The sequence below is a fragment of the Pocillopora verrucosa genome, chromosome 8, assembly GCF_036669915.1.
Source record: "Pocillopora verrucosa isolate sample1 chromosome 8, ASM3666991v2, whole genome shotgun sequence".
In the NCBI taxonomy this organism is placed as follows: Eukaryota; Metazoa; Cnidaria; class Anthozoa; order Scleractinia; family Pocilloporidae; genus Pocillopora; species Pocillopora verrucosa.
Genome location: NC_089319.1, coordinates 4738773 through 4810861, shown reverse-complemented (window position 1 = coordinate 4810861; position 72089 = coordinate 4738773). Strand labels below are relative to the sequence as shown.

The following is a 72089-nucleotide window of genomic DNA, read 5'->3' as shown; positions in this document are numbered from 1 at the left end:
AATGGAGGTGACTCAAATAAAAACCTTTATAGAAGGTTGCTCATTAGAATCTCAAACAAAGGTAAGAACTTTAATTTTAATATACTGTTGAGATAAGCGTTTGATTATCCTGCCCTGGCTGATAATATCCTTTAAGACATGCTCTAAATCTAATTCCCTGTAACAAAAATTAAGAGTGAAAAAAAAATATTGAGCCAGAATATATTATTTATTACAGCAAGGACTTTAAATGCATTAAACACGTTCCCAACATTTGAATAATGAAGCAAAAATTAAGTCATACAACCAAGCGCTTTGAGATTATTTTAAACAACTGAGTGTCAAGATTGTAAAGGAGGGCTACAGCTAAAGTTGAACAAACGACCATGAGATACTCTAAGTTGGTACAGTTACTCTGTTTAATAAAAAAAAAAAAAACATTGCGGATTGTTTAAATCAATATTTCGCATCGGAAAATTTGACTAATCTTCCTAACTTCCTGAAAGTTGATAGGACAAAGAATTTCGCGCAGGTATCAAACGCATTGAAGTTAAAAATCTCCTGTTGGAATTGAATGCCTATAGAAGCTGTAGCCCCGACGACATTCATCCAAGAATCTTGAAATGTTGCGGCAACTCACTAGCCTCGCTCCTGCGCTCTTTGTTTAATAATTTATTCAAAGTTGGTAAAATTCCGAAGGCCGGGAATATAGCTGCTTATTTGTTTATTATTTACACAGCTCAGAGTTATTCCGCTTTATATGAAAGGTGCCAAAATTAAAGTGGAGAGCTACAGACCTGTTTCCCTATTTTCTGTTGTCAGTAAATTTGCGAGAAGATTGAAAGGAAGTCCAAGGCCAAGTCCAAGCAGTTGGTTCTATGGAAGAGCGTTCCTGCCTACCCGCGAAACTTTACTTGACAGTTTCCCACAGGGGGCCCTGAACCGGGCACTCTTTGACCAGGCAGGGAGTTACTTACATTTATTCTAGACCAAACACAAACAGAGAAAGAACCCTTGTGCCCAAATAAAACGGATACGTGTGTTCTAGCCCGGTTTCCCTTCATTAAGGCTCTATTGCTAGCTAGATTCAGTAAAAGCTAGGATCGAAAAATTTTAACAATATTTATTCAATTCAACTGCAGTCCTTGCACATATTCAATGTCCTTGGTTAAAAAAGTTCGCAGTTTAGTGTGGTCCTTTAAAAAATATATAATATATATGTAAAATATGATTTCTACAGAGAGTTGAGAATTTTGGAACAATAACTTACACACTATCTATTAGATTACATTCTGAACTATTACAGTAAACTGAAAAAGAGATTATACATTATAAGGACTAGCATTAATGTGTAATTTTAGAGTAATACATAACTCTGCTCTTCATAAAATCATTAGCTCAGATGAAAAAAAATTCCGAGTTAGAGTACAGCTTTGCGTAAATGACTTATGTAAAGTCCAAATAAACTCATTTGAACGAGTGTACAATTGGTTGTACAACGCCTACATTTGGCTTCGAAAACGAACAAGGCAGAACAAAATATTCCTTTTTGTCCAAGTATATTTCGTTTAAGCTTAAACATTACACTCTTGGAATCCACCAACTAAAAATTGAAAGCCACTAAAAATTGGAAAATATGTTGTTACTTTATTTATAAGTCACTAGTTCATACAGACCTTTTAAAAGTTTTCTCTTAGAAGACAACGATATTCATTACATAAGTTATAAAAAAATAATTCAATATTGAGAAAGATGTTTTTTTTCGTCTTGTTACGAGACAAGAAAAAGTTCCCATGAGGAATGGAACCTCAGACCTTTGGATTCCGCGGTCTGATACTCTACCTCTGAGCCACAGAGACTCCGAGGTAAGTGAGGTCTATTATGAAGTTCATATGACATGGGGACTCAGAATTTTTCCTGTGTCCCTCGTTCGTGACAAGACGAAGAAAATATCTTTCTCTATTTCTTTACCGAGCTCAAAACTTATCATCTCTCTTATTTCAATATTTTTGGCATCTCATTACAGCTAAATCACCAGTATAACCAATTGTCTGTAGTTTAAAACTTTTTGTTACAAAAGTAACAACATTATTGCCAACAGACCCGTTATACGAAATTGCAGTTACATTTATAGCCTATTTTTTTAACACAGAGAAATTCGTCTATCGAATAATGAACGTTAAATAATCATTTGTGTCATGATACTGAGTCATTTCTCAATTCTTGATCGCGATGTTTCGACTGCCTCACTGCTGGTCATTTTTAATACTCCGTTCAACAAGTGATAGTGACTACAAGGTCAGTTATCTAATTAATCACCTTGAACAATAATCTTTAAATTGTCATTCATAAAAATGGAATTTATTTCATGACAAGCGAAACGTAACAGGAGGAACCTGTCAGAGCTTTGTGCCACTGACATGTTCCTTGGTCTACTTTTTAGTTGAACGGAAAAGTCGTAGAGCTCCTTTAACTTCCCAGTCAGTACCAGTTAACATTTGAAACAAATATTTTTTTCCATCTGTCCCATACCGATTTCCCTGAAGGTTTAAGCTCTGTAGTTTGCATTTGGTATCAGTCAAGGCCTTACACAGGTGCTTGATTCCTTCCTTTCCAAATTCATTGTAACTTATGTCTAAACTTGTTAAGGTACAGAACTCGTTGGTTAAAACTTCAGACAATTCTTTTATTCCTCCATCTCCTAATCCATTAAAACGGACTTTTAACTTGGTTAAAGTACAATTACTGCTGGTCAGTGCATCACACAAGTATTTCAATCCATTCTCTCTCAACTCAATGTAACTGACGAGTAAGCCTGTTAATCTGCAGTTAACGCTTGTTAGCGCGTTACACAAGTGCATGATTCCTTCGTCTCCTAACCAATTGTTACTGACGTTTAAGCTGGTTAATGTACAGTTAACGCTTGTTAGCGCGTTACACAAGTGCATGATTTCTTCGTCTCTTAACTCATTTTTACTGACGTTTAAGCTGGTTAATGTACAGTTAACGCTGGTTAGCGCGTTACACAAGTGCATTATTCCTACGTCTCCTAACCAATTTTCACTGACGTTTAAGCTGGTTAACGTGCAGTTAACGCTGGTTAGCGCGGTACACAGGTGTTCTAATCCTTGACTTTGTAAACCAATGTGATACAGTGTCAAGCTGTAAAGTTCACTCTGAGTAAGCGCTGCACTCAGGTTCTTCAAACCTGCATCAGATATCTGACTCCAACAGAGGATTAATCTGGCTACTTTCCAGTCCCTGTTGGTGATCGCGTTACACAGTGTTACCAAAGCAGGGTCGTACTCTGTTGGCCACCCATTCAATATGCCTGACTTCGAACTGTATATCACTTCAATAAACACCTCCTCGTCCTCGTCCTCGTCCTCGTAGCATTCCCATGGTAGTTCTACGCGGGGGAGCTCATCCGTAAACAGCAGCACCACTTGCCATGCAACTTCTCTGATGTGAATAGCAAGGAATGTTTTCAATTCGTCTTGATCCATTGCTTCTCGTAATTCCTCCAAGGCACGAGGTGATTGGGGTACTAAAGGATTAAAACAAAAGAAATATTAATTTTTTACTTGAAAACTACCTTTACATTGTTTTTGTCTAAAAACTGACAAACCACAGAAAATACTTAGGCAAATTGGACACAAAAATAATTTCGAGTCTCCGCGTTTCGACTTATTGTTGAATCATCCCAAGTCAAAGGAAACCAGTTGGGAAAACATGGAGACGGACAGTACCTTTTTTCTTTTTCTTTTCCAAGAAGTCTTAAAATGTCAGCAAATCATTTGCGAAGTTGTAAATCATTGTCATAAAGTTTTATTCCAATATTATCTTTTCCCCCACTAGTAATCTAAAACTCTTAGAGTCGAAAATGCCTGAGAGAGAAGTTGTTGTTGTTTTTTTCCAAATCTGGTGTTAAAGTTTCAGAACATTTTCAAGAACACAAGAGAAAAAAAATTGTTTTCACTTTGCAAACATAACAACGAAGTACTAGTGTTGATAAATTGAAAGAGACGTCTTTTTCTTGGTAATACGATCATAAAGTACTAAAGTTACACCACATAAGCGACCAGCTTTAACATCAGAATTCTATGCACTTATGGACTGAGTAGAAGGGTCATGTCGGTCCGGCCTAATCTTACTCAGTCAATCAGATTTTTATTCCATGAACGCCACTCTTCTCATTCTACTTTCTTCTCACGTGGACGCACGCTTGGCCCTGCAGCTTTTAATGCCCCCGCCAGCGCAACCGCGCATGGCCTTCATTAAGGGGTTTATTTATAAATCTTTTTTTTTTCTTATTTTTTTTTTCTTATTTTCTACTTTAAGATTTTAGTGTTGTAATGCGCACTCGATCATATCTTTATCGCATGCTAGACTGCGCAATATAAGAAATAAACATTATTATTATTATTATTATTATTATTATTATTATTATTATTAAGAACGGGCATAAGACCGCGCAGGTCATTTGATGATTATATAAAGGTACCAGGTCTACTGAGAATGAAAAAACCCCAACACAATATCACAAATCTGGGTTAAAAGAAAATTCCTCGACCATTACACAAACCTAGCATTTCTCAATAGTCTTACCACCGAATATAGATAGCTGGACGTATGTTTCAAAGCCAATACAGCTTATTTTAACAATGTTAAGTACCTTGCTTGCGTAAAACAAGTTTGGCCGACTCATTTAATAAGTAGCTGACATAGCTCTGGAGTTCCTCGGGTAAACTGACATCAAACTTCGCCAGTCCTGATCTTATGGTCGGATACATGGCGTTCTCTAATGCTATCATGAAGGACACAAAAAGACACAAACTGTTTTAGTACTAAAGGTCACATTCTCAGTTCAGAGAAATTATTAAAATGAGGAACAACTTAAAAGACAACGCAAGAGTCAATGTTGTCATTAACTGTGAAAGATCACGGACAAGCTTGGGATCAAATTTAAATTTATCATTTAAAGATACCACCAACACGTTTTGTCGATCGTTTCCGACATGGAACATTCATGCAAAAGTTCTTTAATACACGAGCTACACGAGGGTCTCAATGGGGTGATGGCTTTTGCGGCTAACGGTTAAAATTTTGGCCATATTAGGGCTAACTTTTTCCTGTTAGGGAGTTTAAAAGAAATATTTCTTTGGTTAACTCTTTGTAATCTAACGTTATTTTTGAGGGAAAAGAGAGTTTATCGAAAATTATCGCCCCGTGTCGTTACTTCCAGTGATCTCTAAAGTTCAGGAGCGGTGTGTGGCCTCGCGCCTTGTCTCTCACGTTAAGAAGATCTTGTATACTTTTCAACATGGTTTTCAAAAGGTCAAGTCTTGCGTTACTCGGCTTATTGAAGTATTCTATGACATTGGTCATGCACTGGACCGCGGGCTAGAATCAGACATAATTTACATGGACTTTGCCAAGGCTTTCGATTCTGTGCGCCCGGCAAAGCTCGTGTTGAAGCTAAAAACGTTTGGAATCGATGATTCCCTACTCGCCTGGTTTTACTCATACCTAACTGGAAGGCGTCAAAGAGTGGTTACAAATGGAACTTTCAGTAATTGGACTGGCATTGGGTCAGGTGTACCCCAGGAGTCACTTCTAGGACCGATTCTCTTTTTATTATTTGTAAATGACATGCCAAATGTAATTAATAGTGCGACGCTGGCTATGTTTGCTGACGATTCTAGATGTTATAGGATCATAAATAATGATGCTGATTTTTCGAAATTGCAGCAGGATTTAGTTTCGCTTACAACTTGGTCCTTGTCAAATGAATTGTATTTTCAGCCTACAAAGTGCAGTAATTTGCGTATATCTAGGAAGCGTATTAGTTCATATCGTAGCTATAGTATAAATGGTATAGATGTGGAGGCTGTCTCTACTGAAAAAGATTTGGGGGTAGTGCTCGTAAATGACACCTCTCGGAAGGATCATATACTCGTGATAGTTGCTAAAGCAAATAGGTTACTGGGCTTTATTAGAAGGAGCTGCGCAGGAATTGTTGGCAGTGTTCCGCCGTTGCGTCTTTACTGTTCATTAGTGTGTTCGCACTTTTGCTATAGCTCTCAGTTATGGGCACCTCAGTCTGTTATCAGCAATTTATTCTTAGTTAAAAATGTGCAAAAAAGAGCCACACGCTTTATACTAAAAAGAAATAGTAGTAACTTATCTCATGAGGATCGCTTAATCAAACTGAAGTTATTGCCGCTTAATTACTGGCTTGAATATCTCGACTTAGTTTTCTTTTTTAAATGTCTTCATGGTCATATTGATCTAACTTGTTCATTTAATTACTATTTTTCCTTTGTTACGAGTCAGATGCGTCAAGCGTGCTCAGAGCTGAACTTTAAGATTAATAAAAATCATACATCAACATTTCGGGACTTCTATTTTAATAGGATAGAAAATTTGTGGAACAATATACCTAATAATGTTAGGCAGGCTGAGTCTATTGACTCTTTTAAGCGTAAACTTAAGTCGTTTTATTTCAAGAGACTTTTCAACGTGTTTGATGGCGACTACTTTCTTACCTTAAAAATAATTTGTCCTAAATGTCGCCGGGTAAATACCCTTGTTGCGCGCACTTGTTAAGCAGCCTATTTAGTCTATTTATATTATTAAGTTATTTTAGAAGGGGGTTGGGTTGGAGTTAAACCTAGTAGGGAACTTATGTCCTATTGTTTTTGCTTCGGTCCTGCTTTGTACAAATCCTTAAATCAATAAATAAGTTAAGGATCTTGGAATTCACATCAAATCAAATCTATCATGGAGCCTGAAAACAAAGCAAACAGCGTGCTCCGATTTATAAGTCGAACAAAGGGCCCCAGGAATCCTAAATTGTTCTCGAAATTTTACATGAGTTCAGTACGTCCAATACTTCAGTACCTCTCTCCAGTGTGGTCTCCACACCTCAAAAAGGATTCGGCTATTTTAGAGAAAGTACGACGCAGAACACCTAGATATGCAATCAGAAACATTGCCCGAGATATGTCATATGAAGAGCGCTTAAAGGTCCGTAAATGGCTAACTCTACATCAGAGAAGATTATTTTCTGCGCTTACTGAGTGCTATAAGACGGCTAACAGTCTTAACGAGCTACACCTATTTGAGTATTTTACATTTGCACATGATTTTCGACCATTAAGAACCAACCATCGCCATAAACTTAAACCATTGGCCGCAAAGCTAAACAGTTTTAAGTACTCTTTCTGTGCAAGTATAGTCAATAAATGGGATAATTTACCTAAAATAGTTGCAGAGGCAGAAACTCTGAACATTTTCAAGAGCAGAGTCAGACGCCATTTTACTTATTTTCTAGGAAATTTTTAACTATTTTCCTGTAATTTTTAATTATTTTAGGAGACAAACTTGAAAGGGGTAACCTCTTTTGTTTTCTTTTTACCTTTCATTAAAATTTGAATTGTGAATAAACAGTTATGTTATGTTAAGACTTACGGTTGAAATTCGTCAATTTTTACGACTAACGGCAAAATGTTTTCGCTATATTAGGGTTAACGGTTAGCCCCATTGAGGCCCTCCTACATGTACTACAGTTCACTGACATACATTAGTAATACATGCACTATTGAAGCAGCAATATGGAAATGCTAATAACCTCTGGTAACGCGATGTGGTCATCGTGACTCTGAGGTGGCTTACACAAAGGCTCCTCAACGTTCGACACACAAACTCAATTTAAAAACTGCATGTGTACACCTTGTTCTGAATTAGAGCACAATTTGACGCTGGCGGGGTCTTAACACATCAAGGTTGTAAATGGATACGATTAAAAATGCCTAAGCATTCTGATAAAATGCTAGAGTTGTATCCAAGATTCACGACAGTACCGCGCACTTGATGTGCGTGCAAATCCCGTGCACTGCAAGCACGCACCACGAAACTACGCATAACATGAAGCAGTACCTGTAATTTTGCATATGTACCAAAATTTGAAAGTTTCTAAGATCAGCATGAGCTTATCTTAAGAAGCCAGTTATTTTTTAACACGTGCTAAGAAGAAATTCACTTTTCCCTGAGCTTTTGTTTCCTTTCTTTTACTATTTTCTTTTTCTAGTGCAATGTGAGGTTGTCTCCTTAGTACATGACGGCTGATGGCTGGGTCGCCAGGATTTACCATTCGTGAAAATAGTCTCCATCTAAGTGCTGGGTGCCAAAGTAATAATGTAACTTATATCTGTAATGAGCATTGCAGTTGTTAATAATTACTGCAGAAAAAGACTGCACGTGCAGGAGTTCCGTGGAAAAAGATACTTCGATAAATAAGCGGGAGTGTTTAATAGCATTCTACTAAAATCGTTTTTTCTCTAAATGAACATTATTTATTCACCTTCCATCTTGACTTTCTCAAGTTCCTTGCGTAGTGTATGTACTGTATAAAAGGTGGAAGAAAGGGAACGCGAACTACCTGAGAGAAGTAAACAGCAAAATGGTTTAAAGAATTTTTAAACACCATTCTTGATTGATAACATTATATAAGAAGAGGGGTTATCTTAAATATGGAGTAAATACACATTATCCAATGCTTCAACACGTAATGAGCAGCGCAGATGTTTTTGCAAGTTGCATGCAGGGCTTAGGTATTGGAGAGAAAATAATAGGAGTCCTTTATAACAAACTAAAAGGAAGTGTGTCACCTTTCAGCTTGTTACTTAAAAAATCAAGCCTGAAATACTAGTATAACCATTTCCTTGCATCACTTTCCATATTTCTTTTGCCCTGCTCAACAGAGTTAATACACATGTTTCACTCACCTTTCTGTCTTTTTCTTTCTGGAAGTATCCAAGTAAGTCGTCGAAGTTGTTCTAGTTCATCTTCAAGATCAGCAGTAAAGAGTTCAGGAGGTGGCAAAGTACCTGAAAGGAAAGGTAAACAGAGAGATACACTGTATTTAGCATTCAGTGCCTTACCTCGCATAAATGGTTAAAAACAGGCATTTAACAAACACTTCACATTGTACTAGGCTCATGTGAAGAACTGAAAGTATTAGATAACTATCTCACTTAATAATTATAAAGGAAGAGGGATCATCTTTACTAAGGAATAGTTTCCCTTGAAATGTATAATTTGAATAAGGAGTGGAAGCATTCATCAATAGTAATAAAATCAGATAACAGATTATTTTAAATAAGGAATAATTTTCCTTCAAAAGTGATAATTGGATACGGGGGTGGAAGCCTTTAACGGCATTCTTGGATTTATTTCTCTCGGATAATGAATAAATAAACATTTTATATTCACCTTCCATTCTGAGCCTGTGAAGCTCCATGCCTAGTTCAGCTAGTTTTTTCTCAAGATCAATGGTTGAAAATTTAAGGACAGAAAAATTACCTGAGAGCAAAGGTACACAGAAATATATTTAGCACTAAGTACCTCACCTGATAAAAAAGTTAAAGCATGATAACATGTATCGAGGTCAAGTGAAAGAACAATAATGCAAGTTTTCCATTATATCATTGTGAAATAACCTATCTATAAGTAATATTTCATTATCAAATGCAACAGCCAATTTGATACTTCCTTTAACTGAGGTTGTGGATTAAGAGACAAAACTGAATTGAAAATATTTTCTTTAACAAAACTAAGTTACTGAATAACAGCTGAAAGCATTTCGCAGTATTCTTGGATGAAAGTAAAGACAGAAAAACGTTAATATCTCAGATAGGGAATAATTTCTCTTAAAGAGTTTACTGGAAAAATATGAATTCATTTCATAGCATTGAGCTATTTACATGGCTAAAATATTAAAAAATATATAAAAAGCAAACATTTTCAACACTAGGTCATCATCACCCTGATGATGACCTGGTTTTGAAAATGTTTGGTTTTTACCTATTCAATATTTTAGCTTATTTTTTAAACCTAAGCAAACTTTATGGACAGTTATTAGCATTCTTGTATCAGTTTCTCCCTAAAAATGACAAGATATGAATTTTTCTATTCACCTTCCATTCTCAGCATCCGAATTTCCTCAAATACTTGATCTAGCTTTACCTCAAGATCATCGACGGGGAGAGATAAAGAACCTGAGAGCAAAGGTATACAGAGCTTTTCAAAATTCAGTGTCTGACTTTACACAGAAAAGATAACAACAGATATACTTGTGCAAACAGCAAATTATAGTCATGTTGAAGTAAAACAGTGTTAGATCTTCATTGTAACTCCATGATCATCGTTGAAAACAACCATTATGTATTTTTACCACATGCCGACTCAGTACCATCTTTAGCTAAAGTAGAGAATGAAACAATGCCAAATTGGATTAATCTACAGTTGACTCTCGCCCTGTGCACCCCTCACTATTACAGACACCTCGCCACCGCAAACAAGAGCCACCCCCTAGGGAAAAGCATGAAGAAACGAAATAAATTCCCTTTAAAACGGACTCTTCCTTTTATCGAAATGTAGACACTTTCAAGCCCCACAGCACGACATTTCTCTTGTTCTTTCTCTCGCTATAACAGACACTTAATACTTCATCCAAAATCCTGACAAACATACTATAAAGCGACATTATGAAAAAAGAAAATAAAGAAACCATTCTTCAATTGGGTGTGAACATGAGAATTTCCTGCTTGCGGCCTGATCTTTTTCCCGTTTGTGAGGCCACGTTGGAAACTTTATTTTATCTCTCATACCCCGTTATTACAGACTCTTCGCTATTACAGAAACTAAATCTCCCCGCTAGGGTGTCCGTAGTAATGGAGTCAACCCTCAGGGGTAAGGTACAAAGTGCAACTCATGGTGTTACTTTTAATAGTGACACGATAACAGGTCAAACCAACATGCGATTAACTGATTGTATACGATGTACAAAATCTATCTAAATTACCTAATTGTCGGTTTTTTAAGGCGTAATTTAGGATCAACACCGAAAAAACTTAGTTTATCATTATATACTGTTTCACCATCCTCAGCCTCTACCATCTCAATATTCCCTTCTAGCAAAACACAGAGTGAGGGAAAACTAAATCGGGTGAAATTTCCTTTCAAAAAAATATTTTGAATGAGAACTAAATGTATTTAAAAGCATTCTTGGTTTAGATTTGCCATGAAATTTAATTTAACAGCATATTTTACTTCACCTTTTATCGTTAGAAGTTTCATATAAAGCTTTTCTAGTTTTTCTTCAAGATCAAAGGTGAGAGATCCAGGAAGAGGCAACATGCCTAAAAACAAAGGTATGTAGAGAGATATTACCATTTCTACTAATTAATAGTTGGGAAAAGGCCTACCAACTTGCATTTAAAGATACTAGTAGGTACATGTACACTGTAGATTATCTACATTTAAGAACAGAAGCTTTAAAACCGAAAAAAAAAACTATTGAGAGCAACTGAAAAAGTAATCACTCTACATGTATGTAACATTTCCTTAATTTATTGCAAGGAAACTCAGCACTACCTTTAACTAGAGAAGAGAATGAGGCAGAAACACATTTCAAATAATTTGCATTGACAAGTATCATTTATCATAATTGCTGACAGAAGCATTCTTGCCTATTAATAACAGTAATTTCTATTGTAAAAGATGACTAAAACTACATTCACGTTCTTTTTTCATTTCTCTTTTTTTTTTTCCCTGAAGTTTCATAACTTCACTCCTAAAGCTTTTTAGGCCAATTTACGCACGGATGAATTCTTCCACTTCTTCAATGTCAATGCATCAAAACAACAAGTCAGTGATTTGTTATGTTGTTTTCTTTTTTTTCTTGGAGCATGTTAGGGGGAACTGAACCCAAACTGGAACCCATGCTAGACTTCAACACGTCAGCGAAAACAACTGAAAGCAGTAAGCCACACATCTTTTTATTCATTTCAAGGTGGTTTGATATCAGTTCTAAGGGTAGATCAACTAAATCCACTTAAAAGCGGGTACTTTTCCCAATAACAAAGGGAAAAACTCAACAAACATGAAGAACATTAAATAGTTGATAACTTACAATACAATACAACTTTTTACTTGGCTTACTGGTAGTAGCTGAACATAATGAGCAACATGTTTCAATTACATTAACTTCAAAAATAATTCAAACTGAGCATCCTGTTCACCTTTCCTTCCCCAAGGTTCTTCTAGTTCTTTTCCATGACCAGTGGTCGGTATCACAATGAGGGGTGAAGTACCTAAGGGTAAAAATGCAGAGAGAGATTAGCATTCACAGCTTCTCTTCAGATGTTTTGTTCTCATAATTGGAACTGTGTACAATTATATTAATTAATTGATGCCACATCATTGCACTGAGATAATTCTTCAAGTACTTATAACATAACCGTTATTATTGTTCACAACAGCTTTCCATATAACTTAATATAAGTTTTTTTAAATTTCCTTTTCACCTTCCAATTTCGCTGTCTCCATAATCTTTGTTTGCTGTTCACTTTTTTCCCATTGTTCTTTTGTTAGTGGACTTTCACTGGTTGAACTTGTGGAGTGGAATTCAGAGGACAAAGCACCTAAAATCAGATTTACAAGATGACAAACATTTTGAACCATAAACATACCTCAAACTATTTTTAAAAACACCCAACATGTAAAAACTAGAAATTTTTTCTTTCATAGCCCCTCCAATGAAAATCTTGCGAAAATCTGTTCAGAAGATTAAAGAAAAATTTTTTCAGTTGACCATTTTGACGACTGACAGTTGAAATTTGTCAATTTTTATGCCTAACGGCTATTTTTTTTGCCATTTTACGGTTAACTACATTGAGACCCTCCTACATGTACTAAGGTTTACTGACTAAGCAATTATATACATATATATACATGTGTGTGTGTGTGCGTGCGTGTGCGTGTGCGTGTGTGTGTGTGTGTGTGTGTGTGTCTGTGTGTGTATTTTGTTAACCAAGCATGAGGTCAAGATGGCTGAATATTGGACCAAGACGAGCTCGAGGTCCATAAAACTCAAAAAGATTTCACTTTATTAAGAATCAAGAATGACTTGTTTATTTCAGGAGCACGGAAAGAAAGCCAACTGTGTTTGTAGCACAATAAACCCACGCGAGTCATTCATGATGTCTTTGTTTTGACAGTCTCCTGTCCCTTTTCTTCCACCTCCATCACCGAGATTTGTAAGTCACCTTGACGCAGTGTTTTTCTTGTGTGGAATCTAAGCGGGCAATCCCAAGGGGGCAGCTTAGATAGTCAATCCCAACACAGGATTCTCTTCATATTACCCACAGGTATGGCCAGCGATAGTATATGGTAAAGTTAATAACGTCAGGTAGCTCATGTGATTATTGTAACTCTAAGGTAGCTTCCACAAAGGCTCTTCAACGTTCAAGTAACAAAATCCAAGTTACAAACTGCATGTGTACACTGTGTTACAGCTTTGACCCGGACAATAAAGTTTGCAGTGCCTTAACAAACTGAAGGGTGTAAATGGATACAATCAAAAACGCCTTGGCAATCTCATAAAAAGCCCTAGTAGTATCCACTACAATACCGCGCACTTGACACTTATGCAGATCTAAACCACTGCACGCGCGCACCACGCCAACTGTGCATAACATGAAACAGTACCTGTAATTTTGCATATGTAGCAAAATTTGAAAGTTTCCAGGACCAGAATGAGCTTATCCTAAGAAGTCAGATATTCTTTTAACATGCACTACGACGAAATTCACTTTTCCCTGGTATTTTGTTCCTTTTCTTCTACAATTTTTATTTTCCAGTGCAATGGGAGGTTTTCTTCTTGCTACATGACGGCTGATGCCTGGGTTGCCAGGATTTACCATTCGTGAAAACAGTCTCCACCTAAGTGCTGGGTGCCAATGGAGGAACATAGCTGATGTATAAGGCCTCCAATGAGCATAGCAATGGTCAATAATTACTGCAGTAGAAGGCTGCATATGCAGGAGTTCCCTGGAAAAAATTTTACAGTACTGCTTGCGTATATGTTAACTGCGCAGACGAATTACGTACGCTCAGACTCAGGGTAGTCAGACGCGCATATACGATTGTATTGCGCGCACGGTCGCACAGAAATGTAAACAGTTTCATTTCGCATCGCACGTGATGATTTGTTTGGTTGCGGAGCGCACTATATTACTACAATGAAAGGTCAAGTTATAGTAAATCGCAATGTCAAAGACGAAGATTCGAAGATAATAACATAAAATACTGGCCTACTCCTACTGAAAGCCCGGACATGAATCCTTTAAAGCTCCCCTGACACGAACTGAAAACATTCGCTTGCGTCGCGTTGTCAAGCCAACTAACAAGGACGAACTTGTCGCGGGCATCCATCGGTTCAGGGACTCTGGGACTGCTGCTGAGTGCTATAAATACATTAGCCACCTCCGAAAAGTTACTTCTACTGCAGTCCAACGCGAAGGAAGAGCCTAGTAACAGCTTCCTTTAATGAAAAAACGGCTCCTTTAGGAGCCACCAATTTTCCAAAAGTCCTGGATTACCGTGTTGACGGACATAAGTATCGCCGTATTGATGTTTTGTCCAATTGCACGCGTCTGCGAGTCTTATACAAACTTGAACTAAATGTATCCTGCATTTAATTTTTCCCTTCCCTTTTATGAGCAATTTGGTGAACATCGCTCGATGATTTTACAAATTTTAAAACAAGAAGTAAATCCGGTTTCCAATAAAGATATGCATATGGATAAGAACAAGGCGTAGTCGTGACAGGTAACCATACTGTAACACAACACCATTAAAATGAGCTAGTAGAACTTATATTGTATAAAAGGCGCGATGAATAAACCAGTTTTCGAGAATAGCATGGTCACCGATGATAAAGCTATGAACTAAACGTTCACGCGTGGGTTTGCATTAAGAATGCGACAACTAGTTACAAACGGACGCTTTAGCTGATTCTACCGAATTACAATACACCGAGAACGAATTCTAAAGGCCGTTGTGACGGATGTTTTTTTTATACGAAGTGACAAATTTTGATTAAAGAATTCCGTTGGAAAATGATAAATCATTCGTATATTCCTATTACGAAGTCGCAGTAGTTTGTAACAGTATATCGGGAAGGTCGGTTAGAACGGTGATTGAAACGAACGAGTTTTCTTGTCGTTGGTAGCAGTGTAGTATTTTAGTCCTGTTACATTGTAGCCAAAAAAAGCATGCAATTGCGAATTTAAAAAAATGTGCACGTCAAAAAATCGCACGTGCGCGCATAAGCTTGATACGTCTACCTCTTTAGAATATATGAGGTAATCATTTTGTTTTTCTATTCTATTATTTCTATTTTCTATTTTCTTCTTTTCGTTTTTCTATTTAGCCTATTCTTTAAAACGGTAAACCGCCAACAATAGAAAAACAAAAGGATTACCTCATATATACTAACGGGCAGACGTATCGAGCTTATGCACGCATGTGCAAATTTTTTGACGCGCACATTTTTTTAAATTGCATTTGCATGCGATTTTTGGCGCGTTTTATTCGCGTTTTTTGGTTAATGTATACACGAGCGGTACTGTAATTCTACAAGGAACTGGAAATATTTTAATAGCATTCTACTACAATTATTTTCTCTCTAAATGTGCATTATTTATTCACCTTCGATCCGCCATTTCTGAAATTTCTTGAGTAGTTCGTCTACTTCTACTTCAATGGTGGAAATAGTGGGAGGTAAACTACCTGAGAGAAGGTAGCAAAATGGTTTAAAGCATTTAACAGCATTCTTGGTTGATAGCATTATATAAGAGGAGGGGTTAGTTCATTCCATGTTTTAACATGTAATGAGTGGAGGAGATGTTTTGCAAGTTGCATGCAGGACTTAAATATTTGAGGGAAGATAATATAATTAGGAGTCCTTTATGGCAAACTAAAACCTTTCAGCTTGTTACTTAGAAAAACAAGCCTAAAATACTAGTGCAACCATTTCCTTGCATCACTTTCCATATTTCTTTTGCCCTGTTCAACGGAGCCAATACACATGTTTTACTCACCTTTATCTCTTTGTCGCTCAAGTTCTGTGAGTAGTTCTTTTAGTTTTTCTTCAAGTTCAGAGGTTAAGAGTGCAGGGTAGAAAAAAGTATCTGAAAGGAAAGGTAAACAGAAGGATACACTGTATTTAGCATTCTGTGCCTTATTTCACATAAATGATTAAAAAACAGGCATTTAACTAGCACTGTACATTGTGTTGGGGTCATGTGATAGCACAGTTATAGTGTCAGTTTTCTGATTAATCTCCTATGGTCATAGTTGAAATCAACCATTTAGAAAAATTGTCTCATCATAATAAGCCACAGCCAACTTAATACTCCCTTTCACCACAGCACAGAATTAGCAAAAACTAAATTAAGAAAAATTTCATATAAAAGCTAACACTTTACGTAATAGCCAAAAGTATAAAGGAAGAGGGATCATCTTTACCTGGGAATAGTTTCCCTTGAAAATAAATGAATTGAATAAAGAGTGGAAGTATTCATCAATAGTAATAAAATCAGACTACAGGTTCTTTTAAATAAGGAATAATTTCCCTTGAAAAATGATATTTTGATACAGGGGTGAAAGCCTTTAATAGCAAGCTTGGATTTATTTCTCTCTGATAATGAATCAATAAACATTTTATATTCACCTTCCATTCTGAGCCTCTGAAGCTGATCGCTTAGTTCAGCTGGTAATACCTCAAGATAATATGTCGAAAATTTAAGGACAGGAAAACTTCCTGAGAGCAAAGGTACACAGAAATATATTTAGCACTTAGTGCCTCACCTGATATAAAAATTTAAAGCATAATAACATGTGTAGAGGTCAAGGGAGAGAACAATGAAATAGCTATCTTTAAGTAATTCTTCAATATCACATGCCACAGTTAATCTAATGCTACCTTTTACTGAAATTATGGATTTAGAGGCAAACCTGAATTGAAAATATGTTCCTAACCAAAACTAAGTTGCTGAATAATAGCTGAGAACATTTAACAGTATTTATGGATGAAAGTAAAGACAGAAAAAGGTTAATATCTCATGTAATAGTATAGTTTGATTGTCCAGGTGAGTGCAGTCCTGAGAAGGACTGTTGTTGGTAATGGTGAACTGACGTTTCGACAACCTGAGCGGAAGTCATCATCAGAGTCAAGTGAAAGGTTGTTGTCAGTCGAATGTACTTAGTCCGGTTTGTGTAAACTGATTGGTCAGTTTTGCCATGATGTTATTGGCTGTACAACTCAAGTGGCGTAGGTCAGTCGTGATTGGTTGGTTTGGATCTGTTAGTGAAGGTGGACATTACGCAAAGTAGAGCACATCTGATTAAGTGATCGGACGAAAGAGTTTACTTATGTTTGTTTGTTTCCACCCAGTCGTTGAAAGTAGTTGGTGCTGTAGTTTAGGCATTGCACAGAGTCCCAGTCAATAGTGTGGTTCATAAGTCAGTGATGTTCAGCGATGTGATTGTTGACATCGCCTTTCCTCAAACAAAAACTGGACTAAGTACATTCGACTGACAACAACCTTTCACTTGACTCTGATGATGACTTCTGCTCAAGTTGTCAAAACGTCAGTCACCATTACTGACAACATTCCTTCTCAGGACTACACTCACCTGGACAATCAAACTACACTATTACATGTTACCCCTGGGTTCAAACCATTTACTGTGTTAATATCTCAGATAAGGAATCATTTCTCTTAAAAGTATTTACTGGAAAAAAATATCAAAACATTTAGGTAATGCCATCGAGCTATTTACATGGCTAAAAACATTTAATCATCACGGTGATGATTACCTAGTGTTGAAAAATGTTTGAATTTACTTTTTCAAAAGTAAAAGTAGATTGCTTGTATTTGAACAAAGATGCTTTACAACCGAAAAAAGAAAACTGTTGAAAAAGTATTCAGTCTACATGTGTATTATGTTTTATTCATTTCGATTTCAAAAGATGACTAAAAACCGCATTCAGGTTCTTGTATTCATTTCTCCTTTTTTTTCCTGAAGTTTCTTAGCTTCACTCCTACAACTTTTTTTGGACAATTTACGCATCTATGAATTGTTCCACTTCTTCAATATCATTTGCATCAAAACAACAAGTCAGTGATTTGCTATGTTGTTTTCCTATTTTGGGACCATGATGGGGGAACTGGACCCAAAATGGAACCCATGCTAGACTTCAATGAGTCAGCAAAAAACAACTGAAAGTAGTAAACTCCACATCTCTTTATTCATTTCAAGGTGGTTTGATATCAGTTTAAAGAGTATATCAACTAAATCAACCTAAAAGTGGGTTTTTTCCCCCAATAACAAAGGGAAAAACTCAACCAACATAAAGAACCCTAAACAGTCAAAAACTTTCAATAAAATACAACTTTGCACTTGGATTAATAGCTGAGCACCATGTTTCAATTACATTAACTTTAAAAATAAGTTCACCTTTCCTTCCCCAAGGTTCTTCTAGTTCTTTTCCATGACCAGTGGTGGATACTACAGTGAGAGGTGAAGTACCTGAGGGTAAAAATGCAGCCTCTCTTCAAATGTTTTATTCTCATTAGTGGAACTGTGTACAATTAGATTAATTTATTTATGCCACATCATTGCATTGAGCTAATTCTTCGAACATGTGTCACATAATTTTTATCACTGTTCACAACAGCTTTCCATATTAACTTAATTAAATTAATACAAGTTTTTTTAATTTCCTTTTCACCTTCCAATTTCACTGTCTCCATAATCTTTGTCTTCTGTTCACTTTTTTCTCCTTTCCTTCCCCAAGGTTCTTCTAGTTCTTTTCCATGACCAGTGGTAGATACTACAGTGAGAGGTGAAGTACCTACGGGTAAAAATGCGGAGAGAGATTAGCATTCACAGCCTCTCTTCAGATGTTTTGTCGAAATAAGTAGAAATGTGTACAATTATATTAATTTATTGATGCCCCATTATTATCACATAATTGTTATTACTGTTCACAAAAGCTTTCCATAATAAATTAATACAAGTTTTTAATTTACTTTTCACCTTCCAATTTCACTGCCTCCATAATCTTTGTCTTCTGTTCACTTTTTTCCCATTGTTCTTTTTTTTGTGGACTTTCACTGCTTGAACTTGTGGAGTGGAATTCAGAGGATAAAGCATCTAAAATCAGATTTACAAGAGGAAAAACATTTTAAACCATAAACATACCTCAAACTATTTTTAAAAACACCCAACATACAAAAACTATTAGAAATTTTCTTTCATAGCCTCTCCAACAAGAGCCTTGCCAATTAATCTTTGATAAATGTTTGTAATTAATTTTAATTAACTAAGGAAAGACAAATACAGCCCTATGGAAAGGAAAATATTGAGCCAGATGTCTTAATAGAAAAGATAACAGGTTACTGGGGAGAGATGTTTAAGAAGAACAAAACATCAAGTGAAATGTCTCGAAAACAAATTACTTCTTATATCGGCATAGTTTACATACTGTGGTCAGCAAGAGTTCATTCATGAGACAAGTTTAATCAATCTTGGGAAAAAACTGGACCATCCCTTAATGACATGTACCTTACCATACTTCATGTTGATTAAGGCTGATGGATTTCATCCAAAACCCTTTACAAATATTTTATAAGATGTTTGGTCTCATCACACAACACCCTCTATTCCCTGTTTGAGAGAGCGCATTGCATGACGAGACTAAATAACAGTTGTGAAAGAGACCACACTTACTGCCGTTCCTCTAACAGAGAGAAAATTAAAATTATTCATCTACAGTTAGTGGCTCCAAAAATAGAATTCCACCCAATTTACTGCAGAAAGCAAACTGAAACTCTGTTGTATCTCCAATAGAACCTAACCAAAGATATATTGCAATCTTGAATAAGTGAAGAGACACTGAACAAGAGAAAAGGATAATATTTCAAAGAGGGCTCCTTGATTGGTTGTTGCCCATCTGGACTTTGCCCTCTGTGTGGAAATATGTGTTAAAATGCAGGTTGTTTACAAGGAATTAACATGTGACATAGGAGAATTGCATGAAAAGTTCACTATCAGTTGCAGTTAGTTCCATGTGAATTTTTTTCAATGAAGTTGGAAAATGCAGTTGGAATATATGATAAAATGCAGGTTGTTTACAAGGAAATGACAAGTGATATAGTTAAAAATTACACTTCAAATCCACTTGAACCAATAATATCACATAAAACTTCAAATATATTGGATGAAGGCTGCTTGTAGGTCCTCATTATTAGAGGGCTTCTACACTAGTGCTCCTTCAAAGCAAATAGCACAGTCAGCAATCATCTAATTTAATAGTAAAAATGCAGTACACAAATTGTTATTACTGTAAACAACAATGGCCATTACCACCAACTTATAGCCTTGGATTACCAGTTTTCCTAAATGTAAACTTGTAACATTTCATATGACTACTGCCCTATAGTATTTAGAAACAACTGCTAACCTGTAAATTTAATATTTAACACAGAACATGTAAGCTTTGTCATTATTTCAAATTTGATCAAAACTTCTGCATCCTTGATGCAAGATAAGAAAACTTACCAAATGCAAGACTGTACATCTTTTCAACAAGGGAATTACAGGGCTTCTCCCAGCTGAACTGCTGCAAATAGTTTTCACGAAGAATCCTAGCCTCTGCGAGTCGTACATTGCTTTCTTTGTAACGCACAGCCTTAATTGCTCTGGCCCAGTCTGCAGGATCCTCTGAATCCACTATACACTGTGACCCATTAGGCACCTTCCTTAAGGCTTCTGCAATTCCTGAGTTACCACTGACAAGTACTGGAAGACCAGCAGATATGGCCTCTAGAGCGCTCAACCCAAATCCCTCAGTTTTTGAGGGCAATATAGCAATATCCACAGCAGATAATAAGTTGGCTAATGTTTCCCTGTTTTCATCAAAGCTGCAGATCATTAGCTGATTACAACCAATACCACACTGAAGTAACTTGTTTGCTAATTCATCTTCTTTTCCTCTCTGTTTGGAAGCAAACTTGAGTTGGTAAGATTTATCCTTTAGCTCAGCAATAGCTTTCACTGCAATGTTGTACCCATTGACATAAAAATCTTCACTATCACCACTCTCAGTAACTAAGACACAAAATCTTCTTCTTTCCTCGCTTGCGTGCTGCACACCTGAAAATTCAGTGAAAATGCTTGGCGTCAGGTTAAAAACGTCTTGTTTTCTGAGTTGGCGCTTATATGCATCAGTTAGCTTGGGTCCAATTGTTACAACTTGATCAGCCATTTCACATAGTTCTATTTCTGTTTGCTGCATTTGTTGACCTTCAGAAATGCTTTTGTGCATGCCAATTTCTTCAGGGGCAGTATGGACAACTTGAATCCATTTGCAATGACTGTAATTTGGATTTTTCTTTATGAGTGGAATTAGCCGACCAAGAGCTACTCCATGCCCTAGAACACAATCCATAGCATGGCCATCAGGTACAGAGGCTAGCCAAAGAACTGGTTTTAAGCCAGGCAGTTTAACTGCTTCAATGAGTTTAACATTGTAGCTATCAGCATCTTTCTTGTCCTCTTCACTACACTGAGGTACGAAGACACTGACTTCCACATTGGGATGTTTAGCCATCTGTATTGCTAGCTCTCTGTTGATGGTTGTCAAGTCTCCATTGCTTGAAGCTTTCCATTCAGTACTCAAAAGGGTTACTCTCAGTTTTCTTTCCCCAGTGTCATCCTGTAAACACAAGATTCTTGTGATTTAGGAAATTCAATTAGAGTTATAGAAATAATAAAACTCACTTATGAATGTTTTTTTTTGAAAGGCACTTAATTCTTAATTTTCAATTCATTTAGTAACTTCACAAACTCAATAAACTTATAAACAAAAGTTGCACAAAATTTCCATGAGACAGTAAAGAACAATTGTTGTGGATATCAGAGTTAGTGTGATACAACTGTGTAATCTCATACTTTAAGGAGTGACCTGCATCTGTAACTTTTTTATATCACACAAAAAATGTTATGCACAAGTTTTTCCTCTTCAGATATTCAGACTTTGGTTTTGCATGACAAGGCAAACTTTAAATAATCCAACTCTAACCAACTTATATGATCATTTATTACCTAAAAAAATGCGAAACATGAGACCTAGAACATATTTTTTCTCAGCTTTGATCATCCAAGAAGAAAAAATTGCTATAATCATCTTTGTGGACTTTTAATCTTAAACTGATGTGAACTTATTTTACTCTCCTGTGATTTTTTTTCCACATTGATCTCCTGCTCGCTAAATACCAGTAATACCGCTATATAATCATAAGTTTCATATCTGCAAGAATGTAATTTGCTCCTGAAGTGAGAGAGTTGGCAGGGATGCACTGATAAAAGTGAAGTTTCTCTAAATGAAATTACACCAGAGTGAACGAAACAACTTGGCTGCAGCGGCAGTTGTTTGATATCCTACCTTTAATTGTCCCGACATCACAAGAACATTTAATGTTGAACAGGAAGTTACTAAAATAAAAATAAAAAAATGAATTACTTTCATTACTAACTCACAAAAAAATATTTTAAATTACTAACTGTAGATTACCGTTATTAAATGACAACTGGAAATTACTGCTGCTGGCATATCGTGGTACAGAGTAATCAAATCGCCTTTTAGATCAAGTGAAATTTAGTTGACAAAATATATCCATGAAAATTTTTCCTCCTTCTGATAAGCAAAGAAAAATAAAGTTTTCAGGTAACAACACAGAGAAGAGGTACTTCAGTGCTCAAGAGAGGTTATTTTAAAAGTGCTAAAAATTTGACAAATTGTTTAGTGCTTACATGCAGGATTTGAATAAATTATTCTACATGCGATTCCTGTTATTAATTTGAAAAAAGAACATATCATAGTTTTCTCGTGAATACTAGTTATCGATATGTAATCAAAAGAATTTTGTCGTGAAATCTGGAATAATGAGGCACTCCTAAGTTTTGTTAGGCTACCACAAAATTTTTTGCGAGGGACATCCGGGAAGACCTTAGCCTTAAAGAGCAAGACAGTGTCACACGATTTGTGATTATGATTCAGTTCATTGCTCGTCTTAGAAAAGACGTTTGAAAATAGACGTGATGAGTTGCTTTCAGGTATTTACCAAAATTTTTTCATTTCAGTTAGGATTCTAAGCATCATGTATCAAAACTTAACATGAGTTGGCTTACCAAGTCTTTGTTGATATGTTACTGAAGTGAAGGTCCTGTATCTACTCCCTTCAGTGTCAGTCTGGAGCTACAGTTCGCTGATGATCTGAAATCACTTCATAGGAGCTGAAGCTATAACTTATAGAAAAATAAACTGGTGAAACACCTCGCTAAACATTTTAGTATTAGCAGTATTTCACGTCGATTATCACTTCGGTTTAATGAATTATTTTAATTGGTTCATTTACTATCACGTGACAGCATTGCGAGCAAGAAAGACCCTCTCTCTGTTCCGGTTATAAGATGTGACTATTACACGACCCTGTTTGTTTTGTAGCCTGTAACGTAAGGTACGAAGTCTTTTGACGTGGATAACAGTGATGGTAAAGCAAGCTTAAAACGGCAGAAATCGCCAGAAATTACGACGGATACACAGGGCATGAGTAAGTTTTATTGATTTTACGTGTAAAATATTCATATTTCGAAATATTTATCGTTGTAAATCGACCATATTTCGTTCCCCATACTATTCTTTATAACGTGTTCAAAATTTCAACAGTTCCTCCCGTAACTTAACACCGAGTCACACAACGCGTGACGCTTTCATGAATTCATCGTTGACTTTTTCTCGAGACGTGAGCTTGGGCCGCCTGTGGTTGCATACGAGCAAATGGAGTGTTTACGGGTAGACTTAACCGGGAAATTATATAATTTTCCCTGGATTATTTTACCAAAACAATTCCATTCGGATCTTTCCTTTGTTCTACGCACAGACGAAAATATTAGATTTTACTATGGGGAAAATACATGGTAGAGGGAAGTGTTTTCTTAAAATTGGACACCCGACATTCTAGAATTCTTACATAATTTCCACTTTTCGTGCGAAGGATAATGCGATATCCTGGATTCAAGTTAATTTTTTTTAATATAATGATAACTTTAACTCTTATTTTATGTCATAAGATTCATATGTATGTTTAGGGGGATAGAACAAGTAAAGAAGATGTTAGAAAGATATTTACCAGTCATCAGATTGATGTGGTTTTTCATAGTGCATCATATGAAATGTCTGGAAGAGAGCAAGTTAGTATGTTCTACTTATTGAGTGATTGGTAGGGCCTGATAAAAAACATTTGACTCCAGTTTGTGGATTCAAAAATGTACAGCATTCTGATTCTGTGCTTGTTCCAAATTTCATGACTGAGAGTGTTAAACTGAATGAATGTTTCCCATTCTGGGCCACCCTTACTCAGTTAAAACTGATTTGTTTTAGACTGAAATCCTGTCCAATCAATGTACCAATGCTGCTTTCCCTGGTGAAAAACTTCACAGGATCTTTGAGGATCTTCAAGGATTGACAAAGACCTGCCAAAGATCCTTAAGGACAAGGATCTTTAAAAGATCTTTAAAGGATCTGTAAAAGATCCTCAAAGATCTTTGTAAGCAAAAACGTTTGTTAAGATCCTCAAGGATTTGATAAAGATCCTCAAAGGATATTACAAAGATCCTCATAAGGATCCTCGCAAAGTTCTTTTCAAGGATCCTTCAAGATCCTCAAGGATTTAGCAAGGATCTTTCAAAGACCCTCAAAAGATCCTTTCAAGGATCCTTTCAAGATCTTTGTAAGGATCCTTAAGGATTTAATCAGGATCTTGCAAGGATCCTAGTCAAGATCTTTGCAGGATCTTTTTGAGGATCTTTCAAGATCCTCAAGGATTTAATGAGGATCTTTTAAAGACCTTCCAAAGATCCTTTCAAGGATCCTATTAAGATCTTTGCAAGGATCCTTAAGGATTTGATCAGGATCTTACAAGGATCCTACTCAAGATCTTTGCAAGATCTTTTCAAGGATCCTTCAAGATCCTCAAGGATTTAATGAGGATCTTTTAAAGACTTACAAAAGATCCTTTCAAGGATCCTTTCAAGATCTTTGCCAGGATCCTTAGGAATTTGATCAGGATCTTACAAGGATCCTTAAGTCAAGATCTTTGCAGGATCTTTTCAAGGATCCTTCAGGATCCTCAAGGATTTAATGAGGATCTTTTAAAGACCTTCAAAAGAACCTTTTAGGGATCCTGCTAACATCTTTGCTAAGATCCTTAAGAATTTGATTAGGAGTTACAAGGATCCTAGTCAAGATCTTTGCATGATCTGTTCTATAATCCTTTAAGATCCTCAAGGAATTGAAAAGGATCTTCCAAATATCTTTAAAAGATTCATTTCATGATTTTGTACAGCTCTTTGTAAGGATCCTTTTTGAATTTGATGTGGATCTCAAAGGCAACTTTGTCAAGATCTCTACCACATCTCTGCATTATGAATTAGGTTCCTTTGAAATCCTCAAGTAATTTCAAACATAACAAAATTGTAAATTGAGGGCTCACTGTTTTATAATTTAAACACAACAAGGAATTTTCGCAGAAAATTATTGTGCAATGAGTGTAATGAAGGTTACCGCATAGCAACGCCATGCTCGAGGCTTTCGGGAAACTTTGTGACTACTTACATGACAACAAGTAGGGTTTTGCATTATGGGATAGGAATTTATACGCGCCGAGATTTTTAACGGTCGCATAAAAACATAAGAAACTCGTCGTTACGGCAAATATCATCGACAGTGGTCGGAACTAAAGGGAAAATGTACACAGAAATAAAGGTAAAGGAAGGGCGTTTTCTGGAGTTCAGAAACAAGCGAAAAGAGAGACAGAAACAACCGAAATCGTCAATCAAACTCCAAGCAGGTCTCGCGATTGCTCTGACTGTGAGGCTGAATAAAAAGAATTCATTGGTACTTCTGGAAAGAAAATGAAGATGCCATCCTCGCCTAATGATTCTTACTCTGAGCTCTTGGAGAGTGAGGATGCAAATGATGTGTACAGGGACAAGGATACAGGCTTATCGATCTAGAGAGATTCTCCTCGACGCTCACTGAAGGACATGTTTCTGAAGAAGGTGTGAATTTACTTGGTTCTGTGTAACCAACTTAAAAAGCTCTTTTAAAGGTTGTCATATGAATTCCCGAAAACACTTATTTTGTACCTCAGGATGTATTAGTTCAATTAATCTGAAGTTTTCAGGGCTGTATCCTCTTACTGAGTTGAGTTGGATAAGCTGACAGTTTCTCTATAAGCTGAATTTTAAGTAAGATGTTGTGGAATAACTCACCTAATAATCTCGGTGAACTTTGAACGGGCATTGTGCCCATAATATAAACGACTCCAAAAGTTCCTCAGCTCATCCAAAAGAACGACCCTAGTACTTTGTTTTGACACTAAAAACACTTGAATTCATGCAATCTTTGTGCAGTTATCTTTTCTCAAGTTTACCTAGGTTTTTCACACCATGTGGTGGACAAATTGATCTGATGTCAAATAACAAATTAGTTTAGGGCAACATATTAGTTATATTCAGTATGTGTGATTCCTAAGCTTTCCTTTGGTATATAGGTTAATATGGTTCAGAAATATAGTCATTGAAGTACTCTTGTTTGCCTTTTTTTCATGTTTACCCCCTCTGTAAGAGTAGTCTGAGTCTGATCATAGTCTAGTCCTAGACAAGTTGAACACATATATTTTGGTCTTCTTATCTTTGAGCTGGACTGTTGCCAGATTTTTTGGAAAATGAAAATCTTAGTACTAACCTAAAGTCTGAACAGAAATAGTGTAGAAGTAGTCCTACTAGAAGAGGATGTGTAATTCTCGTTTAGCAATAAAAAAAGGGTTTAATCTTCATTTTTTTATGTTTGGTTCAATTTTTCTTTTTAACTTAGTATGAGGATTTAAGTATGCTTATTTTCTTGTCAAAATTTCGAAGGTTCTATAACATTCTTGCTAAGATCTTCAACGATCTTCCATTTCCTTGCCAGGATCTTCAAGGTTCACTGACATTCTTGTCAAGATCTTTAAGGATCTTCAAATCTCTTGCAAAGATCTTTAATTTGGCTGTCAAAATCTTCAAGGATCTTTCTTTTTTATGCCAAGATCTTCAAAGATCTTTCAATTTATTGCCAAGATCTTTAAGGGTCTTTTATTTTCTTTCCAAGATCTTTAAGGATCTTCAAAATTTTCAAAAAGATCCTTGAAGATCTTGTCAAGAAAATGAGAGATCCTCAAAGATCTTAACAGGAATTTGGAAGATCCTCAAAGAATTTTCAAAGATCTTTAAAGGATCTTCAAAGTTCATGTAAAGATCTTCAAGGATCTTGACAGGAAAATGAAAGATCCTTAAAGATCTTGTCAAGAAAGTCAAAGATCCTCAAAGATCTTGGCAAGAAAATCAAAGATCCTCAAAGATCTTGGCAAGAAAATCAAAGATCCTTGAAGATCTTGGCAAGAAAATGAAAGATCCTTGAAGATCTTGGCAAGAAAATGAAAGATCCTTGAAGATCTTGGCAAGAAAATCAAAGATCCTTGAAGATCTTGGCAAGAAAATGAAGGATCCTTGAAGATCTTAACAAGAATTTTGAAGATCCTCATGAAGATCCTCAAGAGGATCCTCAAAGGTCCTCATGAAGATCTTGTAAGATCCTTAAAGATCCTTGAAAGATTTTCACCAGGGTTATGCTCTCTGCTCCAGAAACTGGAATAAGTGGCTACATGATGGTTCATGTAGCCTAACACATTTCAATTGCAAAATTACTTTAGTATATAATCCCTTAGGTATCTGTGCATGTGTTATTTGTAATCAAGCAAGCAACAAAAGTTATTTGTAGCTTCTAAGAAAGTTGTATTTTCCATTCCACCCAGACCATTGACAATTTTGTTTGTTTCTTTATTTCATCCGTGTTTGTAATATTTTGTTTGTAATATGTTACAGTCTGGTGTGTTATTTACATAGGATATATACATTAAATATACTGTCTGGTCCCAAAACAAGCCTCTGTCTGTTGTGGTGTTTAATTGTTTAGTAAAAGCTGTTTTTGTTTGTTGACCTCTTGTTCAATCTCCAGTAGAGGACTGTTGTCTGTGGAAGTAAATGAATCAGATACTTTTTTTTCACAACCCAAGTGGAAGTTATACTCTGATCATTTGCCTCTGACAATGAATTCCACTTGCATTGTCTAGACACCATCCGGTCAGTTTGCTGAAGACTATCCTCTGCAGAGGTAGACATTGAGTATTTTGTCATTAAAATTCTGTAACAGTTTATTATTCACAATTTTTTTGTCATAATATTGTAGTTTTTGACATTGATGCTTTTCGAACCTTCTGTGTTAGCAAAGCTGTGTGTCTAACAAATGTTTTAATGTGGGATTGGTTTTTTTAAATTAACTGAAGGCAACATCTTTTACCTAGAATTATAATTTTACCTCAAGTATTAGATACTAGCAGTGTTTATATCCTTAATTGATGAATATGCAATTTTACTCATTAGAAACACAGTAGAATTTGAAATAACACTAATTAATTAAGCTTAAACCAATCAGCAGGGATTTTTTTATTTTACTCAGTTTGGATGTGGATAATTTTTTACCCATTTTGGTGAATGAATTAAAAAAACAGGTAACTTTGATGGCTGCAGCCAGCCAGTGTTTGTTAATGTAAGCAAGAAATTGATAGAGTTAATTAACTGTGATATTTCTGTGAAACTCAGAAAATTGCATGTAAACACCACAAATATTCATATAACATCCTATTTGACCTCTCAAAAGCTTTTGATAGCATTCAACATCAAAAGCTGCTACTTAAACTCTCCAAAGTAAGAGTATCACCTTCAACTGTTAATTGGTTCAAGAGCTATCTATCAGGGCGCTCTCAATTTTTTCAAATTGATTCCACTCTTTTGGACCCCCTGCCAATAACACATGGAGTCCCACTAGGCACAATCATTTCACCATTGCTTTTCTGCATCTACCTCAATGATCTGCCCTCAGCTTCTAGTACATACATACACACATACATATACTTTATTTAAGCTCGAAATTCAGTGTAGCTGTAGAGCTAATATCTTCAAGAAAAAAAAAAGCTAAAATGAAATAAAAATATGCTATCTTACAATTTCAATATTATTTATAAACTATATACAACTAAAAGCTAAGAGAGAAAACTAAGAGGTAAACATAACTTGTAGATCTACTGTGGAAAAGCTTCATATCTGAGGATCTCCTGTTTGAATTCTAGAAAATTTAATGTTCTGTAAGTGTCTGGGGGAGAGTTCCAAAATATTTTGCTAGCTAAGTATGAAAAAGAGTGCAGACCGTATGTCGTTGTTTTTGGGTTGGGAAGGGACATGATATGATTTCCGCGCAAATTGTAAGATGAAGACTGTACCGTGAACATATCTTTTAAATAACCTGGATAATTCGTTAAGAATAGACTCTTATATACTCATGTACTTGCAGCCTGGAGTCATATGTGGACAACTTCCAAGTATTACTGTCATTCCCACCGGCAGAAGTTGATTCGGCTATTGAGAAGCTTGAACAAGACCTGCTCAATGTGGTCTGATGGTGCCATGCAAACAACTTACCGATAAATCCAAACAAGACCAAGCTCCTCTATATCAGAACTAGGCAGTGGATGAGTAGGATACCAGGAGTTCCCTAAGTGTCCTTCATTGGTTGGATACTACAACCAGCTACTTCAGCCAAGGACCTGTAGTCATTCTGGGCCCCCACTTAACTTATGATCACCACATCACACGTGTGGTCTCGTCCTGCTTTTCTAAACTATATCAGATAAATTGGGTAAAGAAGAACTTTAACAAAGAAACTTTAAAATTACCTAATAGCATCAGTCTTTAGTAAAATGTTATGTTGTTCCACTGTGTGGTCAAACACATCAGCTGGAAATATCAGTAACCTACAGTCAGTCCAAAACTTTGACAGCAAGATAGATTACGAACTCTAAGAAATTTGACCATGTAACTCCTTTGCTTCACCAATTGAACTGGCTACCTGTAAAGCAACTACCACTGTATAAGGACACGGTAACGACATACAAATGTCGGAATGACCTCGCTCCACAATACCAGAGTGATAAGTTCATTGAGTGCTCTCGTATTCATGCTCATTACACGCACAAAGGGACTCACTTCAGATACCAATTTGTAAAACTGCCTCAGGCCAAAGTACTTTTACCTATAGAGCAACTAGCTTATGGAACAGTTTGGACAATGACTCTGAGAATTGTACCTCCTTGAAATCTTTTAGGATTGCCATGAGGAAGTACCTCCACACAGTATATTAGCATGAACCTTTAGAGCTTGTTTAGTTATAAATAATTACTATATTAATTTTTATTATTATTATTAATATTATTATATATCTTTATACAATTTTAAATATATTTTGGGAAACCTTTCAAGGAACATCCATAAAAGGTTAATTTAATTCAATATATTTTTGTGTGTCACAAAAAATCCCAATGAGGTGTCAGGAAACAAAAATTAAATTCCAAAAAACAATTATGGTTATTAGTTTTTGATTTTGAGGGTTACTTGTATGAGCAAATTTGAAAGTGGTTGGCAGGTGCAGAACTGACTTGATAGGATCTAATTAAATTGGTTCTCAGTAACAATAATGATTGTGGCTTGCATTGGGAGATAAGAAATCCCAGGGCAACATGCTTCACTAAAAATTTTTAATGAGGTAGAATATTCACCACATAAATTGATATTTCTTTTTTATTTGCACTGTCACCAACAAAATTTATGGTTCCTTTAATTACTATTTTTTTAGAACAATGACAGTAGTAACATTATCAATATCACAGCCTTACTTCAACACAACATCTGAGTATTCTCCATTCAGGGGACACCCTGGGACCGGGGCAAGTGTTCCCTAAATAAAAATTAAGGTTTGTCAATGATTAACCCCCCAAAAAAAGCATTGTCTGAATTTTCATCAAGAATTGTCATCAAGTCTAAGTCATCAAACCATGTGCCATATTAGAAAGGTCATATTGTGAAAGCTGTCGTCATTGTGGTTAGGGTATACTTAATCTTTGGGGTCAGTCACATTTTGAGTGGTCAAAACGGACATTACAACCAGGCTTCGGAACCCAAAAAAGTGTTCTGATCCCCTGAATAGAGGAGTCCCTTAATGGATACAAAGATATGATTGAACATTTTCCTGAGACCAAGTTTGTGTTCCCTGAATAGGGGTCTCCCAAATAATCTAAACAATGAAAATATAACGAAGAGATCAAGTACGCAATCCAGGGGACACCCTGGGACCAGGGCAAGTGTCCCCTAAGTAAAGTTTAGGGTTTGTCCATAATTAATCCCCCTAAATCCTTCCTTTGGCAAAAAAATTTATATCATCAAACCATGTGTTAGAAAGGTCATATTGTGAAAGCTGCTGTCATTGTGATTAGTGTCCCTTCCATAGAGGTAAAGGATACAAAGATATGATAGAACATTTTTCTGAGACCAAAGTTTGTGTTCCCGGAATAGGGGTCTCCCAAATAATATAACTAACATAGTGAAATATAATGAAGAGATCAAGTATGCAATCCAATTTCCATTACTCAGGTCTGAGTATCATGCAATTTTCCTCATGGTCTACAATCCCTTACTTCTATTTAGCACTGAAGACTTGGTGTTAAATCAACAGTATATCGCCCAGTAGATATTTTCCTTTCGTCCCACTATCTTTTTGCATGAAAAAGTATCAATCTTGTAAGGAGAAATTCCTATTTGGTCAATTTGGGAAATGAAAGGATTGTAATTATAAGTACTCATGTGAGGAGGCATTTTAAATTAATTTTTGTCTCAATTTATGCTGGAAGTGAAAGCTGCAATTGGTAAGTTCATGTGATCACATTATTGTGAATATTTGTGTCAATAAATGAAGAACCTTTTTCATACTACTCAAATATTGTTAATGCGGTCATTCATGCCTGTATTCTCTGTGTGACGTGTCAGCAAATCTTTTCAGCAGAGTTTCTATCCTCCCTACTTCACTTAATGTAATGCAACTATTTGATGTATGCCGTGGTATGAGATTCTGCTTGTACCAAACTTTTATTCTGGTGTTTTCTGAGATGCCTCTGGTACCATGCCATTGTTTTTGTTAAATGAAGCAGAGATGGGAGAACAAGAGTAACATATCCAATTTGATCTTAGAAGCTATTCTGATCTCTTGATGAGACCAGATTTGTTTATGTAATGCGCCAACGGTTTTTGTAGCTGAATCAATTCTTCTCTCAACTTTGGGATTTGATGAATTGATGATGATGACATGCTCAAGTATGTAACAGAATTGTTGCTTTTTGCTTTTCTCTATTAATTAATATGTCAGGTGAACGAAAGACCCTGGGAGTTAGACTAGTCAGACTAGTTAGACTAGTGTTAAGATTGCAAAGGAAGGCGATGGCAAATTTAACAAACAACCTTGAAATACTCTAATTTGGTACAGGAAATTGATAGGACAAAGAGTTTTGCGCAGGTATCAAACACAATGAAGTTAAAAATCTCCTGTTGGAATTAAATGCCTATAAAAGCTGCAGCGCTGACAACATTCATCCAAGAATCTTAAAATGTTGTAGTAACTTACTATCCTCGCCCCTACGCACTTTGTTTAATAATTTATTCAAAATTGGCATAATTCCGAAGGCCGGGAATATAGCTGCTTATTTGTTCATTTGTTTTTGACACAGCTCAGAGTTATTCCGCTTTATGTGAAAGGTGCCAAAATCAGAGTGGAGAGCTACAGACTTGTTTCCCTAGCTTCTGTTGTCAGTAAATTTGCGAGAAGATTAAAAGGAAGTCCAAGGCTAAGTCCAGGCAGTTGGTTTAATGGAAGAGCGTTCCTGCCTACCAAAACTTTACTTGACTCTTTCCCACGATAAAACAGATACGTGTGTTCTTGCTCGTGTTTCCTTCACTAAGGCTCTATTGCCAGCTAGATTCAGTAAAAGCTAGGATCGAAAAATTATAACAGCATTTATTAAATTCAACTGCAGTCCTTACAAATATTCAATGTCCTTGGTTAATATACTTCGCAGTTTAGTGTGGTCCTTTAAAAAACATCAAATATATATTAAAATATGATTTCTACCGAGAGTTGAGAATTTTGGAACAATAACTTGCACATTATCAATTAGATTACATTACATTCTGAACTATTACAGTAAATTGAAAAAGAGATTGTATATTATAAGGACTACGTAAGCCGTAAAACAATTTCCTATCATTAGTATGTAATTTTAGAGTAATACATAAATCTGCACTCCATAAAATCATCAGCTAGAATGAAAAAAAATTACGAGTTAGAGTACAAGCTTTGCACAAATGACTTACTAGGTAAAGTCCAAATAAACTCATTTGAACGAGTGTACAATTGGTTGTACAACGCCTACATTTGGCTTCGAAAACGGACAAGGCAGAACAAAACATTCCTTATTGTCCAAGTGTATTTCGATTAAGCTAAACATTATACTCTTGGAGTCTACCAACTAAAAATTGAAAGCCTATGAAAATTGAGAAAATATTTTATTACTTTATTTGTACGTCACAAGTTCATGTAGACCTTTTAAAAGTTTTCTCTTAGAAGACAACGATATTCATTACTTAGGTTATAAAAAAATAATTCAATATGGAGAAAGATGTTTTTTTTTCGTCTTGTCACGAGCGTGGGACGAAGAAAAAATTCTGAGTCCCCACGAGGAATCGAACCTCTGACCTTTGGATTCCGCGGTTCGATGCTTTACCTCTGAGCCACAGAGACTATTACGAAGTTGATATGACATGCATTCTGTATACTGCTAGGATCAGCAACATCGATAGGGTAATGTTTGTAGATAGAAATAAGAGAGATGGTTAGTTTTGAGCTCGGTAAAGACCGTGGAGTCTCTGTGACTCAGTGGTAGAGCATCGGAGCGCCGAATCCGAAGGTCTGAGGTTCCATTCCTCATGGGGACTCAGATTCTATTCTTTATATCAGGCTCGTGACCAGACGAAAAAAACATCTTTTTCTATTTCTTTACCGAGCTCAAAACTTACCATCTCTCCTATTTCTATCTACAAACATTACGCTATCGACGTTGCAGATCCTAGCAGTATGCAGGACGCGTCCTATATGAACTTCGTAGTAGACCTCACGCATTGTGGAGTCTCTGTGGCTCACTGGTAGAGCATCAGAGTGCGGAATCCGAAGGTCTGAGGTAAGATTTCTCATGTGGACTCAGAATTTTTCCTTTGTCCCTCGTTCGTGACAAGACGAAGAAAATATCTTTCTCTATTTCTTTACCGAGCTCAAAACTTATCATTTCTCTTATTTCAATATTTTTGGCATCTTATTACAGCTAAATCACCAGTACAACCTATTGTCTGCAGTTTAAAACTTTTTGTCACAAAAGTAACAACATTATTGCCAACAGACCCGTTATACGAAATTGCAGTTGCATTTAGAGTCTATTTTTTAACACAGAGAAGTTCGTCTACCGAATAATGAACGTTGAACAATCGTTTGTGTCCTGATAATGAGTCATTTCTCAATTCTTGATCGCGATGTTTCGACTGCCTCACTGCTAATCAATTTTACTACTCCGTTCAACAAGTGATAGTGACTAGCAAGTCAGTTATCTAATAAATCACCTTGAACAATAATCTTCAAGTTGTCATTCATAAAAATGGAATTTATTTCATGACAAGCGAAACGTAAGAGGAGGAACTTGTCAGGGCTTTGTGCCATTGACCTGTTCCTTGGTCTACTTTTTAGTTGTACGGAAAAGTCGTAGAGCTCCTTTATCTTCCCAGTCAGTACCAGTTAACATTTGAGACAAATATTTTTTTCCATCATCTGTTACATACCGATTTCCCTGGAGGTTTAAGCTCCGTAGTTTGCATTTGGTATCAGTCAAGGCCTTACAAAGGTGCTTGATTCCTTCATCTCCAAATTCATTGCCGCCTATGTCTAAGCTTGTTAATGTACAGAATCCGTTGATTAAGACTTCAGACAATTCTTTGATTCCTCCATCTCCTAGTCTATTAAAACCGACTTTTAATTTGGTTAAAGCACAGTTACTGCTGGTCAGTGCATCACACAAGTGTTTCAGTCCGTTGTCTCCCAACTGATTTTCATTGACGTTTAAACTTGTTAATCTGCAATTAACGCTGGTTAGCGCGCTACACAAGTGCATTCCTCCATTGTCTCCCCACTTATTGCAACTAACGTTTAAGCTTGTTAATCTGCAGTTAACGCTGGCTAGCGCTTTACACAATTGCATTATTCCTACCTCTCCCAAATCATTGTAACTGACGTCTAAGTTTGTTAATCTGCAGTTTAAGCTGGTTAGCGCGGTACACAGGTGTTCTAATCCTTGACTTTGTAAACCAATGTCATACAGTGTCAAGCTGTAAAGTTCACCCTGAGTAAGCGCTGTACTTAAGTTCTTCAAACCTTCATCAGATATCCGACTGTAAGCGAGAATTAATCTGGTTACTTTCCAGTCCCTGTTGGTGATCGCTTTACACAGTGTTACCAAACCAGGGTCGAACTCTGTTGGCCACGCCTTCAATATGCCTGACGTCGAACTGTATATCACTTCAATAAACACCTCCTCGTCCTCGTCCTTATTATAAATTTCATGATGGCTGCCCCATGGTGGTTCATGTATAGAGAGCTCATCCGTAAACAGCAGCACCACCTGCCATGCACCTTCTCTGATGTGAATAGTAAGGAATGTTTTCAATTCGTCTTTATCCATTGCTTCTCGTAATTCCTCCAAGGCACGAGGTGGTTGAAGTACTAAAGGATTAAAACAAAAGAAATATTAATTTTTACTTGAAAACATTACCGCGAAAAAAACTACCTTTACATTGTTTTAGTCTAAAAACTGACAAAGCACAGAAAACACCTAGGCAAATTGGACACAAAAATAATTTCGAGTTTCCGTGTTCGACTTATTGTTGAATCATCCCAAGTCAAAGGAAACCAGTTGGGAAAACAAGGAGACGGACAGTATAAACAATAAAATGTCGTGCGATACCAAAAACATTAAACTAAGCCTATTTTCTTTTTTTTCTTTTCCAAGAAGTCTTAAAATGTCAGCAAATCCTTTACGAAGTTGTAAATCGTTGTCATAAAGTTTTATTCCAATATTATCTTTTCCCTCGCTAATAATCTAAAACTCTTGGAGTCGAAAATGCCCGCGAGAGAAGTTGTTGTTGTTGTTTTTTTTTTTTTTCCAAATGTGGTTTTAAAGTTTCAGAACATTTTCAAGAACACAAGAGAAAAAAAATTGTTTTCACTTTGCAAATATAACAACGAAGTATTCGTGTTGATAAATTGAAAGAGACGTCTTTTTCTTGGTAATACGATCATAAAGTACTTAGGCTACACCACATAAGCGATCAGCCTTAGCATCAGAATTCTATGCACTTATGGACTGAGTAGAAGGGTCATGTTGGTCCGACCTGATCTTACTCAGTCAATCAGATTTTTATTCCATGAACGCCACTGTTCTCATTCTACTTTCTTCTCGCGTGGACGCACGCTTGGCCTTGCAGCTTTAAATGCCCCTGCCAGCGCAACCGCGCACGGCCTTCATAAAGGGGTTTATTTATAATTTCTTTTATCTTAATAAGAACGGGCATTAGACCGCGCAGGTCATTTGATGATTATATAAAGATACCAGGTCTACTGAGAATGAAAAAAACCTAACACAAGATCACAAATCTAGGTTAAAAAAAATCTCTTGACTATTACACAAATCCAGTATTTCTCAATAATCTTACGACCGAATATGGATAACTGGACATATGTTTCAAAGCCAATACAAGCTTATTTTAACAATGTTAAGTACCTTGCTTGCGTAAGTGAAGTTTAGCTGACTCATCTAATAAGTAACTGACATAGTCTTGGAGTTCCTCGGGTAAACTAACATCAAACTTCGCCAGTCCTGATCTAATGGTCGGATACATGGTGTTCTCTAATGCTATCATGAAGGACACAAAAAGACAAACTATTTTAGTACTTACGGTCAAATTCTCAGTTCAGAGAATTTATTAAAATGAGGCACTACTTAAAAGACAACTGAAATATCTCGAAATTAAGTAATAATTGCGAGTAAGTGACCCATTCAAGCTTTTTCATTTGTAAATTAATGTATGCGGTATACTTCTGGCTCATTTCTAAGCTCGTTAACACAAATATTATTGGAAATATGCTTCGCGGCGATCACTGTGCTGTGTGAGGTTGTAACAACGATCGAAGGTACCCAGAAAAGAAAACTACTCTTCCTCACGTTGGAATATTGAGATTTTACTCCCCCAAGAGTAAGAAAGATTTCTTGTCGTGGGCTAGATCTATTAATCGTGATCACTTCAAGGTAACAATGAGTACGAAGGTCTGTTCAAATCATTTTGCACAAGGTTACAGAACTTCTGAATGTCTTACACCAACGTTGTCATGAAAGGGTATGATTGTGAGAGTAAATCTAAAAGACCTCCCCCAGAGATCCGATCTACACAGATCAAAGAGAGTCGCTCAAGGAAGAGAAAGCGAAATAGTGACGAAAGTGAAGTTCCAGTTGAGAATGAGCCCTTTGTGGAGGACGAGACTTTATTAGAAGAAAACACTGAATTAGATTATTTAGCCTCAGCATTCCCTGTAGATACTGATCATGAAGCTAGTTTTCTTGTTGAATCAGCTACACAGACAGAGTGTCTAAGTCAAGTGAAAGAGAAGTGAAAATATTTAATTGACCAGGCAACTTGTTTTAAAAACTGTTATCGTTTCACAGGTGTAACTAGGTCTAGGCTTGATTTGGTTTTTTAAGTTTTAGAACCAAAGGCCGTTGAAATACGTCTCTGGAGGGGTAATAAGAATACTAAAAAGTCATCAAAAAAACGAGTAGCTGAGACACAAAAACAGAGAAAAAATGGTGGAGTCTTGACAAGATGGGAACTACTTGTTCTTACCTTAGTGAGAACAAGAAAAGGTTTTGATGCCAAATTCCTAGCTGACACTTTTGGCATTAATTTTTCTGAAGTATCCAGAATTTACAATACATGGATAATATTTCTTTCTCAAGAGCTACCCTTTCTGGTTCCATGGCCTTCAAGATCAGAATTACAAAAATGTCTGCCAAAAAGGTTAAAAAAATTTAAGAATGTAAGAGTTATAATTTACTGTCTTGAACTTTTCATACAAAAACCAAAAGTTCCTTCAAGCCAAAAGATCACATGGAGTAATTACAAACATTGGAACACTGCCAAATTGTTGGTAGCAATAACACCAACTGGTGATGTATCCTTCATTCCACCATTACGGACAGGATCCATCAGTGACAAAGAAATTGTTAGGCAAAGTGGATTGCTAGACTTGCTTGAGGAGGGGGATGCAGTCATGGCTGACAAGGGTTTTGTGATTTGGGATCTCTTAACATTTAAGAAAATCCGCCTTGTCTCACCAGCCTACTGTCGAGGACCATGCCTATCAGTAAAAGGGACAACACATAGCTGTCGTGTGGCATCATTAAGAACTCACGTTGAAAGAAACATTTTGAGATTGAAGCAATTTAGAATTCTTTCAGGAGTTATTCCACTTTTGTTAAAACCAGTGTTGATAGAATTATTTTTGCTTGTGCGGCATTAACTAATTTATGTGGAAGAAACATAAAGTAAGGAACACACTGCAGAAACAAGAACTTATATTTACTGAATTTGTTGATCTTCTTGTCTTTGGGATAACTCTTTTGTGTGAAAATTGTCATCAGGTAAGGCTTCCATAAGGAAAGAAGGAACTATTTGCTGACAGTTAAACTTGTAAACTGCTGCTACAACAGTTTCCCAAAACTTATCATTAAAAGTAATTGTAACAATAAATATCCCTTTACTATTATAGGTAACAAAATCGCAAGTTGTTAAAAGCTGCAACTGCCATGCCAGTCTGAACTTGGAAATAATGTAAATGATTTTTTGTCCAGAAAAACATTTCCATTTTCATCTTTTTTTCCACCAACAGTTGGTAGCAGGAAAGCAATTTTAGGGTCAAGGTCATTCCCTTTAAATGGACATTTTATCTCTACTACCATGGGGTCACAACACTGACATTTTCAAATACCATCTAGATTTGCTCCTATCCAAGAAGAACTGCTACTAATAAGGAGACCTGGCTCCTCAAGATCAAATGAACAGTGCTTTTTTTCATTGACTTTTGTGTAGTAAAATTTTGCATTTTCTTCTTCCTTATACCATGTTCTATGGCTTCAGGATACACTTGGTTTTCTTTGAATTCTTTTTGTTCTGTGAAATTTTTAACAGTGAGTGATACATCAATATGAGGATCTTTTTCTAAAGTTTTTTCTCAGGTATAAAGAGATTTTATTTTTTCCCAGTAACTAAAAGGTGTCTCATCTCATGCTAGCTTTTGTTTTCGTGTTGTCCCATGGTTGCTTCGTTTATAGTCATGCTATCATTGTCTGAAAAGGTCAAGGCTTTTAGAAATTCTTCAGCTAAATTTAAAAGGTTGTCCTCTGATAGCTTATTAGAATTTGTCTTGACATAATTCATAACTTGGGATGATATGTTCAGGTGAGATATATTATTATCAAAATGAGAAGAACAATTTTCATTTTCATCATAATTTGGGGAAAACAGTAAAAAATCAAGAATACCGGAACAAGGATCAATTTTTTCAGAGTTTCTTTGTAAAATCAATATTTTCTTTATGATTTATTTCCTTTCTACCTTTCATGGGTCTAGGATCAAGGGAATCAATCCAGGAATCATCGTATGGTGTTATTTTTCTTTTCTTTTTCATCAAAGAGCTTTTGGAAACTTTCATTTCAGACACAGGTGCAGGCTTGCGAGTGGGTGTTGGCTTGGGGTTCCAATATGCAGACATAGAGGTGACAGACTTTCTTTGATTTGAAAGAAAATCATCAAGTTCAAACAAAGTTGCTCCTAAATGTCTGCATCCTTGATCGGCTCCACCCTTGCACATAGAGAATGCAGAATACACACACTCAGTTGAGTCCAGAACAAATCAGAGCCTGTAAAGTTTATCGCCCTCTCAAGTTTTTTTGTTTCTGAGTTAGTATAACTCCAGCTACAAACACAAAAAAAGTACTGCCATCAAGGTCCTCTGTAGTGTTTACTCCAAGGCTTTGAACATGGCCATTTGTACATAAATTGTACTCTTCAAATGAGCGCCAGGAGGATAACTTGCTTTTATCATAATCAGTTTTGCTCATAATCTGATGATTAAAAATGTCCATTAGTCCAGATGGAGGGAGCTGAGTGAAATCATTGGTCAATGATGCCATTTGGAAGGGGTTCAAAATTTTTTGTCCTACTGGAAGTGTGAGGCGTCTTGACAAACATTCATCAATGGACTCATTTTCAAATTCAGGGTCAGTAGGAAGGTCCATAAAAGCAATTGCTTTAGCTAGGTGAATAAGTTCAGTTTTGCGGTAAGTGGAGACTTGAACACCCCGGGCAGAAATAAATGCTTTAATTTTTTTCACATCCATTTGATCAAAGTTGGAACCAGTAATTGTTGCAATGGCTTGTTTACAAGATGGTTGCTTAGTAGTGGTACATGAAGTTTTCTCTGTTAGTGTTTGGGAACTGGTCATAGTAGAATAAGATGGTTGTTGGACAGCAGAAGGTTTAGTACATGTAGCTGGATTTAGCTGTTTCACACAAGAGGTTTGTTTGGCAGTGGTAGCTTCTGAAGATTGAGTTGGCTTTTCCGCAGTTGTTTTAGAGTTCAAAGACAATGTTTTTGTACTTAAAGAAGTTAGATCTTGACCGGGTTGCTTGGACTCTGTAGATTTAATCAAATGTGGTTTGAAGGAAGGATGAGTTTGTGACATTTGTTTCAAAGCTTTGGCGTATGAATTACCACCGTTTTCTAAATCTATTGAAACAGAGGATGCTGTATTCTCAGGCACTGGAACACTACAACAGTTACCTCTAGGCAGAAGGAGATTAAAATGATTCGCCTGAGCATACTTATCATGATACATCAAAGTGATTGGACACTTGCACTTCTTTTTCATGAGCGATGAAAACGAATCAGTTTTCATAATCGGTTCAAAGTTGTATCATGTTTTCTGCGACGATAAGAAGGTGCAAATGGGTCGCTCGAGAAGTGATGCACAGCGGAAGATGTCCACAGTTTCAGCCCAAGTTCCCGTGATCTTGCTGTTTTTGACATGATCCTCCACGGAGTTCGAAGAGAAAAGTAGCGGCTCAAACACCTTCGGATTTCTCTCTATCAAACTAGAACTTAACCTGCGGATTTCTTCATGTTATTTCATCACTTATTTCATCATTCCAGAGGGCAATTGCTTGGTAAAAACAATTTTCATCTCCTCTGACGACGAATTCTCTCCTTTGAGTAGGTAAATTTCTGGAAGCCATAATTTGTATATGAAAGTTGTTAGCTAGTATTAAAAATGGCTGTGCACGTAAATTACTTTATTAGGTAATTTCCTTTGATTTATACGTAACTATGTGATGTTTCGAGAACATTACGAAATGACGATTTCACAATAAACCTTACGAAAGGAGAGAAATCTATCGGTAGATTTTAACACATATTTCATGGTTATTTGATCAAAGACTTAGACTTCCAACGTATAAACATTGCTTTCATCCTTTTCTGATAAAACGGCTGCAAAAAAGCGCTGAATTATCTCAAAAATCGTTTTATTGGACGCCGAGACAACTTTTCGCTTTATATTTCTTTGTAGCAATTTCCGTTGTTTGCCCCGTGGCGATCCCAGATTACTAGCAACTCATTCATGGTACACGAGTTTAGTACATCCAGTACTTCATTACTGCTCTCCAGTGTGGTCTCCACACCTCAGAAAGGATTCGGCTACTTTCGAGAAAGTACAACGCAGAACACGTAGATATGCAATCAGAAACACTGGCCGAGATATGTCGTATGAAGAGCGCTTAAAGGTCCTTAAATGGCCAACTCTACATCTGTGAAGATTATTTTCTTCGCTTACCGAGTGCTATAAGGCGGTTAACAGTCTTAACCGGCTACACCCATTTAAGTATTTTACATTTGCACATGATTTTCGACAGTTAAGAACCAACCATTTGCCATAAAGTGAAACCATTGCCCGCAAAGCTAAACAGTTTTAAGTATTCTCTCTGTGTGAATATAGTCAATGAATGGAATAATTTACCTAAAGAAGTTGCAAAGGCAAAAACTCTGAACATTTACAAGAACAGACTCAGATGCCATTTTACTAATGTTTTAGGAATTTTTGAACTATTTTACAGTGATTTTTAATTATTTAAGGAGAAAAACTTGAAAGGGGTAACCTCTTGTTTCCTTTTTACCTTTTATTCAAAATTTGAATTGTGAATAAACAGTTATGTTATGCTATGTTAAGACTGACGGTTGAAATTCGTCAATTTTTCCGACTAAGAGGAAAATGTTTTTTTATTATGGTTAACGGTTAGCCCCATTGAGGCCCTCCTACATGTACTACAGTTCACTCATATGCATTAGTACTACATGCAGTATTGAAGCAGCAATGTGGGAATGCTAATAACCTCTGGTAGCGCGATGTGGTCATCGTAACTCTGAGGTGGCTTACACAAAGGCTCCTCAACCTTCGACATAAAAACTCAAGTTACAACCTGCATGTGTACACCTTGTTCTGAATTAGAGCACAATTTGACGCTTGCGGGGCCTTAAGACATCAAGGTTGTAAATGGATACCATTAAAAATGTCTAAGCACTCTGATAAAATGCTAGAGTTGTATCCAGGATTCACGACAATACCGCGCACATAATGCGCGTACAAATCCCGAGCACTGCAAGTGCGCACCACGAAACTACGCATAACCTGAAACAGCACCTGTAATTTTGCATATGTACCAACATTTGAAAGTTTATATGACCATGATGAACTTATCCTAAGAAGCCAGTTTCTTTTCTTTTACTCTTTTTTTTTCCCAAGTGCAATGGGAGGTTGTCTCCTTACTACAAGACGGCTGATGGCTGGGTTGCCAGGATTTACCACTTGTGAAAACAGCCTCCATCTAGGTGCTGGGTGCCAGCGTAGTAACGTAACTTATATCTTACGCCTCCAATGGGCATAACAGTTGTTAATAATTACTGCAGTAAAAGACTGCATGGGCAGGAGTTCAGTGGGAAAATATACTTCGATAAAGAAGTGGAAGTGTTCAATAGCATTCTACTAAAATTGTTTTTTCTCTAAATGTACATTATTTATTCACCTTCCATCTTGACTTTCTTAAGTTCCTGGCTTAGTCTAAATACTGTTCTAATGGTGGGAACAAGGGAATGTGAACTACCTGAGAGAAGAAGTAAACAGAAAAATGGTTTAAGGAATTTTTAAACACCATTCTTGGTTGATAGCATTGCACATGAAGAGGGATTACCTTTAATATAGAGTAAATACACATTATTCAATGCTTCAACACGTAATGAGCAGCGCAGATGCTTTGCAAGTTGCATGTAGGCAAGTTGCAAGTTGCTGAGATATTTGAGAGAAAATAATAGGAGTCCTTTATAGCAAACTCAAAGAAAGTGTTTCACCTTTCTGCTGGTTACTTAAAAAATCAAGCTTAGAATACCAGTGGAAACATTTCCTTGCATCACTTTCCATATTTCTTTTCCCTTGTTCAACGGAGCCAATACACATGTTTCACTCACCTTTCATGCTTTTTCTGAGTGTAAGTATCCAAATAAATTGTTGAAGTTGTTCTAGTTCATCTTCAAGATCAGTAGAAAAGAGTTCAGGGGGAGGCAAAGTACCTGAAAGGAAAGGTAAACTGAGAGATACACTGTATTTAGCATTCAGTGCCTTACCTCGCATAAATGGATAAAAACAGGCATTTAACAAACACTTCACATTGTACTAGGCTCATGTGAAGAACTGAAAGTATTAGATAACTATCTCACTTAATAATTATAAAGGAAGAGGGATCATCTTTACTAAGGAATAGTTTCCCTTGAAATGTATAATTTGAATAAGGAATGGAAGCATTCATCAGTAGTAATAAAATCAGACAACAGATTCTTTTAAATAAGGAATAATTGCCCTTGAAAAGTGATAATTCGAGACTGGGGTGAAAGCCTTTAATAGCATTCTTGAAGGAAATGTGTTCATTCGCTCTCACAGTTTCCAATTTAAGATCAACTTTCAGAAGGTTAGGAAGATTAGTCAAAATTTCCGATATAAATACATGTTCCGCCAAAAGGGATGAGGTGTCTTAAAAAATGTTAGTTTGAAAACAGCTACAGATTTGAACCACCACGCACTTTTTTGATAGCTCATTCAAATTTGGTATAATTCGGAAGGCCGGGAATGTAACTGTTGGTTTTTTTTTTTTGAAAACAGCACGGTGATATTCCGCATTATAAAAGGTGCCAAATTCAAAGTGGAGAGCTACAGACCTGTTTTACTAGCTTCTGTTGAATTTTCAGTAAATTTGCGAGATGGTTGAAAGGAAGTCCAACGCTAAGTCGAAGCATTTGGTTTTATGGAAGAGCGTTCTTGCTTAGCGAAATTACTCGACACTTCCCCACAAAGAGCCCTGAACTATGCTCTTGCGCAAGGCATTTAGAGTTTTGCTTTGACCAGGGAGGGAGTTACTTATATTTATTCTGGACCAGATACAAACAGAGAAAGAACCTTCGTGCCCAAATAAGACGGATATGTGTGTTCCAGCCCGTGTTTCCTTCAATAAGGCTTTACTGAAAGATTCAGTAAAAGCTAGGATCGAAAAAATGAAACAACATTTGTTAAATTTAACTGCAGTCCTTGCACATATTCAATGTCCTTGGTTAATATACTTCGAAGTTTAGTGTGGTCCTTTAAAAAATATCAAATATATATGTAAAATATTATTTCTACTGAGAGTTGAGAATTTTGGAACAATAACTTACACATTATCAATTACTTTACATTAAATTTTGAACTATTACAGTAAATTGAAAAAGAGATTATACATTATAAGGACTACGTAACCCGTAAAGCAATTTCCTACCATTAGGATGTAATTTTGGAGTCATACATAACTCTTCTCTTCATAAAGTCATCAGCTAAGATGAAAAAATTGCGAGTTAGAGCACAAGCTTTGTGTAAACGACTTACTAGGTAAAGTCCAAATAAACTGCTCTGAACGAAAATACAATTGGTTGTACAACGCCTACATTTGGCCTCGAAAACGAACAAGGCAGAACAAAACATTCCTTTTTGTTCTATACTTTTTGATAAGTGTTTTAACTTTGAGGAACACATAAAATCAATTTGCAAGTCTTCTCATTATCACATAAGAAATATCGCCAAAATCAGAAAGTACATTGACGAGGAGAGTGCGAAATTGGATAGCTGCAATTCCTTGCTATATGGTCTTCCACAACATCTAATTTCAAGATTGCAATCTATTCAAAACACAGCAGCTCGAGTTGTTACACGTACTAGGAAGTTTGATCATATAACCTCCGTCCTCAAACAGCTTCACTAGCCTGTACGTTACCGTACAGTTTTCAAAATTCTCCTACTGGTCTACAAAGCTCTCAATGGAACAGCGCCTTCCTATATCAGTGAATTACTTATGTACCACACCTCTGAACGGAAATTAAGATCGTCCTCTCAACACCTTCTGGCGACCCCGAAAGCTAGACTGAAAACATATGGAGAGAGAGCATTTGCTGTGGCGGCACCGAGACTATGGAACTCGATACCACTTGAACTAAGATCCAGTAGTTCGATAGACATTTTAAACGACATTTAAAAACATATCTTTTTAAACAAGCTTTTTAACTCTTTTAATTTTTAGATGATATTTTACTTATTGATGCAACTTAAATGATGCTTTCTTTTTATAATGTTGTAGAACTTTTAGCTTTTTAAATATCTTTTTTAATGTAAAGCGCCATGGACAAATAGTGGATTAAGCGCTATAAATACTTTACTTTATTATTATTATTATTATTATTATTACTTCCGTTAAAGCTGCGAGAAAACCTTTGTAGAGCATTTATTGCTCCACATTTTGATTACTATGCCGAGTCCTGGCATTTTTGTAGTAATCGCTCAACAGAAAAACTCCAAAAAATGGATATAGCACATTAGCAAATCAAAGACTTGCAAAAATGTTAAATACAGTGTTTGGAGTAATTGGGAATGGAAACGCACCTACAAGTATTTCCGAGTTATTGACGGCACGTAATTCTAACTATAATATTACGTGGTGATGCTATTTTAAAATTACCTAAAGTAAATTCTACAAAGTACAGGATCAAGTCATGGAGATACCAGGCTGCCCGACTATGGAACACTATTCGTAATAATTTAAGAAATATCGATGGCTGCCGCAGTTTTTAACGGGGACTCAAGGAGCTCGACCTTGCAAGTTCATAGTCCCTTATTTGAAATTTAACTTAGTTTTTATAAGTTTGATAGTTCTGTAATTTATACAGTTGCATGATACTACATCATTTTAAACACTTTTATATAGCTTCTAGGTTTAATTATATATCTTTTCTTTCGTGACTGACCTGTAAACTGGCTTTACATGGCTAAGTGTCAGCCACGTTAATAAAGTATGTATGTATATGTATGTATGTTTTGGATATTTCGAGGGAAACAAAGCAGAGATGGATGATCTGTTAGCCGTTTTCATTTCAGGTGTTGAACTCCACGTGTTATGTACTTACAGAAAGCCATTCAAAAGAGGAAAACCACAACAGATTTTCTCAAACAGGTATATAATCTCTCAGTGTTTTAAAGTGAACAGATCCCGGTTTCCTATCCTGATTATCCTAATTCAGGAATAATTTAATAGAGAAGAATCGCCGTCTTTCAGAGTTTATGGTAAACTTCTTCCAAGGCAGCCTTACGCGATTGTAAGATGTTACGTCTTAACTTCATGTTCACATTTCATTTCAGTTTCTTTGTGTTTGTTGTTATTGCTGTTGTTACTACTTTTTATTCATTTATCTCTACCTAAAAGGTCTATTTGGTTTAGAAACAGCCAACAGTAGCTTTGGTTGAAAGGTTTGGGTCAAAGGTCTGGTTCTTATTGCCACTTTTGCACGTAAACCGGAAATAAGGCATGTTGCTTAACAACTCTATCTGATTTCATTTGACAGCACCTCCCGTATTGTCATACAGTTGTTTGGCCATCCCTTTTCAATCTCTGGCAGTGAAACTCGACATTGTATTCATGGATCTTCAAAGGTTGGTTAAAATTACAGTAAATGAATTAACAAACATTCGTTTAAGTAAAAAAAGAGGTCAATCGAGAAATGATAACGGAAACTGAGAGTCGAGAGGTTGAATTTGAGCTTATTCAAATGGACTGATTAATTTTCTATTACGATGTCCCAGATAATATCGCTGCTGGAGGAATAATGTAATTTAATTTTGCCCCCATAGAACACAGCCGTGACCTATATTAAAATATTCTGTACCAATTAGGATGCCCCAGGAAGTTATACCTGCAAGAGTAACAACGCTCATGTACACGAATGAGCAAGAAAAACTAGAATACACTCACAGAATTCGAAAAATTGGATTTCCCGGCCGTCATGCAGATTCGATGTATTCGAGTGTACAACGATTACTTCATTGACAAAGCAAAGTTCCTGTCGGATGATAGCTTGGTGATGGCTAAGAGGGCTGTTCTAAAAGAAATCAATGACAAACCGAAGAGTGACTCGGGGTTTAGATTCCGTACCTCGACTCGGTTCCATCTGAAGATCCCATTAAGCTTCTCTCATGTCAACCACCCTGTCAGGGACTTGTTCACGATCGGACATTACGTCGATAAACGTGTAGTTGACAAGTTCTACGACCTTGTAAACCAAAACATAACCAACTTTTCTGAGCTGCAAAGGTCTCTTGATAAATATGTTCGAGAGGATCTATTTTCTGGCCATCCCGAGGAACGAAGACCAAAGAAAACAAATAGGCGATACTACCCTTGTCGTCAGGACGTGCGCAATCACATTGCCAAGGCGATTTCAGCAGTGAAGTATTACGATTACGATCAAGAAGCATTGGGTAAACTAATGGCAAACTAAGTCTCCCAAAAGCAACTTCTTTTACCGAACCAGAGACGCTGTCATTAACGAAAAAGATGAACCAAGACCTGGAACTGCTGAGGAAACCTTCTTCTTTGTACATCAAGATTGCAACCACGAATGTTTGAAAGATATGGTAGTGAACTGGCCCTGATGGACGCCACGTACAAAACGACAAGGTACGTTTCCACTTTTTTCGTTTGTGTACATACCAACGTGGGATATAAGGTTGTGGCTAAATTCATGTGCCAGTCCGAAGATCAAGCCTCTATAAGTGAAGCACTTGCCATAATCAAGGGATGGAACCCAGTGTGGAATCCGACGTACTTCATGGTGGATTATTCCAATGCAGAAATCGCTGCACTTGAAGAACAATTTCCCAAAAGTTTTGTGTACATTTGTGATTTCCATAGATTACAAGGAATGCATCGCTGGTGCAAGTCAAAGAAGAATGGCTTTTCGTCTGCCGAGCAAGAGATATTTTAGACCTTATGAAGAGCATCACCTATGCTAACACAGTAGACAAATTCGAAAATCGAATGAACACTTTGAAAGAATCCCGGCTTTACAAAGACCAATGAAATATTCAGAACTATCTAACACGTGGCTATCATGCAAAGTTCACAGGCACAGGCTTTTCGAAAGCAGCAAGTGACAAACATAGTTCACACCAATAACGGCACTGAGGCGCAAAACAAGCTTTTTAAGTACGAATATCTTCCGAAGATCAGTTGACAAATCGGTTTATGGCATTGTAACGATGCTAATTAGACTAGTTAATTAGACTATTTAAACTAGTTAGATCCCGTGAGTTTCACAGATTGAAGTCCTGATTTTTAGGGATCAATTTTTAATCCGACAGAGTTACATCAGATCTTTACCGTACAATTTGCTTAATGTTATCAGTATCAGTGGCAACCAGGACAGAGTCGCTGGTAAACAGGAGTTCTCCGACATGTGAGTCTTTTGTCTTTGATAGAGCTTTGAGTCTCAGACTTACTGAACAGTTATCAATCTACGCGAGTCTTTGGAGCTGGTCACTATTCATTACCTCTTGGAGGGGTAGGAGGAATTTGGTTGTGTCACAATAAAATTTACCCAATCCCCCCTTAGGCTCTGTAATATTCTGAGGAACCCCCCCCCCCCTTAAACACACACAAACACTTCATAGGTAGTCAATTCTCTATATTCCTCACTTTATACTCTGTTAGCAACGACTGATCCCCCCTCCACTCCCCCTGAAATTTATTTTATCTCCGAACATCCTCCACCCCCACCCCACCCCCAGGCGACAGACTGGTCCCTTACCGACTTACACTTCTTAAATAAGAATTTGACAAGAGATATCTAAAATGGATTGAGCTTTGTATCAATGCAGAAGTCAAGAATTAGCAGGTAAAATTGACCTGGAAAATTATGCTGAAATGCTGGACTTTGATTTCTTCTCTTTCTCTCTCATTCATTTGGAGTTGAAGGAAAATGTGTTCATTCGCTCTCGCAGTTTCCAATTTAAGATCGTGGTGGTTCAAATCTGTAGCTGTTTTCAAACTAAAATGTTTTAAAACACCTCATCCCTTTTGGCGGAACGTCTCCCTGTAGCATATGTAGATGAGTACCCCCTGCCAGCCCATAGTTTGATTCTCAATTGGTCCGAATCAAATTGTTAGTCCGAATCAGAAACTTGTTATAAGTACAAAGTATTGGATTACAAAATCTCCTGCCTTAAAAACTTTCGTTTCCATATTTAAAAATTATAAAATATATATGTAAGCTATATTTTTTATTACATTCCTACGTGCTCGATTAAACTGAAAAAGGGACTATACTATCAAAAAAACTGCATTACCCGTTCAATCATTTCCCACCAAAAGTAATTTGAAGAGTACTACTTAATTCTGTATTTGATAAAATCGTCAGCTAAGCTGAAAAAAAATTACAAGTTAGATTACAAACTTTGCCTAAATGATTTCCTTGGCCAAGTCCGATTAAACTAACTTTGAAAGAGAATGCAATAGTTTTTACAACGTAAACAACAAAGGAGAGCACTTTCAATTAAGCTGTTACATGGTATCTTTAAGTCGACAGACAAAAACTATCATCCGTCATTAAAATTAAACCAACATATTCTTATCTTATTTGTACGTCATTAGTTCTCGGAAAATGTTCAAAATTTTGTCTTTCAGAAGACAAAGATATTCATTAGCTACTTTATAAAAATATAATTCAATATTCTTTGCATCCTACGGACCTCTTACTCGGAGTTGCGTCTACGCTTCCAGAAAAAGGCTTATCTTGCTATTGTATTTTAACCTAATTTCTGAAACGAACTTAACATGAACAAAAGATCAACGAAAATTTAATAATAGTTTGTCTAACGATGCCATTAATTGTTGGTGGCGACGTTTTGTCTGCCACATTGAGAGTCGTTTAGAATACACAGTTTGATCGACAACTCATGGAGAGTAAATACAGTGAGATAATCTTCCAAACTGTTATTTATACAGTGAAAAAAACAAGCGTTAAACAATAATTCTATCCTTCATAAAAATGGCATTTTAATTGACATGCGATAGGTAACAATAGGAGCCTATCCGAGCTTTATGCCTCTGACTTAAAGGAACGGCAAAGTATCAGCCCTTCACTTCTACGTCTGTTATATTTCGATTTCCTCGCAGGTCTAAGCTCTGTAGTTTGCAGTTGCTATCAGTTAAGGCTTTACACAAGTACTTTATTTCTTTATCTCCTAATTCATTGTCTTTAATGTCTGAGCTCGTTAATGTACAGTTCTCGTTGGTTAAAGCTTCAGGTGAGTCCTTTAATACTCTATCTCCTAATCTATAATGACTGACATTTAAACTGATTAATGAGCAGTTACTGCTGGTCAGAAAAGTAAACAAGAGTATTATTCCTTCTTCCCCTAGCCTATTACAACTGACGTTTAAGTTGGTTACTGACTTGCTGTTAGGGCTGATCAGTGCATCGCACAAGAGTATTATCCTGTTTTTCCAAAGAAAATCCCGGTGACGGTCAAATTGGTTAATTTGCAGTTGACACTGGTAGGTGCGTTACACAAGTGTGTTATTCCTTCATCTCCTAACCTACTGTCACTGACGGTGAAGCTGCATGGTTAAATTGCAGTCGCTAGCTACTGGTAAGCACTTCACACAGGTGTTTTAATCCTTGACTTTTTAAACCACTGTCATTCAGTGTCAAGCTGTAAAGTTCACTCTGAGTAAGCGCTGATCTCAATTTCTTTAGACCTTCATCAGATATACGACTGCTAGAGAGGATTAATCTGGTTACCTTCCAGTCCCTGTTGGTGATCGCTTTACACAGTGTATCAAATCAGGGTCGTACTCTGGTGGCCACGCCTTCAATATGCCTGACGTCGAACTGTACAACGGCATACTGAGAATTACGGCCACTTCGTTCCAAACCACTTCGTTCCATCCTTTGGTCACTTCGTTCCACCAAGCAGTCACTTCGTTCCAAAGAATAGTCACTTCGTTCCAAGTGTAAACTAAGCGTGTAAACTACTAATCTAAGATTTTTTAGATAATTCGAAGTAAATGAATGTTAAGTTTGCTTTGCATTTGCATAACGAACGAGTAACTCCGCCATCTTGAATTGTTATAGAACTCAGTCTTTCGCGCGTTCGCATTTTCATTGTTTATGTAAGTAATTGTTATTAATTATCTACTTTACGTAGGTTTCTCCTGTTGGTCATTGCTTTTATTTATCTAGTGGCTCCTAAAGGAGCCGTTTTTTTTTGTTTGGTATACTTTATTAACTTATTTTTACAATTCTACTGGTCCATTAAGATAAGAGCAGGCCTTCAGAAGTCGTCTGGCTGACCTTTCCCCGGCCTCGTACTGGTCCCACAGCTCAAATATTCTCTGCTGTAGCTCCCTATACTTTCGTCGCTGGATTCGTCGCAGCTTCCTCTCTGATACCAGTGGTCATGGAACGAAGTGACCGGATGCCCATACTGAACATCTTCTCGTCCTCGTCCCACACTTCACGATACCAGTCCCATGGCAGTTTACGTGTAGGTAACTCGTCCATAAACAGCAGCACCACTTGCCATGCACCTCCCCTAATGTGAATATGAAGAAATGTTTGCAATTCGTATTTATCCATTGCTTCTCGAAATTTCGATTGGGGTACTGAATGATTAAGCTAAAAGGAATATAAATACTTTACTTAAAAACATAATTGCCAAAAAACCACCTATACAGATTTTTTTTTCTGCCTCAAAACTGACAAACCACAAAAAATACCTCGGCAAATTGGACACAAGAGAGCGGTGTTAACACATTAGCTGAGAATTTCAAGTCTCGGAGCCGGTTATTTACACGAGGTCTAACCCAAACCGCGGTCTTACGCAAGCAAGGGGCCTCAGGAATCCTCTATAAGAGAGTTGATTTTATTAGATAAATGTCCTTCCACTATTAGCTTTATGCCCTCTTGACACTGCAGCTGTGATAATATTTTTGCTCTGGAAATATTTTCGGGAAACTGCATTCATATGCTAGTTCAAAGAGTTATCTTGCCCATACATGAGTGACAAAAAGAAGAAGGCACAAAGAAAACTTGCGATGCCAGCCAGTGGCCATTCACCTGCGCATGCTCGAGGGATAAAACGGACCCCCGCTGGTCGGTGCTTAATCTATCGCCGCACACTGGCACTCTTCTCCACAATAGTCCATTTTACGGTTGCGTGCTTGGTTGCCAAGCCTTTGAACAAGAATGAGGCTAAGGGTGACCTTGTTATGATACAAACCTTGCTGCTTTTCAAATGCAAATTACTTTGTTATCATGCTCCGATTGGATACTGGTCTCTATCACAACAAGGTCACCTTCAGCCTCACTCCAAATCAAAGGCTTGGCAACTAAGTACACAACTGTAAAATGGCCTATTAGACATCAATCGAAACTTGAAATTGAAGAAACATGATTGTGACCTGTTTTATTCATTCATTAAAATTGCACCAGACAAACATGAAGTGGGTGCGAAAGGGGAAGGCTTTACAGTATGAAAAAGAAAAATATCTTAAATTGCTCCATGGCGGTAATTTAACGGCGGCAAAGTCCAAGTATGGGTGATAGACATGAGTATCTTTGTTTCAGTTAAACCGACCACCGACATGGCTAATCACACGCTGTCCTCATTACAAGAACCTTTCAAAGGACTCAATCGTTTTGTAAAATTACGTTATCAAGTAAAAACCTTGCTGATCACGAGTTATGGGCGGTTAGTTTGAGCTTAGTCATCTGAATGATTGTTATGACTAACTAAGCACTATTAAAATATACCAGTGAATAAAACAGTTTGAACGCTCAGTATTTTTTTCTTTTCATTTTTTTTTTCCGAGGGGTAGGGGTTTGGTAACTCAGAGGGAGGGCTAAATAAGCTTTAACGACAAGTCTGGCGCGTGACGAAGTTCCTTTTCGCTTGGCATAGGCGTTTGACTTTCCTTTCCCTTTTCCGGCTGAAAATACCCAGCTTCTATTTGCTGTAAATTGTAGGGTCTGTCAGTAACTTGAAAGGAAGAATTAAGAGAACGAGTGACGAAGCAATCAAAGATAGATTTCCCTTTTCAGTTTCAAAGAACCTTTTACAGAAATTTTCTAAAGAGTTAGTGTCATTGTTTACTTGGTAGATTTGACTGGAAGTTTCTAGCACGAAGCCTTTCATTCATGTCGGCAAAACCCGTGGCAATGGAGTGAATCCAATAGAAAACTTTACATAAGGTTGCTCAATAGAATCCCAAACAAAGTTAAGAACTTAAATTTTAATATACTTTTGACATAAGCGTTTGATTTTCATGTTCTGTCTCATACTATCCCTTAAGACATGCTTTAAATCTAACTTCCTGTAACAAAACGTAAAACCAAAAAAAACCAAAATACTGAGCCAGAATATATCAGTTATAACGGGAAGGACTTTTAATGCATTAGACACGTTCCCAAAATTTAATAACAGAACAAAAATTTTATTATGCGACCAAGCGCTTTGAGATTATCTTAAACAAGTAAGTGTCAAGACTGCAAAGGAAGGCGAGAGAAAAAATTGAAAAAACAACCTTGAGATACTCTAAGCTGGTACAGATCCTCTGACTGATCAAAAAAACATTGCAGATAGTTTCAATCGATATTTCACATCGGAAAATTTGGCTTATCTTCCTAACTTCCTGAAAGTTGAAAGGAAAAAGAATTTCGTGCAGGCATTAAATGCATTAAAGTTAAACTATCAACTATCTCCTGCTGGAATTAAGAGTCTGTCCACGAGAGGACCATGCAGGCGTGACACATGCCATCTCACCGATTTCTTTCAAACTCTTACAGTTTATTCAAGAATCCAAAGTAGTTCGGGCTCCGGGTAGTCCCTGAGGTATTACAGCCCCCACCGCAAATACTTGGGTAAAAGGCTAAAATTAGCTCGAAAAATGCACTTCCAACGAATCTCTCTCACACTAACAATATGCGATGGATCTTAATCTTACTTTTGTTCAATGGTTGTTTGAACCTTAAAGAAACGATTCCTTGAGATTGGAGTAATTTGATATAACTTCTGCCAATTTAGAGCAGTTAATCATTAACTGTGTCACGCAACTATTCCAAAATAGAAAAAATAGGGTTTTTTAATTGCAAATATCTCCAATGGGCAACATTGTATGTCGAGAAACATACCATCACATGGCAGACCTACCCTAACACTACGTTTGTGGACGAAAGAAATTTTGGCCTTTGAAAAAAATTCGTGATCACGTCTCTCTAAAATACGTGACCTCCGACGTGAATTTACGCAATTTTTGGTCGTAAACTGATTTTTGTTCACTCTATATCAATTTGAGAAAGGGATCGCCGACGCTAGTTTTAGTGTTACTAATGTCTTAAAACCACAGTTGTATGGCTGCCAAGCTAAGCTCACTTATCATAGAAATTCTGTGACGCTGACAAAATCTATTGGAAAAAATGATTAAAAACTGTATGTATTTATCATACATCAAACATTACCGAACTGTGTAATGGACGTCGGCAGTTGACAGCGACGTTTGCTAAATGTAATTTACACAAATGAAACAATTTATATACCTATTACAATTTACTCGATGCGCCATAATTTTTTGTCTGTGGGAAACTTTTGAGGAGACTCTATCCAATTTTTGGTACATTACTGAACGGTTGTTCCTGTTACATTTAACCTTCAATTAAAAAAAAAAAATAAAACAAAAAAAGAAAAAAACCTTAGCTCTGACGAGTGAGGTTGGATGTTGGATGTTTCAGATGTAGATGTTCTATCAATATTCCAATTTCTGTAGAATAACGTAGGGAGAGGTTTCTGAAAGTGTTGTTTATAAAAATAAAGGATCTTAATCTGTATCAGTACCTTTTAACAGCATAAACGCCTGTTTTACTCAGTCTGAAGCCAATGATTCCATAGGTCATCACTCACAAGGAGAAGATTATCTGACAGTCACATTTACAATTCTTTTTGTACCGACAATGAGTTTCTAGTTCTCCTCCTTATTTGAAATCTCGTCTCCAGCGCTACGGCATTGTTGACGTTTTGATCATATATGCATCCTTCAAGGAGGCACTTACAACTCCATTCAGGAGATCGGCTTTACTAAAGGCTAATAGCCTGAAGAAATATCAATTTGAACAACTGAAAGTTATTCCTCCTTGGTGGACAAGTTTCCTCCATTTGCTTATCTTAGCCCCTTCATTCATCAGCAGGATTTACCTTGTTGCCGGTTTCTCCTCCTCGTAAGTATATCTCTTGTAAAAATGACTGCACTCGTTGAGAAAATCTGGCTAGTAGACTTCCTCTCCCTCCTTAAAGCTCGACCCCCTCCAAAGATGGACTATTGGCTGGTGCGGCAGTCGATTCCGTTGTTGCAAGAGATTATAAATTTGTTGATAGAGCACCACCAACGGTAGCACCTAACACATAATTTTTCTGCCCACTTTGCTTGGTTAAGCTGCGCCCGACATAGACACGTTTCTCAAGACTTTTGAATTCCTGGTAAACTGTTATGTACCTTGTGCAGAACCATAATTCTGAAGCTTTACCAGAGATAGAAACTTGCTCACATTGTACGCTTTTCCAAGCTCACGGACTCAAACTACAGTATGACATAGATAACGTAATCCTTGATCATTATTAACGAGTGGATAGCGCACATCCTCAGAGCAGCCCCTTAAGACGTTGTTCTGTTATTAAGAACATGGCCAATAACCAAGTGCTCATAATTATGAACTGGGCCATAGAATTCCTTTAGTTGGTTACCGGGAAACACAGAGAAAATGGTTGTGGATCAAGGGCAAGTCATTGCACGTTTCTGTCGCGGTCAACAAGCGCGTGGATGGTGAAGTTGAGGTAGAGTTCTAAGTCCGAGATGGTAATTGTAAAAACGCAGCAGAGAAAAGTTTAAAATACGCTAATAGACTACGCCATCGTTGCAAAAAGACTCTTTCCAAAATATGAAGAGGTACAGGATGGTTGGCATCAAAGCTTTGAACAACTTTCCTTTGAATCTGTTGGAGCTTGAAAAGTGTAAAATGTGAAAAAGAGCTTTTTTTAAATGGGACAGCCTCAAAAACACAGTTCTCCACAATTTCCAACAGAAAAAAAGTATTTACTTATTGCCTGAGTGGGAGGGCCGGACGGAAAATATTTGAGTCGAGGTCATGACGGACAAAGCGTAACGACGTCTGTGCGCCATGACCGAGTGCCAAATTTCTTCCCTTCTGGCTCAAACAAACTCAATCAAAACGAATTTCATTATATGACCACTAAGTGTCGAAAATTCGAAAAATTTTTAAACCTAAATAGGACGCGATAGAGGGGCACACGCAAAAACCACAAAAAAGCCACAAAAAACGATTCTACAATACAAACTTATCCCTTGTTTTCTGGAGTCCGAGCTATGAAGAGACATATTTCTACGAAAAACGCGACCTTTTGTATTATTCTCGTTTTTCCTTTAAGTTTTTGCAGCAAAACTTAAAGGAAACAGCTTTTACTACGGTTTTCTAGGGGATACAGCTACCTAGCTAGTCATCTAAGGATGTTGGAAGGTTTCATGTGGCAGCATCTCAGCCCCAAGTTGCCATAACTGGTTAGCAAGGGACGTTAAACAACCCACGCACTTTTCGTAAAGAGAAGGGAACGTAGCTCACGCCGTTGTGGCCTGGTCTTGATTCCGAAATTGTGGGCACTTGCAATACTTCTTTCCAATGTTTTTTGACATACAATGTTGCTCATTGGAGACATTTGCAATTAAAAAACCCTAATTTTTTCTATTTTGGAATAGTTGCGTAACACAGTTAATGATTAACTGCCCTAAATTGGCAGAAGTTATATCAAATTACCCCAACTTTAAGGAATTGTTTCCTTAAGGTTCAAACAACCATTGGACAAAATAAGATTAAGATCCACGCATTCTGTTAGTGTGAGAGAGATCCGTTGGAAGTGCATTTTTCGAACTAATTTTAGCCTTTTACCCAGGGATTCGATGTGGGGGCTCTAATACCCTAAGGATTAGCTGGGAGCCCGAACCACTGTGGATTCTTGAATCTGACTCTCATAAGCTGTGAAAGTTTGAAAGAAATCGGTGAGATGGCATGTGTCATGCCTACCCGGTCCTCTCGCGGACAGACTCCTAAAAGCCCATAGAAGCTTCAGCCCCGACGACATTTATCCAGGCAAGAACCTTAAAATGTAGCATTAACTCCCTAGCCTCGCCCCTATACTCTTTGTTTAATAATTCATTCAAACTAGGCATCATTCCGAAGGCATGGAATGTAGCTGCTTGTTTTTTTGTTTAATTTTTGAAAACAGCTCGGTGTTATTCTGCTTTCCATGAAAGGTGCCCAAATCAAATTGGAGAACTACAGACCTCTATTGTCAGTTAATTTGCAAGAGGATTGAAGGGAAGTCTAAGGCTAAGCCCAAGCAGTTGGTTTTATGAAAGAGCGTTCCTGCCTTCCGAAATTACTCAACACTTTCCCACAAAGAGCCCTGAACCAGGCTCTTTCGCAAGCCATTTAAAGTTTTGCCTTTGACCAGGGAGGGAGTTACTTCTATTTATTCTCGGCCAAATACAAACGGGAAAAGAACCTTCGTGTCCAAATAAAACGGATACGTGTATTCCAGTCGGTGTTCCCTTCATTAAGGCTTTGTTGACAGATTCAGTAAAAGCGAGGATCGAAAAAATAAAACAACATTTATTACATTCGAATTCAACAGCAGTCCTTGCATATATTTAATGTCCTTGGTTACCATACTTCGCAGTTTGTGTCTGGTCTTTTCTAAAATATAAAATATATATGTAAAATATGATTTCTACTGAGAATTGAGAATTTTGGAACATTGAAATATTATCAATTAGACGACATTCTGAACTATTATAGTAAATTGAAAAAGAGATTATACATTATAAGGACTACGTAACCCGTAAGACACTTTCTTATTATTAGTATGTAATTTTAGAGTAACACATAACTCTGCTCTTCATAAAATCATCAGCTCAGATGAAAAAAAATTACAAGTTAGAGTACAAGCTTTGCGTAAATGACTTACTAGGTAAAGTCCAAATAAACTCATTTGAACGAGTATACAATTGGTTGTACAACGCCTACATTTGGCTTCGAAAACGAACAAGGCAGAACAAAACATTTCTTTTTGTTCAAGTGTATTGCAATTAAGCTTAAACATTATACTCTTGGAGTCTACCCACTAAAAATACGAAAGCCTATAAATATTGAGAATATGTTGTTACTTATTACTTATTTATACGTCCCTAATTCACGTAGACTTTTCAAAAGTTTTCTTTTAGAAAACAACGACATTCATTAAATAGGTTACCAAAATATAATTTAATATTTTTGGCATCTTTTTACAGCTAAATCACCAGTATAACCAATTCCCTGTAGTTCAAAACTTTTTGTTACAAAAGGTATAACATTATCGCCAACAGACCCGTTATACGAAATTGCAGTTGCATTTGTAGTCTATTTTTTAAACAGTGAAGTTCGTTTATCGAATAATGAACGTTTAATAATCGTTTGAGTCATGATACCGAGTCATTTCTAAACTCTTGATCGCGATGTTTCGACTGCCTCACTGCTGGTCATTTTTAATACTCCGTTCAACAAGTGATAGTGACTAGAAGGTCAGTTATCTAATTAAGCACCTTGAACAATAATCTCTAAGTTGTCATTTATAAAAATGGAATTTATTTCATGACAAGCGAAACGTAACAGGAGGAACCTGTCAGGGGTCACTTCGAGGACCGATTCTCTTTTTATTATTTGTAAATGAAGTGCCAAATGTAATTAATAGTGTGACGCTGGCTATGTTTGCTGACGATTCTAGATGTTATAGGATCATAAATAATGATGCTGATTTTTCGAAACTGCAGCAGGATTTAGTTTCGCTTACAACTTGGTCCTTGTCAAATGAATTGTATTTTCAGCCTACAAAGTGCAGTAATCTGCGTATATCTAGGAAGCGTATTAGTTCATATCGTAGCTATAGTATAAATGGTATAGATGTGGAGGTTGTCTCAACTGAAAAAGATTTGGGGGTAGTGATCGTAAGTGACACCTCTTGGAAGGATCATATACTCATGATAGTTGCTAAAGCAAATAGGTTAATGGGCTTTATTAGAAGGAGGTGCGCAGGAATTGTTGGCAGTGTTCCGCTGTTGCGTCTTCACTGTTCCTTAGTGCGTTCACACTTTTGCTATTGCACTCAGTTATGGGCACCTTAGTCTGTTATCAGCAATTTATTCTTAGTTGAAAATGTGCAAAGAAGAGCTACACGCTTTATACTAAAAAGAAGTAGTAGTAACTTATCTTATAAGGATCGCTTAATCAAACTTAAGTTATTGCCGCTTAGTTACTGGCTTGAATATCTCGACTTAGTTTTCTTTTTTAAATGTCTTCATGGTCATACTGATCTAACTCATTCATTTAATTACTATTTTTCCTTTGTTACGAGTCAGACGCGTCAAGCGTGCTCAGGGCTGAACTTTAAGATTAATAAAAATCATACATCTACATTTCGGGACTTCTATTTTAATAGGATAGTAAATTTGTGGAACAATATACCTAATGATGTTGGGCAGGCTGAGTCTATTGACTCTTTTAAGCGTAAACTTAAGTCGTTTCAACGTTTTTGATGGCGACAACTTTCTTACCTTTAAAATAATTTGTCCTAAATGTCGCCGGGTAAATACCCTTGTTGCGTGCACTTGTTAAGCAGCCTATTTAGTCTATTTATATTATTAAGTTATTTTAGGAGGGGGTTGGGTTGGAGCTTAAACCTAGTAGAGGACTTATGTCCTATTGTTTTTGCTCCGGTCATGCTTTGTACAAATCCTTAAATAAATAAATAAATAAGTTAAGGATCTTGGAATTCATATCACATCAAATCTATCATGGAGCCTGAAAACAAGGCAAACAGCGTGCTCCGATTTACAGGTCGAACAAAGGGCCCCAGGAATCCTAAATTGTTCTCGAAATTGTACATGAGTTTAGTACGTCCAATACTCCAGTACTGCTCTCCAGTGTGGTCTCCACACCTCAAAAAGGACTCGGCTATTTAAGAGAAAGTGCGACGCAGAACACCTAAATATGCAATCAGAAACATTGCCCGAGATATGTCATATGAAGAGTGCTTAAAGGTGCTTAAATGGCCAACTCTACATCAGAGAAGATTATTTTCTTCGCTTACCGAGTGCTATAAGACGGCTAACAGTCTTGGGCTACACCCATTGGAGTATTTTACAATTGCGCATGATTTTCGACCATTAAGAACCAACCATCGCCATAAACTTAAACCATTGCCCGCAAAGCTAAACAGTTTTAAGTACTCTTTCTGTGCAAGTATAGTCAATAAATGGAATAATTTACCTAAAATAGTTGCAGAGGCAGAAACTCTGAACATTTTCAAGAGCAGAGTCAGACGCCATTTTACTAATTTTCTAGGAAATTTTGAACTATTTTCCTGTAATTTTTAATTATTTTAGGAGACAAACTTGAAAGGGGTAACCTCTTTTGTTTTCTTTTTACCTTTCATTAAAATTTGAATTGTGAATAAACAGTTATGTTATGTTAAGACTTACGGTTGAAATTCGTCAATTTTTACGACTAACGGCAAAATGTTTTCGCTATATTACGGTTAACGGTTAGCCCCATTGAGACCCTCCTACATGTACTACAGTTGACTGACATGCATTAGTACTACATGCACTATTGAAGCAGCAATATGGAAATGCTAATAACCTCTGGTAACGCGATGTGGTCATCGTAACTCTGAGGTGGCTTACACAAAGGCTCCTCAACGTTCGACACACAAACTTAATTTACAAACTTCATGTGTACACCTTGTTCTGAATTAGAGCACAATTTGACGCTTCCGGGGCCTTAACACATCAAGGTTGTAAATGGATACGATTAAAAATGGCTAAGCACTCTGATAAAATGCTAGAGTTGTATCCAAGATTCACGACAGTACCGCGCACTTGATGCACGTACAAATCCCGTGCACTGCAAGCACGCACCACGAAACTACGCATAACATGAAACAGTACCTGTAATTTTGCACATGTACCAAAATTTGAAAGTTTCTAAGACCAGGATGAGTTTATCCTAAGAAGCCAGTTATTTTTTAACACGTGCTAAGAAGAAATTCACTTTTCCCTGAGCTTTTGTTTCCTTTCTTTTATTATTTTCTTTTTCTGGTGCAATGTGAGGTTGTCTCCTTACTACATGACGGCTGATGGCTGGGTTGCCAGGATTTACCACTTGTGAAAATAGCCTCCATCTAGGTGCTGGGTGACAATGTAGTAATGTAACTTATATCTTAGGCCTCTAATGAGCATTGCAGTTGTTAATAATTACTGCAGAAAAAGACTGCACGTGCAGGAGTTCCGTGGAAAAAGATACTTTGATAAAGAAGTGGAAGCGTTTAATAGCATTCTAATAAAATTGTTTTTTCTCTAAATGTGTATTATTTATTCACCTTCCATCTTGACTTCCTCAAGTTCCTGGCGTAGTTCATGTACTGTATAAATAGTGGTAAAAAGGGAATGTGAAATACCTGAGAGAAGAAGTAAACAACAAAATGGTTTAAAGAATTTTGAAACACCATTCTTGGTTGATAACATTATATAAGAAGAGGGGTTATCTTAAATATGGAGTAAATACACATTACCCAATGCTTCAACACGTAATGAGCAGCGCAGATGTTTTGCAAGTTGCATGCAGGGCTTAGGTATTGGAGAGAAAATAATAAGAGTCCTTTATAACAAACTTAAAGGAAGTGTGTCACCTTTCAGCTTGTTACTTAAAAAATCAAGCCTGAAATACTAGTGGAACTATTTCCTTACATTACTGTCCATATTTCTTTTGCCCTTTTCAACAGAGTTAATACGCATGTTTCACTCACCTTTCTCTCTTTTTCTTGGTGAAAGTATCGAAATAAGATGTTTAAGTTGTTGTAGTTCATCTTCAAGATCAGCAGTAAAGAGTTCAGGGGGAGGCAAAGTACCTGAAAGGAAAGGTAAACAGAGAGATACACTGTATTTAGCATTCAGTGCCTTACCTCGCATAAATGGTTAAAAACAGGCATTTCACATTGTACTAGGCTCATGTGAAGAACTGAAAGTATTAGATAACTATCTCACTTAATAATTATAAAGGAAGAGGGATCATCTTTACTAAGGAATAGTTTCCCTTGAACATGTATAATTTGAATAAGGAGTGGAAGTATTCATCGATAGTAATAAAATCAGATAACAGATTATTTTAAATAAGGAACAATTTTCCTTGAAAAGTGATAATTTGATACGGGGGTGGAAGCCTTTAACGGCATTCTTGAATTTATTTCTTTCTGATAGTGAATCAATAAACATTTTATATTCACCTTCCATTCTGAGCCTCTGAAGCTTCATGCTTAGTTCAGCTAGTTTTTTCTCAAGATCAATGGTTGAAAGTTTAAGGACAGAAAAACTACCTGAGAGCAAAGGTACACAGAAATATATTTAACACTTAGTGCCTCACCTGATATAAAAAGTTAAAGCATAATAACATGTATTAAGGTCAAGTGAAAGAAAAATTATGTAAGTTTTCCATTATATCATTGTGAAATAAGCTATCTGTAAGTAATATTTCATTATCACATGCCACAGCCAATTTAATACTTCCTTTCACTGAAGTTGTGGATTAAGAGACAAAACTGAATTGAAAATATTTTCCTTAACAAAACTAAGGTACTGAATAACAGCTAAGAACATTTCACAGTATTCTTGGATGAAAGTAAGGACAGAAAAAAGGTTAATATCTCAGATAGGGAATAATTTCTCTTAAAGTGTCTCCTGAAAAAAATATGAATTCATTTCATGGCATTGAGCTATTTACATGGCTAAAATATTTGAAAATTATAAAAAGCAAACATTTTTGACACTAGGTCATCATCACCCTGATGATGACCTGGTTTTGAAAATGTTTGGTTTTTACCTATTCAATATTTTTAGCTTATTTTTTAAACCTAAGCAAACTTTATGGACAGTTATTAGCATTCTTGTATCAGTTTCTCCCTAAAAATGACAAGATATAAATTTTTCTAGTCACCTTTCATTCTCAGCTTGCTAATTTCCTCAAATACTTGCTTTAGCTTTTCCTTAAGATCAGTGGTGGGGAGAGAATGGAGAGAACCTGGGGGCAAAGGTATATAGAGCTTTTCAAAATTCAGTGTTTGACTTTAAACATAAAAGATAACAACAGATATACTTGTGCAAACAGCAAATTATTGTCATGTTAAAGTAAAACAGTGTTAATTCTTCATTATAACTCCACGATCATCGTTGAAAACAACTATTGTGTATTTTTAGCACATGCCGACTCAATACCATCCTTAGCTAAAGTAGAAAATGAAACAATGCCAAATTTGGATTAGTCTACAGTTTAATCTCGCCCTGCGTACCCCTCACTATTACAGACACCTCGCCACTGCAAACAAAAGCCAGCCCCTGGGGAAAAGCATGAAGAAATGACTGAAATAAACTCCCTTTAAAACGGACTCTTCCTTTTACCGAAATGTAGACACTTTCAAGTTTCAACTTTATTTCATATGTTAAGAAACAAAACAATTTCCTATCTCTCGTACCCCGTTATTACAGACTTTTCGCTATTTCAGACATTTAATCTCCCTGTTAGGGTGTCCATAGCAATGGGAGCCAACCCTCAGGGGTAGGGTACAAAGTGAAATTCATGGTGTTACTTTTAATAGCGACACGATAACAGGTCAAACCAACATGTGATTAACTGATTGTATATGATGTACAAAATCTATCTAAACTACATCATTGTCAGTTTTTTAAGGCATAATTTAAGATCAACATCGATAAAACTTAGTTTAACATTATACACTATTTCACCCTCCTCAGCCTCTACCATCTTAATGTTCCCTTATAGCAAAACACAGAGTGAGGAAAAACTAAATTGGGTGAAATTTCCTTTCAAAAAAAATATTTTGAATGAGAACTAAATGTGTTTAAAAGCATTCTTAGTTTAGTTTTACCACAAAATTTAATTTAACAGCATATTTTTATTCACCTTCCATTATTTGAAGTTTCCTTTGTAGCTCTTCTAGTTCTTCTTCAGGATCAAAGGTGGAAGATCCAGGAAGAGGCAACATGCCTAGAAACAAAGGTATGCAGAGAGATATTACCATTTCTACTAATTAATAGTTGGGAAAAGGCATACTAACTTGCATTTAAAGATACTAGCAGGTACATGTACACTGTTGATTACCTTCATTTAAAAACAGAAGCTTTAAAACCAAAAAAAAAAAAAAACAATTGAGAGCAACTGAAAAAGTAATCACTCTAAATGTATGTAACGTTTCCTTAATTCATTGCATGGAAACGCAGCACTACCTTTAACTAGAGAAGAGAATGAGGCAGAAACACATTTCAAATAATTTGCATTGACAAGTATCATTTTTCATAATTGCTGACAGAAGCATTCTTGCTTATTTATAACATTAATTCCATTCTAAAAGATGACTAAAACCACATTCACGTTCTTTTTTCATTTCTCATTTTTTCCTGAAGTTTCATGGCTTCACTCCTACAACTTTTTAGGCCAATTTACGCACGGATGAATTCTTCCACTTCTTCAATGTCAATGCATCAAAACAACAAGTCAGTGATTTGCTATGCTGTTTTCTTTTTTTTCTTGGAGCATGTCAGGGGGATCTGAACCCAAACTGGAACCCATGCTAGACTTCAACACGTCAGCAAAAACAACTGAAAGTAGTAAGCCCCACATCTTTTTATTCATTTCAAGGTGCTTTGATATCAGTTTTAAGGGTAGATCAACTAAATCCACTTAAAAGCGGGTACTTTTCCCAATAACAAAGGGAAAAACTCAACAAACATGAAGAACATTAAATAGTCGATAACTTGCAATACAATACAACTTTTTACTTGGCTTACTGGTAGTAGCTGAACATAATGAGCAACAAGTTTCAATTACATTAACTTCAAAAGTAATTCAAACTGAGCATCCTGTTCACCTTTCCTTCCCCAAGGTTCTTCTAGTTCTTTTCCATGACCAGTGGTCGGTATCACAATGAGGGGTGAAGTACCTAAGGGTAAAAATGCAGAGAGAGATTAGAATTCACAGCTTCTCTTCAAATGTTTTGTTCTCATAACTGGAACTGTGTACAATTATATTAATTAATTGATGTCACATCATAGCACTGAGATAATTCTTCAAACATTTATAACATAATCGTTATTACTGTTCACAACAGCTTTCCATATAACTTAATACAAGTTTTTTTAATTTCCTTTTCATCTTCCAATTTCACTGTCTCCATAATCTTTGTCTTCTGTTCACTTTTTTCCCATTGTTCTTTTTTTTGTGGACTTTCACTGGTTGAACTTGTGGAGTGGAATTCAGAGGATAAACCACCTAAAATCAGATTTACAAGAGGACAAACATTTTGAACCATAAACATACCTCAAACTATTTTTAAAAACACCCAACGTGTAAAAACTAGAAACATTTTCTTTCATAGCCCCTCCAATGAAAATCTTGCAAAAATCTGTAAAGAATTTTAAAGAAAAATTTTTTCAGTAACCCATTTTTACGACTGACAGTTGAAATTTGTCGATTTTTATGCCTAACGGCTATTTTTTTTCCATTTTACGGTTAATGGTTAACTTCATTGAGACCCTCCTACATACTTCTCCTCCTGTACTAAGGAGTGTCTGTCTGTGTTTTGTTAACCAATCACGAGGTCAAGATGGCTGAATCTTGGCCGTGTCTTTTTTCTTGTATTTTTATGGACCAAGACGAACTCGAGGTCCATAAAAACACAAAAAGATTTCGCTTTATTAAGAATCAAGAATGACTTGTTTATTTCAGTAGCACGGAAAGAAAGCCAACTGTGTTTGTAACACAATAACCCACGCGAGTCATTCATGATGTCTTTGTTTTGACAGTCTTCTGTCCCTTTTTTCCACCTCCATCACCAAGATTTGTAAGTCGCCTTAGCGCAGTGTTTTTCTCTTCTGGGATCTAAGCGGGAAATCCCAAGGGGGAAGCTTAGATAGTCAATCCCAACACAGGATTCTCTTCATATTACCCACAGGTGTGGCCAGCGATAGTATAAGGTAAAGTTAATAGCGTCAGGTAGCACATGTGATTATTGTAACTCTAAGGTAGCTTCCACAAAGGCTCTTCAACGTTCAATTAACAAAATCCAAGTTACAAACTGCATGTGAACACTGTGTTCTGGCTTTGACCCGTACATTAAAGTTTGCAGTGCCTTAACAAACTGAAGTTTGTAAATGGATACAATTAAAAACGCCTTGGCAATCTGATAAAATGCCGGAGTAGTATCCACTACAATACCGCGCACTTGACACTTGTGCAGATCTAAACCACTGCACGCGCGCACCACGCAAACTGTGTATAACATGAAACAGTACATGTAATTTTGCATATTTAGCAAAATTTGAAAGTTTCCAGGACCAGAATGAGCTTATCCTAAGAAGCCAGATATTTTTTTAACATCCACCAAGAAGAAATTCACTTTTCACTGGTATTTTGCTCCTTTTCTTCTATAATTTTTATTTTCTAATGCAATGGGAGGTTTTCTCCTCATGGGAGGTTTTCTCCTCATGGGCTGGGTTGCCAGGATTTACAACCCGTGAAAACAGTCTCCGTCTAAGTGCTGGGTGCCAATGGAGGAACATAACTAATGTATAAGGCCTCCAATGAGCATAGCAATTGTTAATAATTACTGCAGTAGAAGGCTGCATATGCAGGAGTTCCCTGGAAAAAATTTTACAGTACCGCTTGCGTATATGTTAACTGCGCAGACGAATTACGTACGCTCAGACTCAGGGTAGTCAGACGCGCATATACGATTGTTTTGCGCGCACGTCGAAAAAATGCGCGACTCGTGTGCCTTTGTTATTCAGGGCTATAAATTTCCTTTGTATTTCATCGTTGTGTAAAACAAATAACTTTTAGGTTTGAAAATGCGACGAGTCGATAACGGAAAACTCACGTTATGAAAAAAGCTATAATGTTACACTAACGCATGTCACATCGGTTCGCGAATTTATCGAAGAACGAGTAGTAGTAGTAGATTTGCTTGATTTGAGTTGTGGATAAATCAGTTGGGAAGGAAAATGTCACTTACATCGAAAAGCATCGAAACACGCGTATAATTAAGCGAGTAACGAAGCAAATACTCACTAATATTGCTTCCCAATTTCTTCATTGCAATTAGCGTTCCCTTGAATGTTTACGCAGCAGGATGTGAACTATTTGGTGTTCGCATCGCTGGTGATGATTTCCTCGAAACTTCGAACTTACCTCGATCACCTTCGATGAGGATCAGAAGCAATACCATTTAAGATTGTGAATGATGTTTCATTTTATTCATTGCAATCGGCGCTCGCTTCAGCGTTTACGCACAGAAATGTAAACAGTTTCATTTCGCATCGCACGTGATGATTTGTTTGGTTGCGGAGCGCAATATATTACCACAATGAAAGGTCAAGTTATAGTAAATCGCAATGTCAAAGACGAAGATTCGAAGATAATAACATAAAATACTGGCCTACTCCTGCTGAAAGCCCGGACATGAATCCTTTAAAGCTCCCCTGACACGAACTGAAAACATTCGCTTGCGTCGCGTTGTCAAGCCAACTAACAAGGACAAACTTGTCGCGGGCATCTATCGGTTCAGGGACTCTGGGACTGCTGCTGAGTGCTGTAAATACATTAGCCACCTCCGAAAAGTTACTCTTACTGTGGTCCAACGCGAAGGAAGAGCCTGGTAACAGCTTCCTTTAATGAAAAAACGGCTCCGGTTTCCGATAAAAATATGCATATGAGTAAGAACAAGGCGTAGTCGTGACAGGTAACCATACTGTAACACAACACCATTAAAATAAGCTAGTAGAACTTACAAGTTTTTGTATAAATGGCGCGATGAATAAACCAGTTTTCGAGAATAGCATGTTCACCGATGATAAAGCTATGAAATAAACGTTCACGCGTGGGTTTGCATTAAGAATGCGACAACTGGTTACCGAGAACGAATTCTCAAGGCCGTTATGACGGATGTTTTTTAAATACGAAGTGACAAATTTTGATTAAAGAATTCCGTTGGAAAATGATAAATCATTCATATATTCCTATTATGAAGTCGCAGTAGTTTGTAACAGCATATCGGGAAGGTCGGTTAGAACGGTGATTGAAACGAACAAGTTTTCTTGTCGTTGGTAGCAGTGTAGTATTTTAGTCCTGTTAAATTGTAGCCAAAAAAAGCATGCAATTGCGAATTTAAAAAAATGTGCACGTCAAAAAATCGCACGTGCGCGCATAAGCTTGATACGTCTGCCTCTTTAGAATATATGAGGTAATCATTTTGTTTTTCTATTCTATTATTTCTATTTTCTATTTTTTTCTATTCATTTTTCTATTTAGCCTATTCTTTAAAACGGTAAACCGCCAACAATAGAAAAACAAAAGGATTACCTCATATATACTAACGATGCAGACGTATCAAGCTTATGCGCGCATGTGCAATTTTTTGACGCGCACATTTTTTTAAATTCGCATTTGCATGCGATTTTTGGCGCGTTTTATTCGCGTTTTTTGGTTAATGTATACACGAGCGGTAATGTAATTCTACAAGGAACTGGAAATATTTTAATAGCATTCTACTACAATTATTTTCTCTCTAAATGTGCATTATTTATTCACCTTCCATCCTCCTTTTCTGAAATTTCTTGAGTAGTTCGTCCACTTCTACTTCAATGGTGGAAAAAGTGGGAGGTAAAGTACCTGAGAGAAGGTAGCAAAATGGTATAAAGCATTTAACAGCATTCTTGGTTGATAGCATTATAAAAGAGGAGGGGTTAGATCATTCCATGTTTTAACATGTAATGAGTGGTGGAGATATTTCGCAAGTTGCATGCAGAACTTAGATATTTGAGGGAAGATAATATAATTAGGAGTCCTTTATGGCAAACTAAAACCTTTCAGCTTGTTACTTAGAAAAACAAGCCTAAAATACTAGTGTAACCATTTCCTTGCATCACTTTCCATATTTCTTTTGCCCTGTTCGATGGAGCCAATACACGTTTCACTCACCTTTATCTCTTTGTCTCTCAAGTTCTTTGAGTAGTTCTTTTAGTTTTTCTTCAAGAGCAGCAGTTAAGAGTTCAGGGGAAGGCAAATTACCTGAAAGGAAAGGAAAACAGAAGGATACACTGTATTTAGCATTCAGTGCCTTACTTCACATAAATGATTAAAAACAGGCACTTAACTAGCACTGTACATTGTGTTGGGGTCATGTGATAGCACAGTTATAGTGTCAGTTTTCTGATTAATCTCCTATGGCCATTGTTGAAATCAATCATTTAGAAAAATTGTCTCATCATAATAAGCCAGAGCCAACTTAATACAGCACAGAATTAGCAAAGACTAAATTAAGAAAAATTTCGTATAAAAGCTAACACTTTACATAATAGCCAAAAGTATAAGACAGCAATCTCACTTAATAACTGTAAAGGAGGAGATATCATCTTAACTTAGGAATAGTTTCCCTTGAAAATGTATGATTTGATACAGGGGTGTTTAATAGCATTCTTGGATTTACTTCTCTCTGATAATGAATCGATAAACATTTTATATTCACCTTCCATTCTAGACCTCTGAAGCTTCATGCGTAGTTCAGTTAGTTTTTCCTCAAGACAAATGGTTGAAAATTTAAGGACAGGAAAACTACCTGAGAGCAAAGGTACACAGAAATATATTTAGCACTTTGTGCCTCACCTGATATGAAAATTTAAAGCATACTACCATGTATAGAGGTCTTGGGAAAGAACAATGAAATAAGCTATCTTTAGGTATTTCTTCATTATCACATGCCACAGTTAATTTAATACTACCTTTGACTGAAATTATGGATTTTGAGGCAAACCTGAATTGAAAATATGTTCCTAACCAAAACTTAGTTGCTGAATAATAGCTGAGAACATTTAACAGTATTTATGGATGAAAGTAAAGACAGAAAAAGGTTAATATCTTAGGTAGGGAATAATTTCTTTTAAAAGTATTTACTGGAAAAAATATCAAAAAATTTAATGCCATTGAGCTATTTACATGGCTAAGATATTTAATCTTCATGGTGATGTTTACCTAGTGTTGAAAATGTTTTATTTTTTACTTTTTCAAAAGTAAAAGTAGATTACCTTTATTTGAACAAAAATGCTCTAAAACCGAAAAAAATCTGTTGAGAATCACTGAAAAACTGTTCAGTCTAAATGTTTAAAATGTTTTGTAAATATCATCTTTAGCATGTCATCTACAAATTCCTTTAACTAGTCGACCCGAGAGGGGTTCTTGGTAGACTTGAAGTCGTATGTGTCTTAAGAGCGAGTGGTCGTATCAAAGTTGAAGAAGAAGTAAGCTTTCCAGTGCATTGTACCTAGAAACTACTCGATTTTTTCGACGAGGCGTTGTGAGAAATCGTTCTGCGATGGTTGAATATTCCTCTACCATCACGAAACAACTTCTTACGACGCCTCGTCGAAAAAACCTCGACAAATTTTCTGTTATCTGTTTCTCTCGGTGTGGCGTTTGAAAAGGCCAGTCCGTCATTTCGGTAAAGTCTTATGTTGATGTTTCGAAGTTGGGAAAGGAGGAAAGGCTTCCTACTAGCTCGCATGTTTCAGCACCGTCGTAGCTGCCCATTGGGACGTCAAATGTTGTATCGACCTTCTTTTACCAAGGTTGCTGTTTGTGCATAGGGATCGACTGTTTTGCATGTGTTACATGATGTTTCTTCGTCGTTGGTGACGTCGTAGGCTGAAGCAAAGTCGAGTACTCTGTTCAGGAGGTCTTGGCTAATGGAGGGGTAGAATTCTTCGATGTCAAAGCAAATAAAACTGTGGTACTTTTTTGTTTTTAATAGCTTTAAACCACTCGATCACAGATGGCGTGTTGCTCTCGTGATTTTGTTGATGATTCTGTCGAGGATTGCTTTGCTGCCAATCTCGGATTTGGTGGGGCTGATTAGTCGGCAGGTCGGTTTGTTAACGAAGTTCGGTTTGTAGTCTCTTAGAGCTATGAATGATACAGTACTCTTCGCGTATGTGTTAAATGCGAAGGCGAATTACATACGCTTAGACGCACGGTAGTCAGGCGCACATATACGACTGTTTTGCGCGCATGGTGGAAAAAAATGTGCAACTCATGTGCCTTTGTTATTCAGTACTATAAGTATCCTTTGCATTACATCGGTGTGTAAAACAAAGAACTTTTAGGTTTGAAAATGAGACGAGTCGACAACGGAAAATTTACACAATGAAAAAAGCTATAATGCTACACTGTCGCATCGACTGCTACGCATGTCGCATCGCTTCGCGAATTTATGGAATAACGAGTAGTAGCAGAATATTTGCTTGATTTGAGTTGTTCATGAATTAGCTGG

The 72089-nt window shown here is 36.7% G+C and overlaps 2 protein-coding genes and 3 pseudogenes across 3 annotated transcripts; 2 read left to right on the top strand and 3 right to left on the bottom strand.

The window, feature by feature from the left end:
- Nucleotides 1-1125: 1125 nt before the first annotated feature.
- On the bottom strand, nt 1126-23265 carry LOC131788629 (uncharacterized). Of its 2 annotated transcripts, XM_066170859.1 has the most exons (18): nt 23089-23265; nt 22343-22392; nt 20458-21613; nt 18934-19050; nt 18626-18748; nt 18352-18423; nt 16562-16651; nt 15930-16019; nt 15538-15618; nt 12351-12467; nt 12066-12137; nt 11100-11183; nt 9960-10040; nt 9256-9345; nt 8769-8870; nt 8345-8422; nt 4655-4786; nt 1126-3526 (listed from the first exon to the last, which is right to left on the bottom strand). In XM_066170859.1, the coding sequence occupies exons 2-18, from the start codon at nt 22358-22360 to the stop codon at nt 2412-2414; spliced, it is 3618 nt and encodes a 1205-aa protein (XP_066026956.1). In that variant the 5' UTR covers nt 22361-22392; nt 23089-23265; the 3' UTR covers nt 1126-2411. The 2 variants fall into 2 exon arrangements, with proteins under 2 accessions (XP_066026956.1, XP_066026957.1); XM_066170860.1 differs by lacking the exon at nt 4655-4786.
- Nucleotides 23266-32953: 9688 nt separating this feature from the next.
- LOC131788628 (NACHT, LRR and PYD domains-containing protein 3-like) lies at nt 32954-43361 on the bottom strand. Its single transcript, XM_066170864.1, has 3 exons — nt 43225-43361; nt 36816-36947; nt 32954-35758 (listed from the first exon to the last, which is right to left on the bottom strand). Exons 1-3 carry the CDS (start codon nt 43229-43231, stop codon nt 34719-34721), a joined length of 1179 nt encoding a protein of 392 aa, XP_066026961.1. The 5' UTR covers nt 43232-43361; the 3' UTR covers nt 32954-34718.
- LOC131791127 (uncharacterized) lies at nt 37176-38608 on the top strand (annotated as a pseudogene).
- A 3712-nt stretch (nt 43362-47073) lies between the features above and the next one.
- Nucleotides 47074-48827, top strand: LOC131779185 (uncharacterized; annotated as a pseudogene).
- A 1846-nt stretch (nt 48828-50673) lies between these two features.
- Nucleotides 50674-64516, bottom strand: LOC131792992 (uncharacterized; annotated as a pseudogene).
- Nucleotides 64517-72089: the final 7573 nt, after the last annotated feature.

What these genes read in the sequence shown, in the direction of transcription:
- LOC131788629 (XM_066170859.1), bottom strand. An exon ending in GATGTACAGTCTTGCATTTG is followed by an intron (nt 19,051 to 20,457) that starts GTAAGTTTTCTT and finishes ATCTGATTTTAG; the next exon opens with ATGCTTTATCCTCTGAATTC. An exon ending in AGAACCTTGGGGAAGGAAAG is followed by an intron (nt 16,652 to 18,351) that starts GTGAACTTATTT and finishes CTTTGCTCTCAG; the next exon opens with GAAGTTTTCCTGTCCTTAAA.
- LOC131788628 (XM_066170864.1), bottom strand. An exon ending in ACTTCACTTACGCAAGCAAG is followed by an intron (nt 35,759 to 36,815) that starts GTACTTAACATT and finishes TTAATCCTTTAG; the next exon opens with TACTTCAACCACCTCGTGCC.